At 38.7% G+C, this 53,676-nt stretch overlaps 1 protein-coding gene across 2 annotated transcripts; it reads left to right on the top strand.

The window, feature by feature from the left end:
• The first annotated feature begins 6,606 nt into the window (after positions 1 to 6,606).
• LOC115224109 (major facilitator superfamily domain-containing protein 1) lies at positions 6,607 to 43,970 on the top strand. 2 transcript variants are annotated; one of them, XM_036512957.1, is made up of 12 exons: positions 6,607 to 7,335; positions 25,626 to 25,834; positions 28,374 to 28,441; positions 29,986 to 30,094; positions 34,100 to 34,196; positions 34,550 to 34,648; positions 35,992 to 36,103; positions 37,138 to 37,194; positions 39,348 to 39,504; positions 41,257 to 41,354; positions 42,900 to 43,012; positions 43,888 to 43,970. In XM_036512957.1, the coding sequence occupies exons 1-12, from the start codon at positions 7,164 to 7,166 to the stop codon at positions 43,959 to 43,961; spliced, it is 1,365 nt and encodes a 454-aa protein (XP_036368850.1). In that variant the 5' UTR covers positions 6,607 to 7,163; the 3' UTR covers positions 43,962 to 43,970. The 2 variants fall into 2 exon arrangements, with proteins under 2 accessions (XP_036368850.1, XP_036368849.1); XM_036512956.1 differs by having other exon boundaries at positions 6,608 to 7,335; positions 25,626 to 25,838; positions 28,378 to 28,441.
• The last annotated feature ends 9,706 nt before the right edge of the window (positions 43,971 to 53,676 follow it).

Consider the following 53,676-nt stretch of genomic DNA (forward strand, 5'->3'; position numbering starts at 1 on the left):
CCTCCTTCCCCGTAAACTGTGCTCTTTCTCATAAAAGAAGAAAAAAAACTACATCAGATAATATAGTCCAAGGTACACTACGCATGATAAAAAGACAGAAGGGGTGGTCTTTACTGGAATGTTCATTATATTTCAGCTCAATTTCGGTTGTTCCCTGCAAAATCACAACAAATACATTTCTAGATATATATAGAAATGGTGAGAAGCTTGCTTACCAACCACATGGTTCCGGGTTCAGTCCCACTGTGTGGCATCTTGGACAAGTGTCTTTTACTATGGCCCCGGGTCTCTAAGCCTTGTGAGTGGATTTGGTGGACAGAAACTGAAAGAAGGCCGTCGTATATATATATGTGTGTGTGTGTGTTAGTCATCCACCACCATCGCTTGACAACAGATGTTGGTGTGTTTACATCCATGTAACTTAGCGGTTCGGCAAAGAGACCGATAGAATTAGTACTAGACTTACAAAGAATAAGTCCTGGAGTTGATTTGTTCAACTAAGGCGGTACTCCAGCATGGCCGCAGTCAAATGATTGAAACAAGTAAAAATATTTTTATTTATATTTGTTGTTCTTACGTGTGGGTTCATCACCACTATCGACGATGAGCATTCAACAGCTCGGCCAGCTGAACCCCCATTCATAAAATTAACTTGTAAACACTTAAAATGCGTGTAACACAATTCTCAGGTCCACTTGGCTTAATACTACAACAAGACTGGGCATTTGAATTTGTGGGGAAATCCAGAGGTTTTCTTGTGTGGTTAAGAAGCTTGCTTTGCAACGGCGTGGTTTTGGGTTCAGTTTCATGGCGTTCCATCTTAGGTAACTGTTTTCAACTATAGCACCGGGTTGACCAAAGCCTTGTGAGTGGATTTGATAGATGGAAACTAAAAGAAGCCCTTCGTGTAAGTGTGTGTATATAAAATGTGCGTGCAGATAGAGGTGAATTCAGGTTGAAAGTGACAGTTTGCATAAAAGTATTTTGAAAAATTAAAAGATATCAACAAGATTATGGTTGGGAGATAACAGTTTACTTAGAGTAACCACCCTCGGCCTCTAGCCCGGCCCTTCCGAACCTAGCGTTTGCGTTCCATACTATGTCACTGAAAAGATCTTTTGAACACCTTTCATCTTGGCAATAACTTTGACCTTTAATATTGCTGGTTGAGCGGTTGGTATCTTTCTCAACCGTGACCCACGTATAGAAATCCATGGGATAACAACCGGGGTGGGATGGGGAATTTAGAGGCCAGAAATTTGGGCTGGTGAAGTCGTAGGGATTCTCCGACAACCACTTCTGACTGCTTCCAGGGCCATTGCAATTAGCCACACATATGGCTTTCCAGTAGCAACCATCTCCATCTAAGGTTTGGCCAGTCTCCAGCAGTATCACATAGTCGGCTGAAGTGAGCCTCAGGCCCTGTTCAAAGACATGGGGTGGCAAGACCTCACACCCAAAGACATCACAATTTGGGAGAACTTCGTTTTCATGATGGTCATGTCAAATAGCTTATACATTGTTCAGAAAGTATTGAGCAGCAGTCATGATGCTGGCATTCTGATATCCGTTGCGAATCTTCATGATGCGAGTCACTCTTTTCCAGTATTCAGATTAGGGACGTGCCGCCTGGGTAGGCAGTGCCTACCCTGAATAAAATAGATCAATAGTAACATTTTCCTTTTATGGCAAAATATGTACATAATTCAATAAAACTATGAAGGTTACTATGCATAAAAGGCAAAATATATATATTTTTTGTAGATTAGGTAGGAATAATTTGTCCCTGTCTTTCAATCTCAGTATTAAAGCTACGCATGGTACTGCTGTAGTGCGCGTGCTGCGTACATTCCTACAACAACGTTTTCTTTACGTGATATAAAAGCAGAAATAAATCTGCCTCCAACTCAGTCGTGCGCGTGTGTTTCGCTTATTTTTTTCTGTGTTTTACTACATAAATGTCACCAACTGCCTACCCTGAGTAATTACTGACGGCGCGAACCTGATTCAGATAGCTTCCAGTGGTTCGTTTCAGCTAACGTTTTCTCAACTGCAACTTTAATCTTTATGATCTCCAACACCATTGACCGTTCACCAATACACGAAAGGAAACAAAAATATCTTCAAATTTAGCCCAAACAACTTGTGTAAATGTCTCACATATTTCTAAGCTAAAGTTAATACAAATCTAAACCCCATGAGAATAGCCATGTCTCTTCTCCCTGAGTCACAGAACGAATTTCACTCTGGACAAGGCACAGGGAACATAATTTCTGACATCTGTCAACTTCAAAAAAAAAAAAAAGAAGAAAAAAGAAAAGAGCCAAAGAATCCAAGCTGTTACACATTTTGTTCTACGGTTTGACCAAGAATATTCACAGTAAATGCTGTAGAACACTTGGGAAAATATTTCAGAAGCTTGGCATTTCACTAAAATTCGGTCATCATTCGCTCCCTTCAATCAGCATTATCATTATTTGAGATCGAAATGATGTGAAACAAGGGGACATCTTTGCATCAACTCTCTTCTATATCTCTGTACTGTTTATCTTGCTGCTGTAAATAAAAACGAGACCGTTTAACGTGTAGAACTAAAGACTGGATATCTTGAATCAAATCTGGTTTTTGTTGAAATTTAAAGCATCAAAGAATATTATGTCAGAAATGCAGATGACAATGCTGAGTCCAAACCTGATCAAATCCCGTTCTGACAAATGAATGACTCGTGCGTTTTACACTCTAACAGTTTAACATCAACGAGTCTCAACCTGTATCGACCTCTTCCAAGGTCCACCCAGTAAAACAGAAATAACCCTTAACAACTTGAACAAATAAGATTCCTGCTTTCCATATCTTAGTTATCTTATCTTATCTTATCTTCATCATATCTTATCTTCAAATGTGACCATCCACAATGATATTAGCAATAGGAAATGCTCACTCAATGCCGCATATGAGAAACTTCAGCCAAGAGTCTTCCGGAACCACAAGCTCGAAATTGCTACCAAACAGTCAATGTGATGAGCGGTAATTATCAACACACTTTTCATGTTTGTGAGACAAGACGTGAATTTCTTTCTTATCAATGTCACATCAAACTGCTGGGCTTGTGTCTGAATTACAAACAATTAATATTGTTGTTTAGGTAGCGAGCTGGTAGAATCTAACATGCCGAACAAAGTGCTTAGCAGCATCTCGTCCATCTTTATGCAATAAGTTCAAATGCCGCCGAGCTCGACTTTGCTTTTCATCCTTTCGGGGTCGATAAAATAAGTACCAGTTGAACACTGAGGTCGATTTAATCGACTTGCCCTCACCTCAAATTCCAGGCTTTATGCTAATGGTAGAAAGCATTATTATTGTTGCAAGCAGCAAGCTGGCAGAATCATGGGTGTGTCAGACAAAATGCTTAAGGCATGATCAAACCCTCTCTTTGAAGCCTGAAAATTCTTCTTTGTCTTTTCAAAGAAACCGATTGAAATTCAGTTCGATTCAGAGTTTTCTTTGTGTAGGACCAAGCAGACTCTGCAGTCTGTGCCTCCTTTAGCTTCAAGAGAATCGATCTAACCTGCAGACTGTGATTTGAGCCAACACCTGCCCATGTGGTAGTACCACCATTTGGTACTAATGCAGACGCAGTCGATTTCATCTCGTTTCTGCTGTTATTGCACGGTGAAGTTTATGTAGTTTTATGGGATGTGATTGTGGATGAAGAACATGAGACTGAGCCTGCAGCAGCTACTCCCTGCCAGCAACTTCTCACCATTGTTGATTGTGTTGTTGGCTGAATCACGAGACCCTCATCATGGAGACTGTCATGGCTGTCATTTTTCAGTTTGAGTAATGACGGTATCCACCTCCAGTTTCATTGCTCTGTCGTGGCATGCTGTTCAGGACAGGTTACATTCTCCCTCTGTTGGGGCGTAGATCTGCTTTGGACCTCACTGTAACAAGCCAATCAATCAATGACCTCCAACCAATTAATACTGTTGTATCTTCACACAAGTTGATGTTAAAGTTTTGGGTATGAATGATCTTCCTGATCAGAATGGAGGACAACCTTCTTTCCAACGATGATACATTCCTGGCCGAACTAACGTGTCTCGCTGATATCCAAGATATCTATGTGATCAATGTCCATATCTTGTCTCATCTGTTTCATCAATCCACTATAGAACAGAGAATAAACATTCCAGGTGACCATTCTTGAGGTGTTCTTCACTTTGAAGACCTGACTTATAAAAAGCGGTGTGATCTTTGGCTTTGTCCTGATTCCATCATAGATACATCGGTGGATGCACTGACTCATTGCTGTTTTGTTAATAAATGGTTGCATCTGCTCCTCTTTTCTGTAGTAATATCAATACTGAAGGGGCTGGGCCCTACCCTTACACACATTTTGCCCCATCGAGCATTCCTAACATCTCATTTCCCTAACACCCACTATTCCATCACTCCTTTACCTAATGGCACCACTCTTCTGCTGTAATTATCTGAGATTAGAGCCGGAGCATATTATCTTAAACCCACCCTCATTCATTGTTTGTGTAATGAATTACCGCCTATAAGGCGGCGAGCTGGCATAAACGTTAGCACGCCGGGCGAAATGCTTCGTGGTATTTCGTCTGCCGCTACGTTCTGAGTTCAAATTCCGCCGAGGTCGACTTTGCCTTTTATCCTTTTCAGGGTCGATAAATTAAGTACCAGTTGCATACTGCAGTCAATCTAATCAACTGACCCTCCTCCCCCAAAATTTCAGGCCTTGTGCCTAGACTAGAAAAGAATGACTTAACCCTACCCACCTCGAAAGTCTCCCATCCCACACTGCCGTCATCATCATCATCATCATTTAGCGTCCGCTTTCCATGCTAGCATGGGTTGGACGGGTCGACTGGGGTCTGTGAAGCTGGAAGGCTTCGTCAGGCCCAGTCAGATCTGGCAGTGTTTCTACGGCTGGATGCCCTTCCTAACGCCAACCACTCCGCGAGTGTAGTGGGTGTTTTTTACGTGCCACCTGCATCATACCTTATTTTCATTGCTCACCTCCCTTCTGCACCTTCAGTTATCTCTCCCTCTCCTCTGCCTCACTTAATCTAAACACTTCTCATATCTGATGTCATTCTCAATGCCCTCTCATAACTGCCATCATGCCCCACTCACCATAGCCAACCTTATGTACCCCTGCGTCTCTCTGCCTTCCGTTCCTGCACTTTGCTTATCATCCATCTATTTCCTGATTTATCCGCCCCGAGCCATTTCTATCTCTCCCACCTTACCCCCTCTCAATACTGATATTTCCCAACGCAGACAGGTAAATTCTCTGATTCTTTCTTTCTCTTTTTTTTCTATCCATCTCTAAGAAGTCAACAAAAGATGAAATCTGTGGATCACAGAACGGCAAATAACCCAAGTACATCAACGTGAATAAGCTGTATCTTACATTATAGAATTAAAATAAAAGCCATATCAACTGATATTTTTCTTCCTCTCATTTGTTACATATATATCGTCACACTTGTACCTTGAAGGTTTGCTCAGGGTCCTACCACAACTATTCTATCTTCTTCCCAGCTACACTCACCCACCCTTATAAAACGCAGGATAACCATGTATCTTCTCTTTTGCAAGACATATGCACTTGTCCCCTATCAAACTTTAGCCTCTCAATACCTCGTATAAAGCAAACTCCGCTCAAATAGTCGATGCGGCGAGTTTTCTTTTTCTTTTTCCATTTCCTTCTTCTTTCCTGTTTTGCAAGTTTCTACAAGGTGACCTCAGTAGTGTCGGTGGCGAGAGAAAAGCACGCAGTATAAACTGGCGTTAAGAACGGCATCCAGCCATAGAAACAACGCAAAATTGACATTGAGGTCTCGTCGCAGCCCTGCGGCTATCCTGATCTTATCAACCCACTCAATCCATAACAGCATGGTGAGCGAACTCTAAATGATGATGATGATAATGGTAAGGTTGTTCGCCTTGTACATCGTCCTTCCTTCATTCCCAACTTTGGCCTGGGACCGGCTTTGCTGGTTACGAACCTAGAATTTCAAAGTCGATTTAGAGAACCCGTATTCCTAGATAGGGGTTCATTTCGGTGAGTCAACTGAGCTGGGGACTCGTGTAAGACAGGGTTGTCACGCCCTAGAATTATGGGTAATGTTTTAGATCTCAATAAGTTTATTTTATTACCATAATCACCAAAAACAAAATATTTGAAATGTTGCCATTTTACGTACTTATACCGAAAGAAATTATGAGGCAAAACTAATGATTTGGAATTAAAGTGTTAGTCCACAAACGCTTTAGTAGAGGAGACAGTCGATAAAATCGAAGCTAGTACTTGGAACAAAGAAACAAAAGCACAACAAAATAGCGAAATAATGAACAAAAGCAGTCAGAAAGAAATATCCTCCGTTTTACACCACAATTCACGCAGCAAATGGTTGTCGCAAATAGCAACGAGGAACGCTTTTATAGCGGAGCACCGTTATTAGGATCACATGACATGTCAGCTGACAAAGTGTGTAAGTGCAGCCTTTTGTGTGTGTGTGTGTGTGTGTGTATGTGTATGTTTGTGTACATATCACACACAAACACACATATATGTGTGTGTATGTGTGTTTGTGTGGTGTATATATAACGCACTGTTGATTACTTGGCTGTGATCTGTTTTATACGACTTATCTCTTCCTCATCATCATTGTAATTCGTTCTTTATCTCTTCCATTTACATCTACACATACAAACATATGTATACACACACATAATCGTACATTTATATATGTATATACACACTGATCTCTTGTAAATATCGTGTCCAGAGTCTCTTATAAACACACAACAAATATATTATATATATATATATATTACATATATATATATATATATATTACATCTATATATATTTACGAAGCACCTGTTTAAACTCGGACGTTATCTATTGTAATTCTCCTCCCTAAACATTTAAATCTCTCTCCCACCCTTGTAAATATCACTCCCCCTCTATATATACTTACTAACTCTATCTGTATCTCTCTGTCTTTCCCTCTCACTCTCTTGTACTTTATATACTATATATATCCGCCTGTGTCTTCCTGTGGTCCTTCTGTCCGCTGCCGTTGTTCTTCATATCACATCTCAAACAAACCGTCAGGACTGCAAAGATGTCTTTAGAGGAGGCTGACGAGAAAACGGCCCTGATTCGATCCACTGAACAATATGGAGAAGAAGAGGAAGAAGAAGAATTATCCGGGTGCGGGGCCACTTTACCATGTAATCCCCGTCGGAACTTACATCGATACCTCATCCTTTTTATCATGTGTTTCCTTAGTTTTGGTAAGTTTTTTTTTTTTTTACTTGTTTGCTTTCTTTTGTTTTTTCTTTTAAATTTCAAATGTTCTCTTCAACAACAATCATCACCATCAAAGTAACTGAAACTAATGCAAATACTAGAAGAATAACCATCCCCACCATCAACTTTAGCAACTACTTCCACAACCACACTAGAAATAACACATTGGATAACGTGGTTTGAACACAAACAGACGGGATAGCCATGGCTGGCTGGAATACCTTTGACCATGAGGTCAAACTTGGGCGCTGAACTACAACAACTAATACTGCTACATCAAACAACCACGTTCACCACTATTACTACCACCACAGCAACAACCACAGTGATCACCACACCGCGGGCTAGAAATAGCAGTCAAACAATATATCCTTCAAATCCAACTTTACCGCCCTTTTCACACTGAGACGTCAGAGTATAGATAATGCTATGACAAATTTTTCCCTTGAAAACCACGGCTGGAGTGTCATTGGTCATATAGATCGTTTGACCAGGGTTGACAGAACATAACAGCAGCTACAGATGCCATCACCACCAACAACAACCTGTGTTTAAATCCCTCCCACAATAACAATAACAGCAATTATTATTTACAGGTCACCGTCTAATTAATCAGTGGAGCGTAGTGATTATAATGATAGGGTGTGTGTGGATTTGGTCTGAGATCCTAATGAATTCTAACAAAAAAAGCTAGGGTGGAATAATGTGTGTGTGTCTAGCCCAAAATTAATGTTTTGCTCTTGTTCCTAAATTTATATTGTCCATCCGTCTGTCCATGTTTTTCTGTTACGATCTCGTAAAATCTTTGAATATTATTTACGTAAGGCAAATAATATATATAAAATCTGGAGGTCCCACTGCGAATTACAAAAACATTAAATGAACTGCTTAAAAATTTTCCATTGTTATTTGTAAGTGGTGCATATGGTAATAAGTAAAAAAAAAAAAAAAAAAAAAATCGACTCCGTCGGTCACGAATGACTATTGGTGCATGCACCTAAGAGGTTCCCCTCCGGGGTGCAAGTCTGGGTGGAAAGTCGGCTCACCGGCGAACGCACAACTTAAGATTGTTTTTCTACAGATGAGTGAACTGGAGCAAATGGAAATATAGTGTCTTGCTCAAGAAGACAACACGTAGCCCGGTCCTGGAATCGAACTGACAACCTCACGATCGTAAGCTCGACGCTCTAACGGAGCCATGCGCCTTCATGGTAATAATTACTATAAATGCTAGTACCAGTGCTCAATTGGTACTTATTTTATCGACCCCGAAAGGATGAAAGGCGTAAGTTATTTACACGGAATTTGAACTCCAAATTTAAGTACAAGGGCAGGAATTTCGCGAGTGGGAGCTAAATCGAATTCATCGACTCCAGGGTAAAGTTTTACTGACCCCAATGCTTAACTGATATTTATTTTACAGCCAAGACGAAATGTCGCGAAGCATTTTGTCCGGCGTGCTAACGATTCTGTCGCCGCCTTATCAAAATATTCTAAAACGTCTCACCGCAAGAATCAAGACAAGATGTATGGGAAATCCTTCGGTATTGTTAGACAACATCACAGCCTTCCCTCGTAACATAGATAAAGAGGGTGAATGAATTCATCTCCTCATACCGACACCCTGGATATCAATACCGAAAGATTGCCGATGTGTGAACTGGCGAGACGTCGCTCATCCTTCGGTCCTTATTTTCGTCATCCTCCTAATTATCTCCCTATTTAGGAACAGTTGTCACAAAGATAAAAGCTGGGAGTAAAGAAAAAAACAAGTTTCCTGTTACAACACATGATTACATTGGTGGAGTTTCGGAATAGACGCACCCCACCCCCTATTTCACGTAGAAGGAAAAGGTCAGGGTGAGAGGTGGTGGGGGAGTCGCCTTCTTTGCAACACGAGTTTGTCGTTCTTCGACATTCTACATAACATTGTGTCATTCCAACTCACCAATGTGAAATGAAAAATCTTAACCTATTGAATCAAGACAAAATAAATACGAGATCACTGTTCAATGATGCTTTTCGTGTACAAATCGTGATGTCTCTATTTTCTGAAGGGGGTTCTATTTCCAATAAATAACACAACAGTGATTTCGTTACTTGTTGGGATATTTGTATCGCCTGATATCCTGGCCTCGTTTAAAGTGCATATCGATGGGGAAACTGTGTCGTGTCTGAGTGTAGATGTCGAACGTTTTTTTAAAATGTATAAGTTCAGCTTGTCTGATGTGAAAATCATAATTTCTTGAGAGGCGTCAAATAAAATTGAAAATGGATTTCTTTGGCAAAAAGTAGCAAGTGTTTCTATAGAAAATGAAACTAAGAGATCGAATGTTCGTTTTCCTAGTAAAGAGAATTGAAATGGAAGGAAAGCATTGAATAATGACATTTAAGTAGTTTACGGTGAAAGCATAAAGAATTGTTGTGGAATTAGGAAACAGACAAACGAGACCTTGGTAGATATTAGTAGTCAATAACCACAATTGAATTTATGTGGCAGGCATGCCTCTCCTAACGATTGACCTGAACAAGTTACAGAAAAAATTGAATCCTTTTATTCCGATTCAAAAGAGATGAAAAGCAAAAAAATCAATCTTGGTGGTGTCGAACATTAGGCCATTCTGGGGGCAGATCAGTCTTCTGCTGTAACTCCTTGACATTCTTTATAAGAATATTATAAGTGATCCAGATACTTGGTTTCAGTGATCGCAAAAATATAAAAATGAAGTGAAGACGTTGCCGTGTGGTAGTCTGTTGGACACCCAGTCGTAAGATAGTGGGGTCGATTCTCCAACTTGGCGACATATTTTGTCCTTTGGTAAAGCACTTCATTTCATATTGCTGTCCACTTGGCTGAAAATGGTCTGTTCTGATGGAGAATTGCGCCTCGTAGACGATTGGTCCTGAATCTTGCAAACGGAATATGTTAATGACCCTTGATGTCTACATTACACTAGATCATGATGATGATGATGATGATGGTGGTTGTGGTGTTGATAGGAATGGAAGTCAATTTGCTACGGCAGAAGTTGAACTTGGAATATAAAGAAAGGAATGAACGATGTGGCCGTTCGGTTTAGAATTTACTCTGTGTGTGTGTGTAAATGTGCATATACATACAAGTATACAGACACTTACATAGACACACACAAATAGTTGGGAACGTGACCCGACTTTTCATCCGATGTCACTTTGTCCACGTCTTTTGGTCTGACGACTTTTTTGTCCAACGACTTATTATCCGATGTTAAATAAACTGTTCAGAAAACAAGATGAACATCAAAATCAAATAATCACTGATAATTTTATTGATAAGATTTGTCGTTAGACAAAAAGATATCGGACAAAAGACGTGGACGAAAAGACAGCACCGGTTGGGAAGTTCTACTTCGCAGTCATTTGGTCTTGTATTCTACTCCACTGTACGACTTCTTTAGCAAATGTTTCTTGTCATAGCCCTTGGATGACCGAATGTTTTGTCTCATTGAAACTGTGAGGTGTGGGGGAGACGAAATGTCTGTCGGGTGGGCTGTACCTGGGTAGTGGACTACATTCTTTATGGCTTAACTTTATTATCAGCATATGGTCAGACAGTCATCTTTCTTATTTAGGGACAAGGCCAGAAGTTTAGGTAGCGGAGTAAGTTGATTACATCGACTCAGTATATGACTGGTATTTATTTTATCGACCCTGGAGAGATAAAAGCCAAAGTTGATCCTGATTGGATTTGAACGCAGAACGTAAAGAGCCGGAACAACTTCCATAAGGCATTTTTGCGAAGCTCGGATAATTCTGCCACTTGAACACTTTTGACCCAGTAATAATTTTTTTTTGTTTCTTTAGAAAAAAAATAATGATCGGCACTTTATAACGGTATGTGAGTCGAAAAATATATGCACTGATAGGTAGATAGATAGATAGATACTAAGAGAATTAGTTTTGGCTTGATTAGGTTAAATGAGATGGACTTCAGTCAGACTTGAGTGTGGAAACAATAGAATCAGCAATTTAGTGTTACACAGATACATAGGTATGTGTGTGTGTGTCGTTCCTTGCTCGTGTGTGTGTGTGTATGTATATATATATATATTTAGATAGATAGAGAAAAAGAGATGGAAACAAAATACGAGGTTACAGGTGAATAGAAGTGTGTGTTTGTGTCTGTCTAGCCGCTTATCACTTTCTTTAATTAACTTACCATTTTTTCCATTGAATCTAAAGAGATATCTTTCAATGGTTTGGGTCATTGTTCAATTGATATATTTTTTTACAATTTTATTAGCAAGTCAGAGTATGTGATAGTTATTTGGTAAATCATCAAATACACATTTAAAATGATTGGACAAGGAATGGGACTCTATAAAATTATTGGAATCTCTTGTATAATGCGATTGACTGTTGATGGAAAAGCAAAAACAAAACAATGTAAACTTTGAAAACGAGTAAAATTTGAATAAAACTGAACAACAGATCGCTTGAGACAGGTTTTCAAACGTTCGCCTGTCTGAAGAGCAGCTTCATGAAACTTGAAGTAAAAGTTTGGGTAGTTTTTAAGCTTCAATAAAATATACGTATAACTAGATACGTCCATCCAGTCATCTGTGTGTGTGTGTAAATGTGAAAATATGAAGACGGCTTTACCAGAAATAACAGTGAAGTTATTCTAGAATCACACACTGCTGCCTTGAAAACGGCGGTTTGACGACGTCTTAAAAACGGAATGGTCACGACTGAAACGGCCTTCATCAATAAATTGCAAGAACTATTTATTGAAAGTTCAAAAAGAAACACGAAAATTTCTTTATACATGATCTATCTATCTATCTATCTATCTATCTATCTATCTATCTATCTATCTATCTATCTATCTGTCTGTCTGTCTGTCTGTCTGTCTGTCTGTCTACATGCATCCATTAAAACATGTAACATGTTATGTAATTAGTCAGCAGGGGACGTAACTCTATTGACACGTGTCATCAATTATGTGTGTCTGTCTCTTCGTCCCCTAATTTGTCTTTTCCAATCTTCTACAGCCAACACGTTATCCCCTATTACACTATAGCAAAACTGGCAAAGGTGTCAGAACATCGCACGGAAGACCTCAGTGTATTATTCATTCTTGTCTCTACGGCCTGTGTTGGGATCTTATCGAGATCGGCAGTGCTGGATCTTTTTGGATCTCTTCCTTTTGAACGGCAGTTTTCAACGCAATTTCTAGTTAACTAAAAACTTTTAAACTTCGTATACTGGTAGAATGTGTCGAAATAAAACATTTTTTCTCTTGGCTTTCTTGAGAAAATTGTAATTTGTAAGTTTAACGTAGTTTAATTTTTCGAATTTTTAACCAATCATATGCCCTCTATTGAGCTAGAATCATTTGCTGCGTCTAAAACTGAGACAACATCCTGTCACTAACCCTAAAATTTAGCCTTTCGTTTTTTTTTTCTTAATTGTTAAATTAAAATTATTTTCCATTGCTTTCATTTTTTTCCTCTTAATTGTTATCTTTAAATTGATTTAACAATTAAGAAAAAAAAAACGAAAGGCTAAATTTTAGGGTTAGGGTTAGTGACAGGATGTTGTCTCAGTTTTAGACGCAGCAAATGATTTTAGCTCAATAGAGGGCATAGGATTGGTTAAAATTCGAAAAATTAAACTACGTTAAGCAAACAAATTACAATTTTCTCAAGAAAGCCAAGAGAAAAAATGTTTTATTTCGACACATTCTACCAGTATACGAAGTTTAAAAGTGTTTAGTTAACTAGAAATTGCGTTGAAAAGTGCCGTTCAAAAGGAAGAGATCCGTTGATTGTTCGAGACAGAACAGGGAATCCACCGCCGCCTTCACCTCCACCATTTGTTTTACCCTTGAACCTTTGCTTATGATAATGTTCTCTAAACAATATCAATAACAACAGCCATAGAACTATTAATAACCAAAGCAGCATTAGCTGTGGGATCGTTTCATAATCGAAAGGTCATTCCCGTTTATTGTGTTGCTGTGTCAAAGTCTCTCACTTCCCCCCCCCCTCTCTCTCTGTACAGTTATTTGTTTATTTAATACCTCCGCCGTTCACATATCATCACGTCGTCGTCGTCGTCGCTCCCATTAAAGACATGTGATCGACGAATTATCCAGCGAGTCTTTACGTCATTGATGTTCCATCTCTTTTCTCCCACATCCTAGTTTAGCTTGAAAAATACAAGAACCAAAAGTAAAAACGACAAAAGTGCACCCTGCCATCAACAAAAATTGGTACTACTTGAGAACAGTGGTCCCGGTGTGCGCACTCGTGTAGACGCGCATCCGCGCTAGCTAGTCGTGACTAATCGATCCTACAACTACCTAGCAAAGTAAATAAAACACAAAATTAATAATTTTTTAGACAAAGTAAATAATTTTTGTTAAACTAAGTAAATAAAACACAAAGTAAGGATCGACTAGTCATGACTAGCTAGCGCGGATGTGCGACTACGCGAGTGCGCGCTGCGGGACCACTGTTCTCAAGTAGTATCCAAAAATTAGTGTGTGTGTGTGTTTCTGTATCGCACCACCACCACTCGACAGCCGATGTTTATGTGTTTACGTCCCCGTTCCTTAGCTGTTCCGCAATGAGATTCCGATAGAATAAGTACCAGGCTTATAAAAAAAAAAAAAAAAACTAGTGGGGTCGATTCATTCGACTAAAAATCCTTCGAGGTGCCCCAGCATGACCTTAGATTTTGGCTGAAACCGGTGATAGAATAATATAATATACACACTCACACATAAGTATATACATATTCGCAACTAATATTTAGAACTCCTTGTGTATTTCCGTCGCGTATTGTTATTGTCTCATTTGTTACTAAATCCGGGTTTTGGTGTTAGAGAAAACAAAAGAAAAAGTAAGACAACTGTTTGGAAGATTTTTAGTTACACAATCGTTCATACGTTTCTTTTACATAATGTCGTTCGTTAGTCACTGAATGCGGTAAAATTTGGTAAAAAAAAAAAACACCCGTCTCGATTTCAGTGGGAAATAATTTTTCTTGTTTCTTTTTCCGTGTGCTATTAACTAGTCGGACGCCAGGTTAGTTTATCTAACACGAAACCCTACCTCCAAAAGAACTGTTGATAATACACGAAAAAAATTGTTTCCCACCAAACGCGAAAGGATGTAAATCTGCGAAACTACCATGGTCTTTCCTTCTTTTTTTTCTGCAAAGTTGATCATTTCTCACTGGTTTGGAGATCCATATTCATTTATAATACACCAACAAGAAACTCTGGGGTAAGACAGGATGACGAAGTCCGAGTTTTCCTCTATCTCCATCCCTCATGTTTTCCCGGAAAAAATCCTCTGCGGTATTTTCTTATTGAAACCAATAAGTTTGACCCAGAATGCATATTACATAAAAACTTTTGTGAAGATGGTTATGTTGCAAGGTTTATTCAATTAACTAGGTCATCCCCCGAAGAAACACTGCTCTGCATGGTTACTTTACCTCTTACCTAGAAATAGCTGCCAAAATTATCTACAAAACACGCCTTTATATACTTGTATATGTAGTTGGAATTTACAAAAAAAAACAACAAAAAAAAAACCAAAAGATGAAGACAGGTGTGTAAACAACAAACAGGTGTATTAGTTCATGAGAAAATAAACAGAGAGAGAGAATAAAAAGAGAGAGAATTAAAAAAACTTTAGTGGCTAGCGGTCAATCATATATTAAAGGGTTTATTTCACTTGTGATCTAAACTAATAGGTATGCTGAGTAAGTGCTATAATTGGTCATCTGTTAGGTTCCAATTTCATGGCTGGAGCTACGGATCTGTATAAGGCTTCTCTGTTAGCAAGTATATATTATATTAGAGGAGAAAGGACAACAAAAATCAAAACGGGATGAGTATCTCAAGTCATTTAGAATGATTTAATTAGAGTAAGGTGAATTCAAAGTCTTACAGCTGTTTCTGGGATATCCCAAGTGATAGGCCAGCATGTCTGTACACTGGGTATTCCATCATCAGAGACAAGATGAATATGTATGGAAGTTTTAGACAGGGAAATTCACAGTTTGTAAGGAATAAAATAGAAGAATAAAGAGTAAAAGTTGATAGAAGGACACAGACAGAAGAATAAAGAACTTTATTCTCCAAGCTCAGTTCCTGTAACTTAAGTAGTGTTCTTTGTGCAACATGTGGTCAAGCATTGTCTTGCAAGAGAATTGGCCTGTATCTATTGATCAATCTTGGTTATTGAATTGCAAGTTCACTCATCATTTCATCTGACTGGTTGATGTATACATCTGCTGTAATAGACTTACCAGGCCTCATGAAGCTGTAGTGGATGACACCAGTACTGGACCACCAAACAGACACCATTAGCTTCTTTTGGTGAATATTCTTTTTTGGATTGTGTTTGGGCACTTCATCTCTATCCAACTGTGCAGAAAGCTTGTTATTGTTGAAAAGAATCCATTTTTCATCACACTTGACAATACAATGCAAAACTGGTTCGCTTTTATACCGTGACAGCAAAGTTTCAAGATGACGTGTCATTTGATGTTCATTTAGTTTGTGTGGTACCCACTTGTCCAGCTTTTCTTTACCTTGCTAACTCCCACATAGTTTGAGATGTATCCGTTTCCACTACAGTTTCCAGCTCATCATAATCCACCTTCATCTCCGGTTATCACAAGGCTGATTTTCAAGAGTAAAACTGTCAACGTACAGTGTGTTCATTTACCACATCTTCACCTCATTGACATTTCAAGCTGTCTGGGATGCATTGGTTCCACAACAAAACTCATATTCATAAACAACACAAATTTTTTATCTATCCATGGGTTCGCAAAAATTGGTTTGCAAGAGAAAACTCACTATATAATTAATCAGACACCATGAATTGTATTTCGAAAAGAATTGTCAGGATAAAACATTAGAGTTAACGACTGTCAAACTTGGTGCATAAGAAAAATTGGACATTTCATTCTTAATGACCTGATATTCTACATGACTTGAGATACTCATCCTGCCTTGGTTTTTATTATCCTTTTTCCTCCAATATAATAATATATATATCATCATCATCATCATTGATGAACATCAGTTTTCCATGCTGGTGTGTGTTGACTGAGGTCTGAAGAGCCAGTGGCTACACCAGGCTCCAATCTGATCTGGTAAAGTTTCTACAGCTGGATGCCCTTCCTAATGCCAACAACTCTGAGAGTGTAGTGGGTGCTTAGTCAGACAGGCCTGGCAACAATCACTTACATACATACATACATACATATATTATATTTTAAAAAAGCTGTACATATTGGATAATGTTTACTGAAATAAATTATATTTGAATAAAAAATGAGATGGTCACATCTGGAAAGTCTCTGATCATAAGTTTGCTTGGTTAGGATCAATTTGAGTTCAAATATCAATCCCAATATGTAATAATTGTTTCTAATTTTGGCACAAGGCCAGCAACTTTTAGATGGATAGGGCAAATTGATTACATGTACCCCAGTATATGACTGGTATTAATTTTTATTGACCTTGAAAAGATTGAAAGGCAAGACTGAATCTTGTGGAATTTGAACTTGGAACATAAAGGCAGAAGAAGTTCTGTTAAGTATTTCTTCTGAAATTCTAATGATTCCATCAGCTCATTGCTCTAAGAATAACATACATGCATGCAAGTATGCACACGCTGGTTTCCTGATATATCATTATCATCATCATTTAATGTCCATTGTCCATGCTGGCATGAGTTAGACAGTTTGACCAGGGCTGGTAAGTCAGAGAGCTGCACCAGACTCCAGTCAGATTTGGCATGGTTTCTACAGCTGGATGCCCTTCCTAACACCAACCACGTTACAGAGTGTGCTGGATGCTTTTACATGGCACTGAGCTGTGGCCATGCCAAGGTACCATCTTGATGGCGATGCCAGGGTGCCACCTTGATGGTCATGCCGGGGTACCATCTTGATGGCCATGCCAAGGTACTACCTTGATGGCCATGCCAGGGTGCCACCTTGATGGTCATGCCGGGGTACCATCTTGATGGCCATGCCAATGTACTACCTTGATGGGTTCTGATTGAATGAATTAACCCCAGTACTTATGCTTTTTATTTAATTGCTCTCTTTTGATGAACCCCTAAGTGTCAGGGATGTAAATAAACCAGCACCAATTGTCAAGCAGTGGTGGGAAACAAACAGAAAGACCCACATGCATACATACACATCTATATTTCTACACCCACACACACATATATACAGATGTTCTTTCAGTTTCCATCTACAAAATCTACTCACAAGGCTTTAGTTGGCCCGAGGCTATAGTAGAAGACACTTGCCCAAGGTGTCATGGAGTGGGACTGAACCTGGAACCATGTGGTTGAGAAGCAAGTTTCTTACCACATTACCACACCTCTGTGTATAAAGAGAAAGAGAGAAGGAGATAGAACCTTTTAATATTCTCAATAGTCTCTCAAATATGTCATTTGAAAAAAAAAGAAAAATTAGTGTTTTATCAACGAATATGGATGTCCAAGCCAGTGGGAAATGACTAGCTTTGTAGAAAGAGGAGGAGAAGACCATTGAAGTTTCACTGATTTACACCCTTTCATGTTTGGTGGGAAATAAGTTTTTGCCACAGTTTATTCATGTATCATCAGCGATCCTTTTTTGGGGTTTTGTATGCTATCAACTAATCTGAATTCCAATCTGACCCCATTTTTCATCATGAGATTTTTTGTGGCCCCAGGTATTAAATATGCGTTTGTGAAATACCATATAAACTGAAATTCAAAGTGTTTGAATTTAATTTTTGTGACCCCAAATAGGGCCACGACCCATTGTTTAAGAAGCACTGCTTTAGAGTATGCTTCTTTTTCAGATATATGAACTACTGATAAATATCATATATATATATATATATATATATATATATATATATATATGTATGTATATGTATGTATAATTAGCCATAGTGTCCCTATCCCCTTGTTTGTCTTTTCTTCTGATATGGTACTTTCACTGTTTCTGTATTTCAGGGAACCACTCAGATCCAAAGTGTTCCCCACTTTGTGACACATTGTATTTATTCCTTCCCCATTCCCAACCCCCTTTTTAAAAAAAAAACACTCTCAAGATTTAGCTGTTGTTTTTAGCAAGTGGTGCAACCCTTTAGAACCCTCCCCCTTTACACACTTGCCCTGAGTTCCTTTCATTCCTAAAGGAATCAGAGGAACCCACTACCACCACCATCACTGGTAATACTACTGGTACTTGTAGCTCAGCTGACTGATTTCAGTAACTTTTAAGTAGAGAGGGGAAGGGGGTATGTGTATCTGTGTCACATGTTTGTCATGTGATGTTTTCACATCACTAAGGAAGTAAGTCAGTTATTCCTGACCTCTCCATTGTCATGTGGTCTAACACACACACACACATACACATTTGTGAGTCATGAACGTGATGTTACTTAGTATATTAGTAGAAGACTGAGTTTGGAGAAGTCATTTTGCCAGGAGGTCATCCTTATGGGATTGTCTCTGTGTGGGAGTTAAACAGATAAATTTAAAAGGCTTTCCCTTCCCCTCCCCCTCTTTACTCTCCCACACACACACACATTAATGTTTAGTTCTAATACAAACAATGTATCTTTTCCTTTTGATGGACGGAATTTTCTAGTTAACTAAACAATTTGAAACTTCGTATACTGGTAGAATGTGTCAAAAGAAAACATTATTGTAAACAAAATTGAAAACAAAATCGTAATTTGTAAGTTTAACGTAGTTTAATTCTTCGAATTTTAACCAATGAAATGCCAGCATTTGAACTCAAATCATTTGCTGCATCTAAAAACTCAGACAATATCCTGTTGCAACGTAAACAGCACACACACACACACACACGTGTTATTCATCCTTGTCTCTTCTGTCTGTCTCGCTCATCGATATTGATAAACAAAGGCGGAAGGAGGAGGCATGTGCTAGAAATAACAGCTATATCTCTTAAATCGATGAATTTCATCACCCAATAAAAATATTAACGATATTTTTTGAATATTTTCTTTATTTTTTTTTACTGAAAAGGCTTCTCCCATGGTTTTGAAGGGCCAGAAACAACAAAAACAAAACAATAATATGCCTAAATCGGTCTAGAGGGTGCGCGTGGAGTGTGGGTCGTATTGTAAAAATTTGCGAAATATTTTTTCATAAAAGGATGCCCCAGCTTGTCAGAGGCTGTGATATAAATTGGGAAAAAAATCCTCGACACCAGTGCGTAATTGGTACTTAATTTATCGACCCTGAAACGATGAACTGGTTTATTTACCTTTTGGACAAGCATGAGATACAAAAGTATTAAGTCGATTCTATCGACACCAGTGCGAACTCACGAACATGTATGTATGCTTGTGTGTGTATGTATATCTCCGTTTGTATGTGTGTGTACGCTTATATATTAATTACTATGTGCTTGTGCAAATGTATATGCATGTGTTTGAGAGAGTGACAGAGAGTGTATGTGCAAGTGTACGTGTGTATGTATCTGAATATATATGTGTGTGTGTGTGTGTGTATGCGGTGTGCGTCTGCTATGTTTGTTTATCAATATCTATAACGCAGCAAATGATTTGAGCTCAAATGCTGGCATTTCATTGGTTAAAATTCGAAGAATTAAACTACGTTAAACTTACAAATTACAATTTTGTTTACAATTTTGACACATTCTACCAGTATACGAAGTTTCAAATTGTTTAGTTAACTAGAAAATTCTGTCCATCATAAAGAAACGATCCCAAACAATTTTACATTAATCTGATGGGTTACTCCATACTTTTGGACAGATCTATCATTCTTAAACGGGAATGTTGTAGACAGTGATTTCGAAATATGGGACTGCAATACTTTAGAGCTAGTCTTGCCTTTATATAGGCTCTGTTTAGTTGGTAATTAGCTTTGTGGCAGAGGTGGGGGTATATGGAGAGATGTTTCTGAGAAATTTTTATCAATTAAATTTGTAGTTATGTTATTGTTTAGAATGTATTGATGTCTGTAGAACTTTGTAAACAAGCCAGTAGGTGTTTCCCTTTTGTTAGGCAGGCACAAGGTGTGACAATATTTTCTTTGTTTGGATTTAACCTTTTTGTTTTGACAATGTAAATGTCAAAGGTACAAAGTCCAATGTTTAAACCTTTGGGTGTGTCAGTGGTAAGTGGTAAGACTGGTCATTTCTCTATTTATTGTAGTGGTTGTTTAGGTTATTTTCTTGTTTCCATTTGTAAGGTACTAGTTATAAGGTGGAGGCATGTCATGGCTTTGTCAGTAGAGGAAATTGCTCCATTCTCTACTCTTTTATTCTTTTACTTGTTTCAGTCATATGACTGTGGCTGTGGAGCACCACTTTTAGTTGAACAAATCGACCCCAGGACTTATTCTTATTCTATCAGTCTCTTTTGCAGACTGCTAAGTTACAGGGATGTAAACACACCAACATCGGTTTTCAAGCAATGGGCTTCTTTCAGTTTCCATCTACCAAATCCACTTACAAGGCTTTAGTTAGCGCGAGACTATAGTAGAAGACACTTGCCCAAAGTGCCATGCAGTGGAACTGAACCTGGAACCATGTGGTTGGGAAGCAAGCTTCTTACCACACAGCCACTCCTAATAATAACAATAATAACAATAACAATAATAACGATAATAATAACTGTTTCCAATTTTGGCACCAAGCCAATTATTTTGGGGAGGCTACAAGCTGATTGCATCAATCCCTGTACTTGATTGGTATTTTATTTTATCTAACAATAATGATACTGATAATAATAATCCTTTTTGCTGTAGGCTATATATATCAAACCCTTCCCATAAAACTATCATTTATTTTATTGACCCCAAAAGGCTGAAAGGCAAAATCGACCTTCAAACTCCCAGTCAAATGTTTATGAATTCAATTGCCCAATCTCTTTCAATTGTAGCTTTATTCACAAAAAGGTCCTTCTACAACCAATATCCTCTGTGTAGGGAGTCCACTATGTCATGGCTGATGGTGCACAGATGTGCAGCAAGGCTGCAGAATTTGTGAGGAATGTTATCAGGTGCTCACAGATCTTTACCAGTTGTGCACTGCACCTGCCAGTTTGTCACCCTTTGTACTCGACATACGATTAGTGGCTGGCAAATGCAACAATGTTTTCATATCAACGAGTGCCAACTGAATAACCTAATCTGGAAGATTTTCATCTCAGGGATTGCAGACAACCACCAGATACCCTGGTTTGGTATTGCTTCTTGGGTGGGAAGAAACTTCAAGTTTAGCATAAACTCTATAAGTATGGTAGTGTCTGCCGTCAAGCCTGAATGAAACATGCACAAGGCAGGATTCGGTGTCCATATATTGCTGACCCTTGGAATTACATCAAGCAGCTATTATGTGTAGGACAGATCTGGCCAGCAGCTGAGTCAATTGTGAAGTGTGGCCATAGGAAAGTGATTGTGTGACAGACAACTAAAAAGACTAAGAACAGATAATTGGTTGAACCCTCATCATCTTCAAGTTCCACTTAGAAACCAGAGTACTGTTCACTAATGAATTTACTGAAATGTGTGAGTTTGGCAAGAGAAACCTGCACTTATAGATCTCAATGTTTATAAGTAGATCTTAGAACACAGATAACAGAGGACACCTACCCTTGGTGGTCAGAATAATCCTATGGGTGTGGGGTTCCCTGACATTATTGATGATGTGGAGAGGGGTCTCTGCAGAGGAAATTTCCAGAGGCAACAAACCATGCTCAATCGTGACTGAATGGAACCCTAAAAGGATTGGCAGGATGCTAGTTAGGAAAAAATTAGTTCATCATTTCATATAATAGTCATTAAGATTCTTACTAAAGTAACGTATCTTCTAACATACAAGTCACCATAGTATATAGTGTAAACATTCAAACATTGTCACTATCTTTCCAAATCCTGCTGTATTTTCCCATGGAATATTTGGTCTGCCAAAGCCATGATGGTATAGCTGTTGACCTACCATTTTTGGTTGGACATTTTGGTCTGCAAAATTCGACCTGTGTGCTGAAAAGTATAGTATCGCAAATGAAAAACAAAATATAGCCTGCAGTCCTGATAAACCAAGTTATCCAGACCGTGTAGCCTGATTTAGCAGCCTTCTTTTATGATACAACTGCTGTTTATAGCTGACATACAACACTGTGCAACCAGCTGTTGCTTGTCAGTGAATACAACTGTGTAAACAGGTATCTTGACTTGTTGTTTGTAATGAGTGGCTGTGGAGTCTCCAGAAGACTCAGACACCCTATTAGCTCTGCCACCCTTCACTCAGTGGAGCATCAAAGACATGGCAGTTGTGGAAAGAGAGAGAGAGAGATGGGGTTTTGTGGAACCATCAGAGCTCATTTTCAGCTGAGTATGCTGGAACAATGCAAAACGAAGTGCTTTTCTCAGGGACAGTGTGTACTATGTGGCCCAAAAGCTGAATCCCTAACTTAATGGTTATGGGGCAACCCCTACCCCACTACCCCAACTACCCAACCACACACTTTCACCTGCAGCTGAACCTTAACTGATACCTTAAAATAGATACCTTTTGAACTCAGGCAAGGTAGACTTGGTCACTGAAACTTAATCGTGTCAGTCAAAGCTGAGAGAAACCTGAGTCTGATGTGTGGTGGGGTGCAGTGGTAGTGGACTGTATTAAGCAAACTTGTAATGAGAAAATTATGGGTTCAAATTAAGTTTGGAATGGCATGGGAGGAGCTAACTTAAAGCTGAAGCCTGTCTAAAAGGCTTCAGTTTTATTTGATCAAAACTTTGGCCCCTGAGACATTTGAAAGAGTGAGAACACAAGAGTTTCCTCTGAACAGGATTCCAGTCTGTTGCAAAGGATGGTGGTGGTGGTGGTGATGATAGCAAAATGAAGTGTCTTGCTCAAGAACACAGTGCATTGCTGCTAGTCTTGGAATCAAACCTACAACCTAATGATTGTGGGTTCACCATTCTAACCAATGGATTACATGCAATCACTTATTTAGTGGTATTTACAGCATCATTGATAGAAGAATCTAATCTGAGGGAGATTTGGCTGCTATTTCTAATAGCTCTAGCTATCATGCAGAGGTTTCTCTTGTTAGTTCATACATACATATATATCTGCATATTTTTATTCATATTTAGCATCAGAGTGACTCAAGGGCCAAGAGTTTTATGAGTTGGCACTTATCACTCTGATGCTTCAGCTAAATATTGATAAAAATATACAGGGTGATATCAAAAAGTTCCTGGACAAGTCATGTTTAATAAAAAAATTATTTATTTACCAAATTTTGACATCATCTCCTTCAAAATAGTCACCTTATGAAGCAATACACCATTCTCAATGTTCCTGCTACTTTTGGAATCCAGCCTGGAAGTCGATTTCTGTGATTCTTTCTGGATCTTGACAACTGTGTTAAAATGGTGACCTTTGAGCAGCCTTTTCATCTTGGGAAATAGATGGAGGTCCATTGGGGTAGGTTCTAAATCTGACAAATAGGGCAGGTGTGGAAGTGAGGAACTCAACTGTGAGAAGAGCTCAGTGACAGGTTGCATTGATCCACAGATCTGGTCCCTTTTGCCAAATGTCCTCCCTCAAGTGCTTCAAAATGTTGCAATAGGACCCTCGATCGATGGTCTGGCTCTGGGGTGTGAATTCTTGATGCACAATACTCTGTGGATGTCAAAAGAAATGATGGCCATGATCTTGATTGAGCTGTAGCTCTGTTGTGCCTTCTTCAGTCATGGAGATGACTGACTCTTTCATTGTGGCATCTGCTAATTCATCTCAAGGCTGTACCCATAGACCCAACTCTCGTCACTGGTGATTATCTTTGACACATCATGGATGGGTCATCAGCAGTACGCTGACAAAGATTTCAACAGACTTCGACGACACAGTGTTCTTGCTGCTCAGTGGTCATCTAGTTGGGGACAAACTTGACAGAGAGACGCTGCAGGTTCCATCCAGACATTAGGATTACCTGCACAAACTCATACAACAGACCAACACCACCAGCAACATCATTGATTGTCCTCATGCAAAAGCCCACCAATTTTCTTCCCATTTCTGGGGGTGACACTCATGGCAGGTCTTCCAGGGATGTTCTTCCACTTTTGAAGAACCCATGCCACTCGAAACATTGCATATGACCCATTGCCTTGTTGCTGTAAGCTTACTAAAGCATACTCAATGTCTCTGCAGCAAACTTCCCAAGTTCAACATAAAATTTCACATTGGTTCTTTGTTCCAACGTCCTATCCATGACAAAAATCACAGACTACAGCATATACATGATCATAAAATCACAAATTTCACAATTTGCAAATTAAATACAGTGATGTCACTTGGTAGACTGCCTCATGAAGGTCACTGCTAGCTCTCACTGCACATGCAACCATGTGCTGCCATCTGTTGGTGCACTGCAGAACTAGTCTGGCAACTTTGTGATACCACCTTGATACTCATATTTTGAGTTGTATTTTTCCTGTTTGCATCACCATACCTACATATATGCATGAATAAACCCATGTGATTTGAGGGAGGTTTGGTTGCTATTTTTCTCAGGTTGAGCTGTCATATAGCAGCTTCTCCTCTGGGAATGAGCAGAGAGAGAGAGAGAGAGGGTGGTGGTGGTGGTGGTGGTGGAGGCAACTACTCCAAGTAAACTCGAAAGAGGGAACCAACAACTGCAAATGGTCAGCTGTATGGTTGGAATGGTCCTTAATCTGCCTTTTTTCTCATCATTGTTTTTACATCTTGATCTATTCAATACAATTCCTGTCCAACCCATGCCAGCACAGAAACTGGATATTAAACGATGATGATGATGATTCCAAATCTGGATATTATGTGACATCATTCTTTGTATACCTTTTTCATACAAGTTGCTGTTCATGTATCAACGGAAAAGCATTTTCCTCAAAATTTTTCCTGAAAATTGCAAACCCTGCCCCAACACCTGTAACAGTTACAATCCCACTGCTCAAGGAAATTATAATTACTTTTAACAATTAAAGTTACCTTCCCCCTCCAACAATTGGAGTTATCCCAGAAAAATCTCACCCTCAACATAAATTACTAACCTTTACATGCAAAAATTAAAAAAATTTCATCAAAGAATAACAATAATAAAAAACAATTCTTCAAAATTACCAGCCAATAAATTATGTTTTTAATTTAGCATCAGATTTACCATCTACCATTCTTTCTTTTTCTTCTTGTTCTTCAGGCAGCTATTTCTGTTATGATAATCCAGCAGCACTTCAAGATCATATGTTGAAAGATCTCAGCTTGAAAGAATACCAATTTATGAGTTTTTATATGTGGTACTCTTGGCCGAATGTCATTCTCTGTTTCTTTGGTGGATTTCTTATTGACAAACTTTTTGGTGTTCGACTTGGAGCAATCATTTTCAGCAGTTTTGTCACAGTTGGACAAGTAAGTTATTTTGCTTGTTTCCTGGATTTGGGATTTAAACCTTTAGCATTCAGATTACTTTGTAATGTTTATATTTGTTCAAATTCATTCGAATTAATCCTGCATTAAGGAAAATGGATGGTTTGAACATAAAACATAGGAGAAATATTTGAGTCAGATATGATTGGTTTAAATACTAAAGGGTCAGCTTTAATTCTATTTAATGCCTTCTTCCTTCTTTCTCATGAAAACTTAATTTTTTGGAGCAAATAGCTGAGTGGTTATGTAGCTGAATTAGTGACCTCGTGGTCACAGGATCAGATCTTGGAGTTGTCATTATGTTGTGTCTCTGAAAGGAAGACTGTACAAAATCTTCTTTAATGAATTACATGTGACTCATGCAAACTTGGGAAGCATCACTGTCATACAAGCAATGTCTTTCGTCTCCAACCTTTCACAAAAACATGTCTGACCATGGGGGAAATATTACCTTACTTGGATAGAAGGTGAGGTTTGCTAATAGGAAAGGCTAGTTGCCCTTCTCATTGCCATTTCTAATCTGTAAGGGCATTTGCTTCAAGGAATTCCATCTGACCAAAGTGGACTTTAAACAGTGGTCATCTTGGAGACGAGTACCACTGTCTCCATGTGGCATACTTGAAAATTGTAAAGACATCTCTCTTTATATGAAACTATTGGTAGCCTTATTAACCCACATCTAAAGAATATTTATCCACCAATGCAGTGTTGATCATTGCAAGAGATTGCTGACAAGATATTGATCAGCTCAAAGTTTTGCTAGACGACATTTGTCCAATCAATGGGAATGAACCCAAACTACATGTCTGAAAAGTGATCTTCTTAACCACACAGCCACAGAGTCCTAAGCTGGAACTTTAATTCTAAACTAAGGCTAATTACAGTGGGCCACTAATGAGAGCCAAGGTGGACCAAGAAGTATTTTGTGGAGATGAGAATTGACCGGGATATGGCTTGGATGGTGCTTAGGGTGGCTCTGATGCCAACAAATGATGGATGCAGTGACATGCTGCAGTGTGCATGTCCCTGTACCTGATCTGACCTAACCTGACCACTAACACAAAGTGTAGGATTCTTGGTTCTAATCCAATCTGTGACTATGTATCCAGAGATAAAACTGACAACTGCTGATGGCCATAGATGACCAATCCTACTGAAATGTTGAGTACGTGTAAACATTTCAAATATAAACTCATATATGCACCCTAAAATTCACAAATGAAGCAGTTGTTATTATTCTTAGTTTAGAAAGAAAAGTTCCTGGTTCAAACTGTATACACATTCATGAGTAAGACAAGACACTGGATGATGATCAGAGATCTACAAGATCTCAAGATCTCAAGATGCATGCTTAAAATTTGGTTGGCTCTTGCAGAAAATAATAATTTTCTTAAAATATTTATTGTTGGCATTGGTGGTGAAATGACAGAGATATTAGTGTTGGATTGAAAACCTCTTCATCATCAAGATCCTTTAACTGATGCAGCCCAGCCAGTCATTGGGGTGCCACTCTAGATGCTTCCATAGTCACCAATCGCATGTACCTTCTGTTGTGATTTGTCCAGTTCTTGATGTTGTCAAAGCAGGATTTTCTGTCTTCTTCTCGTTTTGCCCTCCCTCGACTGTGCCCTGAAGAATGGTTTTGGACAGGGTGTTGTTGTGGGATACATGATCATATCAGGCAAGCTTTCATCTTTTCTACCGGCACAAGGAGTGGCTCCTTTGCTGCCCTATAAAGCTGTGTGTTTGAGATTTGTAGAAGAGGAAAAGGAGGAGGAAAACGAGAGGGGGAAGAATGTAAAAGGAAGAAGAGGGAGAAGTAATAAAAACAGAGAAGAGAGAAAATGAAGGAAGAGGATAACTTGTACTCGAATGCCTTGATTCTTTACTCCATGTCAAGAAAACCTCTTAGTATTTATTTTAAACCTCTGTGTTCTGAGTTCAAATGTCACTGAAGTCATTTTGCATTTTATACTTCTGTGGTTGATAAAAAAAGGGACCAATATAAAGAGGTGGAATGATTAGGGGTATCAGTATTTGTTCTAGTTCTTTATATTATTGAGTTCAAATCTCAACTTGGAGGAGGGTGGCTGGGTAGATTTTATCCATTGCTTGCTTTAATCCTTTAGCTTTCAGGTTACTCTCTCAAATGTGTAATGCTTATTTATTTACATGGTTGTCAATTAATCCTGCATTATCTTGTGGCTTTGAGATTTTGATCGTGTAATTATTTATTGTTAGAATGACATTGTAGGGTCAGTGTGAGAGGTGGGATGTAGTCAGTTTGAACATAAAAATAGGTAGAATTTTTGGGTGATTTGTCTTGTAAATGCTAAAAGGTTAATGTCATCATCACCAGGCACAAAGGATGGGACAACTCTGAGTTTTGAGGGTACCTTTGTCCCTTATGGTGGCCCTGTATAAAGTGTCATGGACACTACCTTTCTTCCTGATTAAAACCATTAAAAAAATAATGTCTATAATTAATTCACTCATTACTTTCCATTCTTTTTTCTCTCAGGTAGTATTTGCACTTGGCGGCATCTACAATAAATTATGGTTGATGGATATGGGTCGATTCATTTTTGGGTGAGTATTTCTGTGTAAGGGTTTTGGGGTTTCTCTTTGTGCTTATCATCTTCCTTCAATTTCTCTCTTCTCTGCTTTCATTACTTCTCACTCCTCTTCCTTCAACAGTCTTCTCTATTCCCCCTCCTCCTCTCCTCCCTACTCCCCCTCTCTCTCCAATGTTTTACCAGAATTAGGATTTGTTTTGTTGGAACTTTTTTCACCCATTCAAACAACATCATTCACTTCAAATATTCTCCTCTCCTTCAGTCTCATCTGTCTGTCCATCTCTCTTGAGGATGCAGCATGAATGAATGATTTAGAAGGTGCAAGGTTCAATCCTGCCCTCTGGCATTTTCAACAAATGCCTCAGGTTGATACTTTGTGAGTGAAACAGAGTAGACGGAAACTGTACAGAAGCATGTCATATGGATTCTCCCTGGAATTCAAAAGTTACATCCTTGTCACATGTTGCGTCAGGCTGATTCTGCCTGAGAATCATGTTAACCCTATCAAGCTGTATTCCCACTATAGCGGGAAAAGGGTTAAGCGTCATCTCAGCTAGATTCCCTGTAAATCAATAATGAACAACACACATAGTAAAAGAAGGTGCAACTGATTCTGTCCGTTAGTTTGCCTGCAATCGTTAGGTTTGAGCTGTATATGCAACTATTTATCTTTTTTGCTCAGGAGTGTGGAAGGTGGGTAAAGTTAGAACAGGGGCCCATGTCTGAGAGGGTTAAGTCTACCCATGTCCTGTGGTATATGGTTGTGAAACAGGGACAGTGAATTTAGAGGGCTACATGTGATGTGTATATAAGATGTGTGGTAAAGAAATATGGCCAGTGTTTCTTGACCAGAAAGTAAATGATTTGAAAATTCATTTACACCTACCTCGTCAACAAGGTGCTCCACCAATTAGTTAGTAAGTAGTAAAGTAAAGCTACCTTCTCAAGTCATACCGTCTCATAGCAGCCACTTTCTATGGTATGTATATTTCCCACTGGGATAGGACGCCAATCCCTCGCAGGATTAACTCACTTTTACCAGCTGAGTGAACTGGAGCAATGTGTAATGAAGTGTTTTGCTCAAGAACACAATGCATCACCTGGTTCACAATCTTACAATCATAAGTCCAATGCCCTAACCACTAAGTCATGCACCTCCACCCACCTATTAGTTCCCTTACTCTGTTTAATAATTCTGTCTGTGTGTCACCAACCTATTGTGTTATTTTTTATGTTGTTTAGCATTTCATAACAACCTTTCCCCTTGTTTCTGCTGATTGCTCCTTGCATCAGTGGAGGTTGGGTCAGGTCAGTCTTGATTGAGAAGACTTATAATTCAAATATGTTCCAGTCATGACCATTCCATCATCTTTTTTATTGAGACAATGTATCTTGGATTACATTAACTTCTGTACCTTTCTATGTTGTTGCCTACTTCCCAGATTAGTTCTGGCTAAACAGGTCTGTGACCAAGGTGTGTGTGTCTGTATATTATATATGTTTATCATTGTGCATATAAGGGTTGCCACCATTTACCGTTTGTGTTTCTCCTGACAGAATTGGAGGTGAATCCCTGGCTGTGGCGCAGAACACTTATGCCGTGAAATGGTTTAAAGGCAAAGAACTCAACATGGTCTTTGGTTTACAGTTGAGCTTTTCCCGAATTGTAAGTTGGGTCTTTTTACTCCTTTTCTATTTCGTGCTCTTGCTGTTGTTGTTCAACCCTAGGTCAACCCTGATCAAATAAACATTCCAGCCATGACCATCCCAACTTTTTCCTATCAACAAGAGATCCAGGGTCACAATAGTCTATACATTCTCTTCTAAGTTGGTATAGAGGGAATGCGGTTGCTATTTCTAGCAAAATCCTAGTGAAGGTGCAAGGCTTAGCAGTTAGAGTACTCAGCTCATGATCAAAAGGTCATGAGTTCGATTCCTGGCCGTGCAATGTGTCCTTGAGCCAGACATTTTATTTCACATGGCTCCAGGGTCCACTCAGCTGACAAAGTGAGTTGTACCAGTAATTAAAAGAGGCCAGCTCTGTTACATTCTGTGTCTTACTGAATCTCCATGAAAGCTATGTTAAGGGTATGTGTGTCTGTGGAGTACTCAGACACTTGCATGTTAATTTCATGAGCAGGCTGTTCCAACCGGAACCTTCATCATCATAACCGATGGAGTGCCAATTACATGACCGTGTTGAATGATTTTGTGTGTTTTTTGTGATTGCTGCTGGAATTGTTTAACCCCAGGTCAACCCTGATTGAGCAGACTTATCTTCAAGGGTACTCCAACCATGACCATTCTGTCTTTTCAAGACGCCTAGGAATATATTATCTAATATGTCCTTTATATTATTTAATGTGGGATTTTGCTGTAATTTGGCTGTTATTTCTAGCAAGTTGAACTATATTATTGTATGCATCTTTATTTAAGAAGTCAGGGGTGTTATTTGAAGGAGAGTTGGCTATTATTTCTAGCATTCATTGGCTCATCATGACTGTAATTGTTGTTATTCTTATTTATTCCCAGGTTATGTCTGACTGAATACACCTGTAATGAAATGTTCTCAAACCATGCCTATCCTATCTTTTTAGGACATCTTGGAGGATATTACAGATGTTATGATGGATTGTGACTGAGGTTTGGCTGTTATTTCTAGCAGGTTGAGCAACCATTCAGAGGTTTCCTTATGACCTCACTGTTTGTGTCATAGGGCTCTGGTGATTTTTAACCCTAGGTCAGTCCTGACTGAACAGAACTATGATCAAAGGCATTCTACCTGTGGCCATTGCATCTTTTATTCAGACAGTGTATGTTAGTTAGTTAGTTAATTTTTTAGCTCAAAAAGCAAAAAGCAAGGCCATGTAGGGGGACATGGAGTTATGTACAGGGTGATGTTCATGTAAAGAGTTCAGGCCACTTAAGGTCAAGGAAGACTTTGAACAAAGTGGCCGTCGGCATCTTCACCATCTCGTCTGGCAGCTTGTTCCACGGATCCACAACCCAGACGGAGAAAGCCCCTCTCCTTCGATTGAGATGAAATCGTCGCAGATAGAGTTTTTCAGAATGACCCCGCAGCCGACGCTCTGGAGCAGGAGTGAAAAACAGCTCTTTCGAGAGGTTACACTTTCCGCTTATGATGTTGTGAGCGAGAATGAGATCACCACGGCGGCGGCGTTTTTCTAGAGAATAAAGGTCGAGCGTCTTCAGCCTTTCTTCATAAGACAAATTCTTGAGACCATGAACCATGTGGGTAGCCAGCTTCTGGACTCTTTTGAGATGCTGTATGTCTTTGAGGAGATAAGGAGAAGAGGCTCGAATCCCGTACTCCAATATGGGTCTCACCAGCGTGACATAGAGCGGTAGGAATATGGCTGCTGTGAGCATTCCGAATGACCGTTGAATCAAGAACAGAATTCTGCGTGCTTTGTTGGCAGCATGGACGCACTGGGCCGAAGGCGAAAAGGAGGAATCCACCAAGATACCTAGGTCCTTTACCTGATCGGTCCTCTCCAGCAGCAGACGACCCAGCTCGAAATCAAGTTGAGTTGCAGGAGGAGAGCCAACAGGCAGATGACAGCACTTTGACACGTTTAGACACAGGTCCCATTCATTAGACCACTTCCAAATTTGGTGGAGGCATCAACGAAGATCTTCTATATCACCGTGAGGAGCAACCAGTTTGACATCGTCGGCAAATAGAAGGGTGTGTTGTGTGAGGTCGTCGGGCAAGTCATTTATGAAGACTAAGAACAATAAGGGCCCAAGCACTGAACTTTGAGGCACGCCACTGCTCGCACTGGAGACGTCGGATCGCGAACCATTAACTTGGACTTGGAAGGAGCGATCTGAGAGGAAGGCACCAACCCATCGTACAATAACCGGATGGAAACTATATGCTTGAAGCTTGACAAGTAATAGGCGGTGGTTTACCGAGTCAAAAGCTTTGGCAAAGTCCAATAATACGATGTCAACAGCATCACTATCATCGAGGATGTGCGTCACCAATTCTTCTATTACCAGTAAGTTGGTCAAGCATGATCTCTTCGGCATGAAGCCGTGTTGGGAATCAGAGATAGAGGCTGTGTTTTGGAGGTGGAGCATCATACTTTTCTTAAGGATGGTTTCGAACATCTTGCTGATTATTGATGTAAGGGAAACCGGTCGGTAGTTAAGCGGGTCAGGAGTGGCTGTATGATAAGAAGTTTGCTTCCCAATCACATGGTTCTGGGTTCAGTCCTACTGTGTGGCACCTTGGGCAAGTGTCTTCTACTGTAGCCAACAGATGCCCTTGTGAGTGGAGTTGACAGACAGAAACTGAAAGACACACACACATACTTATATATGTATGAGTGTGTGCGTTTGTGCCTATGATGTGTTTATGTTCTCATAACTTAGTGATTTGGCTAAAAAGACTGATAGATTAAGTAAATAAATACAAGTATTCATTGTTCATGGCTGCAATCCAATGTCTGAAATGAGTAAAAGATACAAAAGACTTTATTGAACACGACCTTCGTTTTATTTAAAGTTCTTGCATTTTGTCTGTGTGTCTCTGACATTCCTGTAAATTGGAGTCCTTTAAAAGTGTTTTAGTTAATGGGATAATAGTCTGTCTAACAATTTACAAATGTCAAAAAAAGAAAAAGAAACGACGATTGAAGAAGCTGCAAAAGGCAACGAAAATTTTAGGAAAAATAAATAAGTAAATGAGTGGAAATCGAACTGGTGAGTGTGTTAAGTAATAAGGCATGAAAAGAGAATGACTCAGCCCAGACTCAATAAAATAAAAGAAATATATAAAATACATATAAAGGGAAGTAATCATTAAAGACCTGTAGTACCAGTCATTTCCCTTGTAATATGCCTGGGCCGCGAGAATTGTTGAAAGAATACCTCGTTTATATATATATCCTAAAATTAGTTTCAGAATTATTTGTGTGTGCGTGTGTGGTGGTCAGCACTGGACCAAATTACAGGTGGCCCCTTGGCAAGTCCTAGCACTTGCTAACTACTCGAGCTCAACTCTTGGAATACAGCATGGTAGATATGAAGTATTTTAGCAGATGAACCTAATAAGTCAATGGTGAATATCTTTAGATACTGAGAGGATGAACAGACAACAAACTATCAGTGGCCAGCATGAACCAGTCCAATTAGCAAACTATTGCTATCATTTGTAGTCGGGATGTTTGCAGATGAAATATTTTAGCTAATGAAAAACCAATATGAATTATTGGCCGTTCAACCGGATGAGGGTGATGTTGCTGGAATTTCAAAGTCACGGTCAACAATATTCTTAAGCAAGAATAAACTATATGTATAACCCATGCTAGCATGGAAAGCGGACGTTAAATGTATGTACACACACACACACACACACATATACACATACATACATGTGTTTGTGTGTGTGTATATATATATATATATATATATATATATATATATATATATACCAGAGTAAGAACATAAATGTAAGACAAGAAGGGAAAAAAATAGTACTCGAATACTGGAGGTAGAGTAATATGTTTTATTAATATCTATATGTCTGTCAGCATGAAAAACAGATGTTAAAAGTCTGTTTTCCATTGCCTGTACTATGATGATGATGATGATGATGTATATATTAGTTGTACACACACATCTCTTTTGTCATTTATTCCAGGGAAGTACTGTCAACATGAATGTCATGGGACCCCTCTACAATATATTTAGTCGAGATAATCCTGGATATAAAGGACTCGGTTATTTGCTTCTCATTGGTAAGTTGCTCTGCATTGATATTTCCCTGACGTCAAAGTTTCATCATTCAATTATATTGAATTGGCCTGCCCTACTTTAAATTGCACGTCTCTACATTACACACACACACACTGTGAAGTCCCAGTCAACTCTGCTCTCTGTATAGAGAATAATGACAGAATCTTTGTGTTGTTATTCTTTAACCTGCTTTAAACTACTAATCCTGTTTCAACATGCATTCACCTGTATCTGACATACCTGTGCAGGTAACTTCATGCATACATATATGCATGCACATGTCTCCCCCCCCCAACCATTCAACAAACTGGATGCAGTGTTGATCAAATGTTTTTGTGTTCTTCTCTTTCTTCAGTTGGTGGTGCCACTTGTCTTGTGTCCTTGTCGTGTGCCTTGTTATTGGCATTATTCGATAAAAGAGCTGACAGAATTCTCAAAGTCAAAGCCAAAGCAGGTGGAGTTTTACTTTTTGTTTTCTTTTGATAAACACCGAATTGTTGTTGTTGTTGTTTGGGTCTATTATTTTTCAGGTTTCCGTAATTAAACTGTAGCCATGTAGATGGCGCTAGTCCCTGTCATTTATACCAATCCCCAATACATAGTCTGCTCTTTATGCTAGCATTCTACATTTCAACAAATGGCTGAGTTAATCTGTTGAGTTATGCCTCCCTTTTGGGAATTGTCTTCTGTTGTTAAGTATGTGTGTGTGTGTACATGTGCAGGTAAAGGTTAGTGACAGGGAGAGTATCCGGCTGTGAAGCTTAATATCTCAATATGCATTTGTTTAACCTGTGCAAACATGGAAAAGGATGTGTGTGTGTGTATTATCATCACCCCTGCCGGTATGGCTTGGATGGTTTGACCAGAGCTGGGAAGCTGGATAGCTGCACCAGGTTTCAGTCTGATTTTCGATTGGTTTCTATGGATGGATGCCAACCACTTTACTGTGTATGCTGGTTGCTTTTAATGTGGCACTGGCACAAGCCCTTGTATGTGGCACCAACATGAATGCCTTTTATGTGGCACTGGTACAAGACTCTTGTAGGCCAATCCTTTTCATCAGGAGGGGTGGCCTTAATGCTTCTGCTGTGGAGGCCAGGGCTTCTTGTGTGTGTGTGTATTTTGGTTAGTTATAGGGTTCACAATGAGGCAAAGCAACCATGAGATATTGTGATTGTAGTTTACCACAGATACATACATCTGTAAGTGCCAAATTCAATTTAAACTGTAGATCTGACTCATGGATCACTTCTTCAACATGTTGTTTGTTAGATTGGGCTATCATGAAAGTGTTACGTTACCTGTTTATACCTATTTAGAATTTTACCTGAAGGTGGTAGATTAATACTTTGATGTAATCTAAGAATACATCAGTAAAATTGTACTAAAACCAGTAAAGCATGTGCTGTCCTGGATTGCCAGCTCTTGTCAAACTGTCCAACTCATGTCAGCATGGAAAACAGACATTGAATGATGATGGCGATGGTGGTGATAGATTGATGTATATGTCAAGATTCTATAGAATTTCTGGCCCACTGGGCTGAAATCGAAACCAATATACTTGAGAAGTGGACTCTTACCACAGATTCATGCCTGCATTTGTCTGTCTGTCTGTCTGTCTCTCAGCCTGTCTGCCTGCCTGTCTGCCTGTTTGAGTGTGTGTATGTATGTGTGTGTGTGTGTATACATATATGTAGGCTGTGTTTTCATTTGTCTGTGTTACATTTTACATGTAACATATATTTATACAACATAATACAACGATGCAATGTTTCTCTGCTTTGATTTCATTAACAGATGAAGTCGTCAACATAAAAGACGTGAAGGATTTCCCTTTAACGATGTGGCTCATTTGCATCATTTGTGTAGCTTATTACGTTACAGTCTTCCCATTTATTGGCCTCGGTCTGTGAGTATGGCTTGAAATTTCCTTCTCGTTATCTTTTTCTCTTCTCAATGCTTGTTAATTATATTTCCTTATTTTGACTATTCTAGTAAGAGTTATCTTCCAATTTTTTACTTCTCTACACACGACCAGAGAAACAACATATTAATGTACAATTTAACAAGGCGTAAAATTTTGGAAACACAAACAATGAAATTTACTTCACTTCTGTGTATACACCACCTCAAAAACAGATATACATGCCATTTTGGAAAACAAGTTTAATTTGATGATGATGATTTAATGGCCTCTTTTCCCTGTTTGCATGGGCCAAATAGCATGTTTCGAGACAGATTTTCTGTGGTCAGTTACCCATCTTGTCACCAACTCGCACCTGGTTCCAAGTAAGGTGTTATTTTCCCTGTGATTAAACATGTTGTTACCATGGAAGACAGGAAACAAACAATCTCACTTGTGTGTGTGTGTATATGTATATATACACATACCCACATGTTCACACATATGCACACACACACACACACACACACATGTGTATGCGTATGGGTGTCATATTTCCTTATTTAATTATTTCAAATACAAAACTGATATCCCTCCTCCTCCTCCTCATCATCATCACCATCACCATCATCATCTCCAAATGCTGGCATGAGTTCATTGGTCCAACCTCACTCAAGTCCCAATGTCTATTTTGGCAATCGTTTCTACAATTAGACACCAATCCTAATGCCCACCACTACAGACTATACTGGGTAAACTGTTTTCTGTGTGGGACCGTATGTCTTTAATTGAATATTTAGTATTTATTTTACATGATATGTGTTTAGCAATTAACATAATTTATATAACTAGAATTAATTAAACATATTTTTACCTAATGCGCATTACACTTTCTGGCTAATGTAACATAATTTACTTAACAATATTACACATCTTCTTAATTATTCATAATTCACCATTTTTAATTGATTTAGTGCTTTACCATTTTTAATTATGCCTGTTAGTCAATCTTTTCCTAAAATTTCTTTTTTTTTTTCCAGAGTCTTTTTTGAAAATAAATTTGATTTTGATGCTTCATTAGCTGCCACAGTCAACAGGTAAGAATTAGATTTTTCTTTTTCTTCTCCTCCCTTCCTCTTTCCATTTAAGGTAGTGGAATCGGTAGAGCTTCAAGCATGATACCCAGTGGTATTTAGTTAAGGTTCTTTACTGAGTACCAAGTTCAAATCTCACCAGGGTCAGTGTTGTCTCTCATCCATTCTGGATCAATAAAATATGACACCAATCAAGCATTGGCCATTGATATGACTCCCCCAGTTCTCCCTCCCCTATATTTCAGGCCTTGCCCCTGTCTTCAAAAGGGGCCATGTTCTGCTCCATAGAGGAGAATAGAGAGAGATGATGCATTGTAGATGCAGAGTTTTATCTTCTGGGAAATAAAGCAATAGCATCAAAGGAGAGAACAGGATTCCAGCAGCCAGAATACATCTGGGGTTCATCTGTGGGGTCAGGTCTCCATTGTTGGTAACTGTGGAGCCAAGGTAGACGTAGATGAGGAAGACCTCCAGAGGCCCAATGTCACCTTGGAAGATGCAGAGAGGCTGGCTCTGGACTGCCAGCAATGGAGAGCATTAGTAGGACCTGGTCAGCTCTATGCACAATGACAGCACGGGACCACTAACCTGGGATGACCCCAGCCCCATCAAGCAAGACACGAAGCAAGCAAACAAGTCCCTATATTATGTATTAATGTTATTTATAAGTTATGAACTGGGAAAGAGGATGGGGCTGGACTGAATTAATTGCACAAAATGTATGGTCTTGCCTCTTTGTCATCATCATTATTATAAAGAGTGTGGTGTTTGGTTGAATCCGTTGAGCACTAAATAATGTAACTTGTGTTACATAGTTACATCCCTTAGCCTTCTGAGTTCAAATCCCAGTCAGGTCAACTTTGTCCCTTTAATCTCTATGATTTCAATAAAATAGAATACCAGTTAAATTCTGGGGTTCATTAAATCAATAATTCCTTCTTATCACATTCCTGGCATCATTTCTATTTTAGAAGCCATTGTTATTATTATTGTTCTGGTGCAACCTCCTGGCTTCCCAGACACCAGTCGAACCGTCCAACCCTTGCCAGCATGGAAAACAGACGTCAAACAATGATGATGATGATGGTGATGTTGTTATTGTTACAGCAATGGGGAAAATGCCTTGTAACATTTGTTGTCAATCTTTACATTCTGAGTTCAAATTCCGCACAGGTTAACTTATTCTGTCATCCTTTAGTGGGGGTCAACAAAGTGAAGTACCAGTTTCACACTTGGGTTTATTGTATTGACAGATGTCTTCCCTTCAAAATTTCTGGGTTTGTGCCTCTATCAGAAGTCATTCTTCTTCTTCTTCTTAGATGATGATGAGTTAAGACAGCAAGCTGGGCAAAATGCTTAGCGGCATCTCATCTGTCTTTACATTCTGAGTCCTAACCCTACAAAAGGCAACTTCCCCTTTCATCCATTCGAGGTTAATGATATAAATACCACTTGACTTCTGGGGTCAATGTAAAACTGCTGGTCTCGTGCCAAAATTAGAAGGAATTATTATTATTATTATTATTATTATTATTATTATTATTATTATTGTTATTGTTATTTTTATTATTATTATTATTATCATCATCATCATCATCATTATTATTCATATACACTCAACAGATTAGACTGTTGGAAAAGAAAAGAATCCTAACATTGGGCTACAACAAGTAGCCTTAGATGTCGAGGCAGCCTCCGGATGCCAAAATTATTATTATTATTATTATTATTATTATTATTATTATTAAGGCAGTGAGCTGGCAGCATCATTAGCATGCTGGGGGAAAAGGCTTAGTGGCATTTCGTCCATCCTTACATTCTGAGTTCAAATCCCACCAAGGTTCACTTCATTTTCCATCCTTTCAGATTTGATAAAATAAGTACCAGTTGAGCACTGGAGTTCATGTATCTCACATGCCCATTTCCCAATATTCCCGGCCTTGTGCCTAAAGTAGAAAAGATTATTTTTCTGAGTCCAAATGAGGGCAGCTTTGTCCTTCATATCTCTGGAATCCATAAAGTTCTTCATCGAGTTCTAGCATCAATGTGACTAACATTTGTTGCCCCTCCCCACAAAAACAAAAGCCTTGTGCCTGAGAAAGAAATAACTTACTAATTAAACAAACTAATTAACAAATTAACCTGTTTATTTTCAGTATTGTATATATTATCTCTGCTGTGGCCTCACCTCTCAGTGGTCTGATTGTGGACAAAACTGGTAAAAATATATTCTGGTTGTCTCTTGGCATTTTTGTTACCTTGATCTGCCATGCAATAATGGGATTTACGTTCTTAAACCCTTTTGTAGCCATGGTACGTGTACACTCTTTCTCTCTCTTTGTGTGTGTGTGTGTGTTTTATTATGTTCAGTTCTAATAAAAACAATTTTACATGAATTTGATGGGTTACTCCATACTTTTGTAGATTCCAAATTTGTTGCTCTTAAACATGAATATTATTGAGAGGGACTTCGAAGTTTCAGCCAGTTAAGCCATCGCCAGACTATTATACATTGACGTTAATCTTGACTTAATGGTATTTCGTCTGTCTTCACATTCTAAGTTCAAATCCCACCAAGATTGACTTTCCCTTTCATCCTTTCAGGGTCGATAAATTAAGCACCAGTTGCATACTGGGATCGATCTAATTGACTGGCCTCCTCCCCCAAAATTCTGGACGTTTCCCTAGAGTAGAAAAAATATATATATACATAAAGAAATAAGATGAAGTGGACATGCTCTGCTGGATGTGCAGTGTGAGTGTGCATAAACAAATTAGTACGAAGGTGCTGAGCGAAAAACTGGGCATAAGTGGAATCAGATATTGTGTGCAAGAGAGAAAACTGTTGGTTTGGTCATGTGATGTGTATGGGTGAGGACAGTTGCATAAAGAAGTGCTGACCAATAAGTGTGGATGGAATCTGTGGAAGAAGGAGACTGAAAAAAACACAAGACAAAGTGGTGAAGAATGACTTTCAGATGATGAGCCTCATCCAGGAAATGTGAAAGGAGCACCGAGATGAATGGTGACTTGCTTTACTTGAGAAGATCCATTCATCTAAGTAAAAACGAAGCTTTAAATGTCTGTTCCTTATGTCTGTGCCCCCTGCACACAATTTCTCCCTGAAAAATCTCCCCAACAACTTGTCTTCTTAATGACCCACCCTCCCTTCCATTTGTTTTCACCACTCACTTGGATTTCCCCTTCCTCTTATCCCCTACTCTCCTTTCTCACTCACCTAGTCCACCCTCTGTTCCTCTTCACTTATCTTCACCCCCTCTTTACTTTCATGCAACACCCTGACACACCTCCACCACCATCTTTTCTTTCTCTCTCCTCTCTCTGTTCCCACTGGGGAAGCCTCTACACCAAGCCACCTCTTTCTGTCCCTCTCTTATACTTTATCCTCTCTTCAACTGATACAAAGTCACCCTCACTCAATACTACTCTCTCTCAGTTGACAGGTCTTTGTCTTGCAAGTTACTTGGTGACTTCAGCAGTGCTGGTGCCATGTAAAAAGCACCCAGTATGCTCTGCAAATTGGTTGGGATTAAGAAAGGCATCAAGTTGTAGAAATGATGCCAAAATAGACAGTAGAGCATGGTACAATCCTTTGGCTCACCAGCTCTTGTCAAACTGTCCAACCCATGCCAGCATGGAAAACAGATGTTACATGGTGATGATGATGATGATGATGTATATGTGCTTGTGTGTGTGTGTGTGTGTGTAAAGAGTATCAAGTGCACTATAAAGTGGTTGGTGGAGGGCATCCAGCTGTAAAAACCTTTCCAAAACAGACATTGTAGCTCGATGCAGTTTGTTGGCTCCTGTCAAACTGTTCAATCCATACCAACATGGAAGATAGGCTTAAAAATGGTGATGAGGGTAATGTGATCTGAGAGAGATTTCACTACTATTTCTAGCAGGCTTAGTGACTATTTAGAGGTTTCCCTGCTGTTGTTATTGTTGTGATTGTTGCTGTATATTCTTTTTTTATATATATATATTTCTTTCATGTTAATGACATTCTCCTATGTTTTCACATTCTTTTATCTGTCCTTGCAGTCCTTGATGGGTGTCGCCTATTCCATTTTAGCCAGTGCTTTGTGGCCCCTCGTGGCTCATATCATTCCAACACATCAACTCGGAACAGCTTACGGAGTGTAGGTATATCTTTCCTTCCTAAAATCCTGGGACTTGCTCTAAACCGAATACACAGCTAGTCCTCTTAATTTATTACCTTATGTCAAAACCAGGCTGAGTCGGTAGAGCATTGGATAAAATGTCTTTGTGGGATTTAGTCCAATCTTCTATGGTGTATGTTCAAACCATTCCAAAGTCTACTTTACTTTTCATTGTCCTGGGGTTGATAAAATAAAGTACCAGTCAATTAAATAGAAGGAGCGATGGCATTGACTAACTCCTCCCCTCAAAAATGCTGACCTCATTCTCTAAACTAGAAACAGTTATTAAGGCCTAGTGGTTAGCGTGTTGCAGTATTACCCCTTCATACACTGTGCCTCTGTTCAGGCAACGTCAGTTTGATGGAGAGAGTGAGCTTATGTAGAGGACACACATTTGGTCACTCTAAACAAATCATTTGTGCTGGTCATTTGGCAAAAGGCTGAATGCTCATCCATTATCTTCAATGGCAGAGTCCGTCATTATCTTAATAATAATAATAATTATTATTATTATTATTATTATTATTATTATTTAGGTGGCAAGCTGGCAGAATCATTGGTGAGTCAGACAAAATATTTTGTGGCATTTCTTTCAACTCAGCATGTTCTTGAGTTCAAATTCTGTTGAGGTTGACTTTGCTCTTCTTCATTTCAGGGTCAGTAAAAAGGGTACCAGTTAAATATTGATATAATCAACGAACCCCCCCCACCCTGAGTAACATTTGACAGTCTTGCGCCAAATGGTAGAACCCTGCCACGGTCGACTTTGCCTTTCATCCTTTCAATAAAATAAACGACTCCTTTCCCCCACCATTGCCGCCCAAAATTTGAAGCCATAAAGAAGCAAGCTGATAATATTGATAGTGTGCTGGACAAAATGTTTAGTGGCATTTTTACAGGCTGTTTGTATTCTGAGTTCAAATTCCACTGAAGTTGACTTTGCCTTTCATCCTTGAGGTTGATGAAATAAATTCCATTTAAGCACTTGAGTTGATGTAATCAACTTACTCCATTCCCTGAAATTGCTGGCCTTGTGCCAAAATTTGAAATCACAATCATCATCATTATTATCATTATAATAAAGGTGGCGAGCTGGCAGAATCGTTAGCATGCTGGATGGAATGTTTAGCAGTATTTCACCTGTCACTACGTTCTGAGTTCAAATTCTGCTGAGGTCAACTTTGCCTTTCATCCCTTTGGCATTCATAAAATAAGTATAAGTTAAACACTGGGGTCAATGTAATCGACTAGTTCTCTCCCCTCAATTTTCAGGCCTTATGCCTATATCAGAAAGGATTATTATTATTATATTTATTTGTTGTAATTGAACAACTTCCCAGTTTATCTCTGTTGCCCTAATGATGGTTTTTTTAATTTAGTTTCTTATTTATCAAAAGTTTGGTTCCTGTTCATCAACAGGTTACCCATACATACACTTGCTCTAACTGGGATTGAAACCTCAACAAACCACTTCCGTCCTTCACTCAACACATCAATAATAACATTGTCTCTATTTCTTTTCAGAATGCAGGCCATACAGAACTTGGGTCTGGCTTTGGTGTCATATGCTTGTGGTTTAATTGTGGATTCAAAGGGTTACCTGATATTGGAGGTGTTCTTCCTCGTCTGTTTATGCAGTGAGTATTTTCTTTGTCTCTCTTATGGTTTTCTCTTTGTGTGTGTACATATGAATAAACAAATAATATATATATATATATATATATATATATATGTATATATCTATTATATAAAATCCGTTCTGTCTGTCTGTGTGTGTCTTCTAGGATCTCTGGCATCCTCCATCTGATTGCGCTCAAATTTGATATGTAGATACTGACGGTATCAGGGCATGTATAAGTTTTGAAAAAATTACAAAAATCAATTCTAGGTGAGAATGTGATTGATAAAGCCGTGGGAATATGCATTTGTACACAAAAGTACATCAGCTGTTGCGATCGATACTACGCATATGTGAGAAAAATGTACATGCAGTTTGTGCAAAAAAAGCTGGCTGGCTTGAAATAATGTCACAAAATGGGACGGTCGGACAAGTTGTTTTGAGAAAATTTGGTTTAAATGTTTGACAACTCAGCACCGTCAATTGGAGGCGGGGGGGGGGCGTTTTGCTCGTACATATATATATATATATATATATATAAGGAGCATTCCGTTGGTTATAGCGACAATAGGGCCCCAGCTGATACAATCAATGGAACAGCTTGCTCGTGAAATTAACGTGCAAGTGGTTGAGCACTCCACAGACACATGTACCCTTAATATAGTTTTCAGGGATATTCAGCATGACACAGACCACTCATTTTTGCCAACTGAGTGGATTGGAGCAACGTAAAATAAAGTGTCTGGATCAAGGACACAACGCGTCACTGGGAATTGAACTTGCGACATAAGCCGAATACCCTAACCACTAAACTACGTGTCTTCACATATACACACATATATATATATATCGTCATCATCATTTAACATCTGTTTTCCATGCTGTCTTCTCAAGCACAACAAACCGCCAGAAGTCTTGGTCCCATGTCATCCCCTGTGAGGCCCAATGTTTCAGAGAGAAAGAAATAGAGAGAGAGAGAGAGAAAAGTGCAGATTTGGCTGTGTGGTAAGAAGCTTGCTTCCCAACCATATGGTTCCAGGTTCAGTCCCACTGTGTGGCATCCTGGGCAAGTGTCTTCTACTATAATCTTGGGCTGATCAGAGCCTTGTGAATAAATTTAGTGGGTAGATACTGAAAGAAGCCTATCGTATACATACATGTGTATGTATGTTTCTGTAACTTAGCAGCTTGGTAAAAGAGACCAGCCTTAAAAGAAACGGCAGTGGGGTCAATTTCTTCAACTAAATCATTCAAGGCTGTGCCTCAGCATGGCCACAAGTAAAAGGTGTAAAGGTATCATCATCATCATCATCATTTAATGTCCGCTTTCCATGCTAGCATGGGTTGGATGGTTTGACCGGGGTCTGGTAAGCCATGGAGACTGCATCAGGCTCCAGTCTGATTTGGCAGTGTTTCTACAGCTGGATGCCCTTCCTAACGCCAACCACTCCGTGAGTGTAGTGGGTGTTTTTTACGTGCCACCGGCACAGGAGCCAGCGCAGGCTGGCAAACGGCCACGATCGGTTGGTGCTTTTACGTGTCACCGACATGGACGCCAGTCAGGCGACGTTAGTAACTGCCACACTCGAACGGTGCTTTTACGTATCACCAGCACTGGTGTCTTAACTACAATTACCATTCAAATTTTTGATGTTGACGAACTTGACTCAACAGGTCTCCTCAAGAACAGCGGGTCACTCTATGATCCAAGGTCAGCGCAGCAGGCCGTCCTGCGAGCATGAACTCACTTCATTTGTCGGGTCTACGAATCCTCAAGAACAGTGAGTAACTCTACGATCCAAGGTTAGCACAGCAGGCTGTCCTGCGAGCCATGAACTCACTTCACTAGTCGGGTCTTCGAAGTCACAGCATATCTCCAGAGGTCTTGGTCTTTCGTCATAGCCTCTGTGAGGCTCAAAGTACGAAGGTCATGCTTGACCACCTCGTCCCATGTCTCCCTGGGTCCACCTCTACCCCGGATTCCTTCAACAGTTTGGGAGTGGCACTTCTTCTCACATCTCTCCTCATCCATCCTTAGTACATGACCATACCAACGCAATCGTCTCTCCTGCACGCTGCATCCAATGCTTCTCATGCTCAACATTTCTCTCAGGACGCTTACACTCTGTCGTGCATGGACACTGACATTACACATCCAGCGGATCATGCTAGCTTCATTTCTTTGAAGCCTACACACGTCCTCCGCAGTCACAGCCCATGTTTCACTGCCATGAAGTATGGCAGTTCGCACACATGCATCATACAACCTACCTTTCACTCTGAGCGAGAGACCCTTTGTTGCCAGTAGGGGGAGAAGCTTCCTAAACTTTGCCCAAGCTATTCTTATTCTAGTGGTAATGCTCTCTGAGCATCCACCCCTGCTACTAACTTGGTCACCTAGGTAGCAGAAACTATCAACTACTTCTAGTTCCTCCCCAAGGAATGTAATGTTATCTGTTTTCTGAGTGTCAATGGTGTCAATTGCCCCTGTGCATCTGCCACACATGAAAGCTATCTTCTCGGTTAATTTTCCTTTGATATTGCTGCACTTCTTATGTGTCCACAGCTTACACTAGTATATATATATATATATATAAATGCATATGCATATATATATATATATAAATAAATGCATATGCATATTTATATATATATATATATATATTATATATATATATATATATATATAAATGCATATGCATATATATATTATATATATAATTACCATATGCTTTTTTCTCGCGTGACTTCCTAATGTCATAATGTCATCCAACAACACCAGAGACCTTGGAGCAATTGTTGATAACAATCTAAGCTGGAGTTGCCATGTAAACAGCAAGGTTGACTTGGCTTGCAAGATGTGCTCCTGGATTCTGAGAACTTTGTAGTCTAGAGATGCCCTTCTCTACTCTACTTTTGCCCAGCCCCACCTTGCATACTGTTGCCTACTGTGGTCTACCTATACGAAGCAACTCATTATGAAAGTAGAAGCACTCCAGAGGTCAATAACAAGACAGGTAGATGGCATGAGAGGCATTGATTATAGTGGTTGACTAAAAAAACTCAATCACTACTCTCCCCAATGCTGCTGGGAGCACTACATCATTTGTGTGATGTGGAAAATATTCCATCAATATTGCACAAATGATGTTGGCATCAGTTTTAAAATCCATTCAAGACTTGGCCCCCGTACTATCCACCCACTACAAAATTCGAACACAGGACACATAACAACATTACATCACAATTACTTTACCTCAACCAGTCCAGCTCTCTTTAATACTATACCAAAATACGTCAAAACGGAAACGTTTTCCATAAAATTCAAAAGTTCACTGGACAAATTTTTTCAAAAAATCCCAGACCAACCTCCTACACCCAGATATGTCTCCAACAATAATAACTCTTTGCTAGACTGGGCCATGGTGCCCCATTTATGACTAAAAGACTTCACCAGGTGGTACTATTAAGTTAGACATGGCCTGGGCCTATACTGGCTGAAACCTATCAAAGTTATATATATATATATTCTTGTTTCAGGTCAGAGCTGCGGCCATACTGATGCACTGCCGTTTTGTGCTACACTGTTATTACTAAGGGCCTCCTCTAATATGTGGCACTTGGTGACGAATGGAGTTTGATATAGCTACTCTCATTTGCACCTCTTGCCATGAGGTAGGTTCATCTGGGACTCTCGACAGGAAGATGTCCAGCTTTGTCGTCCCGTTCTAGCATTGGTGTAGCTTACAATGCCAAACTTTGGCACAATTCCTTCCAGGATCTTCCAGACATATATTACTGCATACCTCCCCTGTCTTCTCTCCAGGGAGTAGAATCTTAGCTGTTTCAACCTTTCCCAGTAGCTTTTTATAACCCAGGCTTCTTTGTCTGCTTTCTCCCTCACAGCCTTTTTTCGGTTAGGTGGGGCATTTCACTACTTTTGGGATGTTGGTTGAGATGATTTGCAACCTTCGTCCGTCGTCTCATGAGGATCTTCCTGTCTCTTGGAATCTTGCTCCTATTTGTTTTGGCCTTGTGCTCTGGGACATATTTCTGGCATACGGTTTGCACAGAAGACATGAAACATTGTAGTTTCATGTCAGTGTCTGGTATGGAGAGACATTCCGGTCAGTCCTCTCTGAGGATCTCTTTTTGGATCGATTTCCAATCTGCTTTGTGGAAGTTCAGATTGGAGAGATTTCGGGTGCTTCCTTTAGGCTGTATGTCTCTGGTTACTTTCGGCCCAAACATAGACAGCTCTATTATGTTGTGATCCGAAACTAATGGTGGTGTCACTTTCACATCATTAATGATGTCCATATTGTTCGTGAAGCAGAGATCCAGAATGTTACTCACCCTAGTTGGTTTGAGTACAACTTGCTCCATGAATAAGGCATTGGTGAGGTTGAGCAGGGACTCCACCTGTACTTACTTGCAATGATTCATTCCTGAGAGTATGAGACTTTCGGGCCATTTGACGTTGGGGAAGTTGAAATCACCCATAAGAAATATGGTCACGTGGTGTTCCAGATTCATAAGGATTCCTTTAATTCTTGTGAGGCAATCTTCAAACTTGCCTATGTGATTTGGAGCATCCGGTGGGCAATATGTATTGCATATGACTATATTGCATTGTCTTATGTATACAATTAGAGTGTCACATACTGAATTTGAATATGGCAGTAAAACCTGGGGTGTGAGGTCATCACGAATGTATACAGCAACTTTCCCTTCTGTCTGTTCGCAGTATGGCATAGTTTGGTATGTGTACTTCTGCGTCCTCTATATCAGGGCTGAGGTGTTGTTTCCATGAGTGCTATGCATAGGGCTTGACTGCATGCAGTAAGATCTCTCAGGAAAGAAATTTTGTTTCTATTTTGATGCAACAGACCCCCAATATTTAGTAAAAGTATTGGGGTGACGGCTGTGCAGGCGTTAGGGGAGGCCATCCCGTGTCTGTTGACTGTGGTGGTCTTGCATAGTGGTGGGCAGGGTTCCTTCTCTGTGCCTGGTGCAGCCATATTAGCTGCTGGACAATCCTTTGCGCCATGCACAAAAAAGACTCTTGCTCAGCTGCTGCGTTGCACAGAACATCTGAGGAGCATATACATATATATACATATATATATGTGTATATATATATGTGTGTGTGTATATATATATGTGTGTGTGTATATATATATGTATGTATATATATATATATATATATATATATATATATATATATATGCATATATCTATATGTGTATATATATATATATAATATATATATATGCATATATCTATATGTGTATATATATATATATATATATGTATATATATATATAATATAATTAACAAATAACAAAGGGTAATTAAGAAGTAATCAATAATTTCACCAAGTAGAATTCAGTATGAAAAAAGGACTATTTTCAAGTATTTTGGTTTCTCTGGGAGTCCCTTTTTAAAGTAGAAGAAATAGCTAAGATTTTTTGGCTGCTATTTCTAAGCTTCGGTATGTGGTAAAGCAAATCTTTGCTGAACCGTTATTAATAAGTATATATATATATATATATATATATATAACAAAGTGGAGTTGTGGGGTACCACACGAGTGGAATTATATACGAAAGAAGGTTTGAAAATGCAATTTAAAAGATGTTTATTTACTTTACCGGTTTCACTCTTTGGAAAAAGATTGTCAAAAGTAACATGTAGAAGTTTGGTTGCGTTAATTATTGGTTGTTGCAAATTGCTACATTACATATATACAGTCTTTGGTAACAGGGACATGTTAAGGACATAAAAATTTCAACAATTTCCTTAAAATATTGGGCACAAAATATTACTACATAAATAATCGTTCTCAAGAACATACTTAAGATAGTGTGTGTGTGTGTGTGTGTGTGTGTGCATTATGTGTGTATGTTATATGTATGTGTATATGTGTGTGTATTGTATATATATATATATGCATTGTATGTGTGTATATGTGAATGCATTGTGTGTGGTGTATGTGTGTGTACATTATATATGTATGTATATTATGTGTGTGTGTGTGCATTATATATATATATATATATATATATATATATATATATATATATATGTGCATTATGTGTATGTGCATTGTATATGTGTATATTATATGTATGTGTATTGTATATGTATGTGTACATTATGTGTATATGTATGTGTATATATGCATTGTATATAAGTATATTGTATGTGTTGTATATACATGTATACATGTATATACATTATATGTATATATATGTATACATTGTGTATGTGTATGTTGTGTGTATATATGTTATATGTATGTGTATATATATATATATACATTGTGTGTATGTATATTGTGTGTATATGTGGTATGTGTATGTATACATTGTGTGTATGTATATGTATATATGTATATGCATTGTCTATATAAAAATTATATGTATATATTGTGTATATAAGTTATATGTATATATTGTGTATGTGTATTATATATATGCTGTGTATGTGTATTGTATGTATATATGTGTTATGTGTATATATGTTGTATATATATTGTATATGTTGTGTATGTGTGCGTTATGTGTATGTGTGTGTTGTGTGTGTGTGTGTGTTTATATATATGTATATTATATATATATATATATGTTATATATGTGTTGTGTGTGTGTGTGTATTATATATATGTGTGTTGTGTGTGTGTATATTATATGTATATGTGTTTTGTGTGTGTGTGTGTGTGTGTGTGTGTGTGTGGTATGTATATGCATGATGTATATATCTGTATGTATATATATATGTATATAGTGTGTATGTATGGCCCGCACGCATAGGCGCATGTATATGCACACACAGGGATGCGTGCACCCACACCGTGTGCACGCACACACACGAGCACATACTCAGTGCCAACACACGCAGGACACATATACACGCATGCCACACAGATACACCCAACAGACATGGACACGCACGCGAACAGACACATACACACTAGCGCACGCGCAACTCACTAATAGACATTAACCCCACACATACACACACACACACACAAACGGGCACACATATACACACACCATCCTACCCCAAAAAATTCTTTAAACAACACACATCTATTTACACCACCCTGGAACCAATCAAAAACAGCCCCCCCCACACACATAAACACATGTATACATGTATATGCACACACACAAGGACACACACACTCACACCAATCTCACCTCCATACAGACACACATATACACAGGAAGCACCATGCCAAATGCCATCCACACACATACATACATGCACACACACACACACACACACAACACCAAGACAACCACACAGGTTGACAAACAGACACACCACCCTACCAGACCTGACAGACACACAGACACATCTATTCACACCACATATGTATATATGCACACACGCATACACACAAAGACACACACACTCACCTCATCCTGACCCCAAAATCATTGATGCTTGAAGGAGAGACAAAAAAAGAAAAAAATGGTACATTCTTTTCAGTTCCACATTTTTCTCCTCCTAAAATGGACAGGTCAGTTTTAGCTCCCCCACTATTATAATGTAAATCTTTTTTGAACTCATAATATTCTGTATGTGTATACTGAACTTTTTTGATAATTCCTCCTGGAAATTACCTTAAGATGTATAATATTTTTGTTTTAATCTTTTCTGTCCATTATTTCAATGAGCTTGTTAAACTTTTTTATATTCTCAACATACTGTTGTCACCAAAGAATGTATGGATTATATATGGATTATAGTACTCTGTGTCAACCAATATTCTGTGCATGTTTGAATATACAGATACAATACCAATATCAATTCCTTCTGGAAACTATCTTAAGTATGTCCTTGAGAACGATTATTTATGTAGTAATATTTTGTGCCCAATATTTTAAGGAACTTGTTGAACTTTTTTATGTCCTTAACATGTCCCTGTTACCATTATATATATATATATATATATATACTAGCAGTATCGCCCGGCGTTGCTCGGGTTTGTAAGGGAAATAACTATATAAGCATTTTTAGAGAGTTATAGCCAAAAAATGCATTAAAAATGGAAAAAAAATTAAGGTAAATTTTTTTTTAAATCGTTGACACATCGTAGATATTTTTAGAGAGTTACTTCCCTTATATAATAGCGAAAAAAATGCATTAAAATGGAAAAATATGATGGTAAATTTTTTTTAAATCGTAGACTCATCGTAGACGCGCGCTAATACCCAGAAGGGCTCAATATGACTCACGACTTTAAGATACCCGCTTTTGGTTAAACTGCACCGCACAATGTGGGAGTAGTTACGAATCTAAATCATAGGAGACAGACACACAACTTCACTTTTATATATAAAGATATAAGCCATGTAGTTATATACACATACTTTGTTATATACACATTCTTAAAAGAAAATGTTATTTTGAACACAACATTTATAAAGAATAAAATATTTTTTGGTTTTTCTTAACCCTTTCGTTACTATATTTCTGACCAAAATACACCCCTTATGTGTTTCAATTAATTTCTAACGTAATCATAAATTTAGTCTGGTTTCATTAAACAACTATAACTTTTTTATTTATCAATATATTAACATGAATTTTGGAAGATAATTTAATGAAATGTTCTCAACCAATTCTATACTATAATTTTTGTCACGAAGTGACTGTAATTGCAGGTAATACAGGTAAATTCAACAATATATAAAATTATTAAAATTTTGTTCAAACATCACTATGAAAAATGGGTTATTAGCTAATATTCAATTGGGTATACAACAAAATTTTACGATAAAAAATTTGTTATTCTGGGTAACTTTCTGATACCCATAATAATATTTATGGCAAAATAGGCCTTAATTTCATTTAAGGTTGTGGGAAATAACAAACTATCCTTTCTTTCGCTTTGTTTACGTTTAGCGTAACAGTTCGTTTCCGCCGTAATGATTTCAAATGGGCTCATTCGAAAAAGTAAAAAGAAATAGTTTAAGGCTTTACTCTTCTGGGAAAGTCTGTGGCTTGGTCCAGTTTCTTCAGAAAAATCACCGAAAGAAACAGTTTTTAAATTTTCACTCCATTCAGGTGCCAATTCATTTTCTTTATCGCTGTCGGAGCTCTTGGATTCACTGTTTTCACTTTAATCATTGCACACTTGCAAAGAGACAGGAGGAGATATTAGAGTGATAGCGTGAGTGAAGCAGATCGCTCTCTTTTTGTGTGTGTGTGTGTGTGTGTGCGTGTGCTATAGCCCACACTAAGAAAAGCACTTGACTAACACACCACAATGTGAGTTTTCTCTAAATTTTGCTTAATTGGGGTTGAAATTTGAAAAACTGGACCTGGCACGACCCGATGCATTCTACTCTTAAAAATGCTAGGTAAATTGTAATTGAAGAAATCCTATATTGTAGATTTCTATAAGATTTCTATAAGAGACAAAGGGAGGCAGATAAAATCTGCCTTTTATAATAAGAGATGCATTATATATATATATATGCATATATATATATATATATGATATATATATATATATATATGCATATATATATATATATATATATATATATATATATATATATATATGCATATATATATATAGATATGCATATATATATATAGATATAGATGCATATATATATATATATTATATATATATATATATTATATGCAATATATATATATATGCATATATATATATATATGCATATATATATATGCATATATATATATGCATATATGATTGATGATTGATTGATTCCAGTTTCAGCTTATGAGCTGTGCCATGCTGGGGCACCGCCATTTGGTGTTGCTACTTGGTTTCACTTCATGGAGGCTTTCTAGCAACTGCTATTTGGTGCATGAGAGAGTTCGATGCATGCCCTCATCTGCCCCTCCTGCGTGAAGTGGTTCATCTGGGACACCTGACAGGAAGAGATCCAGCTCCATTTTAAAGACATCTGTATCCACCCCATGCGGGTCTCTCAGGTTCATCGGAGAGGATATTGAAGAGCTGTGGGCCTCGGAAGCCCAGGCTATCACAGAATCTTGTCCTACATCTTGATGGCAAGTTGGAGTCCTAGGCACCACGCAGTGGCGCCCAGTTCTGGCGTTTGCGTAACTCTCGATGCCAAAGTTCAGGACACTTCCCTCCAGGATCTTCCAGATGTATATTATGGCATATCTTTCCCGCCTACGCTCCAGGGAATATAATTTTAATCTCTTGAGTCTTTCCCAGTAGCTTACATTCTGCATAGAGGCTATCTTCTTCGTGTAGCTTCATTGGATCGCCTCAAGTTCTGTGATCAACTTGACACTGGATGTTGACCATAGCTGAGAGCAATAGTCAAAGTGACTTAGGACAAGTGTCTTCCAGAGGACCATCATGGTTTCTTGTTCTCTTGTTCTAAAGGTTCTAAGGATCCATCCAGCCAGCCGTCTGCATTTCATTGTCAGTTTAGCAACATGTACATGAAAGGTCGCGTTATCACTCATGTGAATACCCAGGTCACGCACTGATTGTGCCTCTGGGATTGCAATCACTCCGGGTCCAGTGTATTCCTTGGGTATTGCATTCAGTTTTGCATGCTGATAGTATATAGCTTGAAACTTTTCAGCATTGAACTGCATGCTATTCTTTTCAGCCCACTTGTATATTTCGTCCAGCTCATATTGCAGGTGCCTAGT

This window comes from Octopus sinensis, linkage group LG24 (genome assembly GCF_006345805.1).
Source record: "Octopus sinensis linkage group LG24, ASM634580v1, whole genome shotgun sequence".
In the NCBI taxonomy this organism is placed as follows: domain Eukaryota; kingdom Metazoa; phylum Mollusca; class Cephalopoda; order Octopoda; family Octopodidae; genus Octopus; species Octopus sinensis.

What these genes read in the sequence shown, in the direction of transcription:
- LOC115224109 (XM_036512957.1), top strand. Translation starts at nt 7,164, where the DNA reads ATGTCTTTAGAGGAGGCTGACGAGAAAACGGCCCTGATTCGATCCACT. An exon ending in AGTTGAGCTTTTCCCGAATT is followed by an intron (nt 30,095 to 34,099) that starts GTAAGTTGGGTC and finishes CATTTATTCCAG; the next exon opens with GGAAGTACTGTCAACATGAA. An exon ending in CGGTTATTTGCTTCTCATTG is followed by an intron (nt 34,197 to 34,549) that starts GTAAGTTGCTCT and finishes CTCTTTCTTCAG; the next exon opens with TTGGTGGTGCCACTTGTCTT.